Source organism: Scyliorhinus canicula, chromosome 13 (assembly GCF_902713615.1).
Source record: "Scyliorhinus canicula chromosome 13, sScyCan1.1, whole genome shotgun sequence".
Taxonomy (NCBI): domain Eukaryota; kingdom Metazoa; phylum Chordata; class Chondrichthyes; order Carcharhiniformes; family Scyliorhinidae; genus Scyliorhinus; species Scyliorhinus canicula.
Window position 1 is genome coordinate 160366563 of NC_052158.1, and position 72089 is coordinate 160438651.

The 72089-nt window shown below is 50.6% G+C and overlaps 1 protein-coding gene across 1 annotated transcript; it reads left to right on the forward strand.

Annotated features, from left to right (window-relative positions):
• The first annotated feature begins 10816 nt into the window (after nucleotides 1-10816).
• Nucleotides 10817-41853, forward strand: LOC119976783 (claudin-1-like). Its single transcript, XM_038817559.1, has 4 exons — nucleotides 10817-10893; nucleotides 11174-11338; nucleotides 21245-21329; nucleotides 41539-41853. The coding sequence occupies exons 2-4, from the start codon at nucleotides 11200-11202 to the stop codon at nucleotides 41696-41698; spliced, it is 384 nt and encodes a 127-aa protein (XP_038673487.1). The 5' UTR covers nucleotides 10817-10893; nucleotides 11174-11199; the 3' UTR covers nucleotides 41699-41853.
• Nucleotides 41854-72089: the final 30236 nt, after the last annotated feature.

Below are 72089 nucleotides of genomic sequence, written 5' to 3' on the forward strand. Positions count from 1 at the left end.
TGCGGCACTCCCTCAGTACTGACCCTCTGACAGTGCGGCACTCCCTCAGTACTGACCCTCTGACAGTGCGGCGCTCCCGCAGTATTGACTCTCTGACAGTGCGGCGCTCCCTCAGCACTGACCCTCTAACAGTGCAGCGCTCCCTCAGTACTGACCCTCTGACAGTGCGGCACTCCCTCAGCACTGACCCTCTGACAGTGCGGCGCTCCCGCAGTACTGACCCTCTGACAGTGCGGCACTCCCTCAGTACTGACCCTCTGATGTGCGGCACTCCCTCAGTACTGACCCTCTGACAGTGCGGCACTCCCTCAGTACTAACCCTCTGACTGTGCAGCACTCCCTCAGTACTGACCCTCTGACAGTGCGGCGCTCCCTCAGTACTGACCCTCTGACAGTGCAGCTCCCTCAGTACTGACCCTCTGACAGTGCAGCACTCCATCAGTACTGACCCTCTGACAGTGCGGCACTCCCTCAGTACTAACCCTCTGACTGTGCAGCACTCCCTCAGTACTGACCCTCTGACAGTGCGGCGCTCCCTCAGTACTGACCCTCTGACAGTGCAGCTCCCTCAGTACTGACCCTCTGACAGTGCAGCACTCCGTCAGTACTGACCCTCTGACAGTGCGGCACTCCCTCAGCACTGACCCTCTGACAGTGCAGCACTCCCTCAGTACTGACCCTCTGACAGTGCGGCACTCCCTCAGCACTGACCCTCTGACAGTGCGACACTCCCTCAGTACTGACCCTCTGACAGTGCGGTGCTCCCTCAGTACTGACCCTCTGACAGTGCAGCACTCCCTCAGTACTGACCCTCTGACAGTGCAGCACTCCCTCAGTACTGACCCTCTGACAGTGCGGCGGTCCCTCAGTACTGACCCTCTAACAGTGTAGCACTCCCTCAGTACTGACCCTCTGACAGTGTAGCACTCCCTCAGTACTGACCCTCTGACAGTGCAGCACTCCCTCAGTACTGACCCTCTGACAGTGCGGTGCTCCCGCAGTACTGACCAACTAACAGTGCGGCACTCCATCAGTACTGACCCTCTGTCAGTGCAGCACTCCCTCAGTACTGACAATCTGACAGTGCGGCATTCCCTCAGTACTGACCCTCTGACAGTGCAGCACTCCCTCAGTACTGACCCTCTGACAGTGCTGCACTCCCTCAGCACTGACCCTCTGACAGTGCGGCACTCCCTCAGTACTGACCCTCTGACAGTGCAGCACTCCCTCAGTACTGACCCTCTGACAGTGCGGCACTCCCTCAGTACTGACCCTCTGACAGTGCGGCACTCCCTCAGTACTGACCCTCTGACAGTGCGGCACTCCCTCAGTACTGACCCTCTGACAGTGCGGCGCTCCCGCAGTATTGACTCTCTGACAGTGCGGCGCTCCCTCAGCACTGACCCTCTAACAGTGCAGCGCTCCCTCAGTACTGACCCTCTGACAGTGCGGCACTCCCTCAGCACTGACCCTCTGACAGTGCGGCGCTCCCGCAGTACTGACCCTCTGACAGTGCGGCACTCCCTCAGTACTGACCCTCTGATGTGCGGCACTCCCTCAGTACTGACCCTCTGACAGTGCGGCACTCCCTCAGTACTAACCCTCTGACTGTGCAGCACTCCCTCAGTACTGACCCTCTGACAGTGCGGCGCTCCCTCAGTACTGACCCTCTGACAGTGCAGCTCCCTCAGTACTGACCCTCTGACAGTGCAGCACTCCATCAGTACTGACCCTCTGACAGTGCGGCACTCCCTCAGTACTAACCCTCTGACTGTGCAGCACTCCCTCAGTACTGACCCTCTGACAGTGCGGCGCTCCCTCAGTACTGACCCTCTGACAGTGCAGCTCCCTCAGTACTGACCCTCTGACAGTGCAGCACTCCGTCAGTACTGACCCTCTGACAGTGCGGCACTCCCTCAGCACTGACCCTCTGACAGTGCAGCACTCCCTCAGTACTGACCCTCTGACAGTGCGGCACTCCCTCAGCACTGACCCTCTGACAGTGCGACACTCCCTCAGTACTGACCCTCTGACAGTGCGGTGCTCCCTCAGTACTGACCCTCTGACAGTGCAGCACTCCCTCAGTACTGACCCTCTGACAGTGCAGCACTCCCTCAGTACTGACCCTCTGACAGTGCGGCGGTCCCTCAGTACTGACCCTCTAACAGTGTAGCACTCCCTCAGTACTGACCCTCTGACAGTGTAGCACTCCCTCAGTACTGACCCTCTGACAGTGCAGCACTCCCTCAGTACTGACCCTCTGACAGTGCGGTGCTCCCGCAGTACTGACCAACTAACAGTGCGGCACTCCATCAGTACTGACCCTCTGTCAGTGCAGCACTCCCTCAGTACTGACAATCTGACAGTGCGGCATTCCCTCAGTACTGACCCTCTGACAGTGCAGCACTCCCTCAGTACTGACCCTCTGGCAGTGCAGCACTCCCTCAGTACTGACCCTCTGACAGTGCGGCACTCCCTCAGTACTGACCCTCTGACAGTGCGGCACTCCCTCAGTACTGACCCTCTGACAGTGCAGCACTCCCTCAGTACTGACCCTCTGACAATGCCGCACTCCCTCAGTACTGACCCTCTGACAGTGCAGCACTCCCTCAGTACTGACCCTCTGACAATGCGGCACTCCCTCAGTACTGACCCTCTGACAGTGCAGCACTCCCTCAGTACTGACCCTCTGACAGTGCAGTACTCCCTCAGCACTGACCCTCTGACAATGCCGCACTGCCTCAGCATTACATTCAAGTGTCAGTCGGAATTGTGATTTCAAAATGTGATGTGGTAGTGCGAAAATTGAACTCTAGCTGAAAATATAAAGAAATTTGCATTTCTATCCTGATCCCGAAGCACTTCACAGCCAGTGATACACCGAAAAATAATTACATAGAGAGGGAGAGGGAGAGAAGGAGAGGGATAGAAGGAGAGGAAGAGAAGGAGAGGAAGAGAAGGAGAGGGGGAGAAGGAGAGGGGGAGAGGGAGAGAGAGGAGGGAGAGGGAAAGGGGGGGGGAGAGGGAAAGGGGGAGAGAGAGGGAGAGAGAAGGAGGGAGGGAGAGGGAGATGGACTAACAAATGAGGAACTGCATTCAGTGAAGAGACTGCCAAAAGTGTTTCCAGTTTCTATTTCATTTCCCAAGCACCAACTGTCTTGTTGAAGTGAGTTTTGGTGTTTTAACACTGTGGATAAGGAAGGCCCTTCACCAATCCGATTGTGTCGGCACTGATTTGCTTTTCGGTCTGAATTAAATTGTCCAGTTTCCATGGACTCTTTTACCGGGTTGCATTGGGAATGAATCCATTTCAAACTTGTTCAAAACCCAACAATTCAAGCTGAAATGATCCAATGTGGTTGTTTCAATAACTTCTGATGGAATGTTGGAGCAAGGTCCTACCTGTTTCTCTTGGGTGGCGGACAGAATCACACAGCACCATTTGAAGAGGAGGACAGATTTCTTTAACCAGCACCCGAGACCAGATAAACTGATAACTCGCTGTGAGATCTTGCCCTGTGCAAATTAGCCACAGTATTTCCTACAAATGTCCTACAAATTTCCTACAATTGAATAGGGGCTGGTTTCGCACACTGGGCTTAATCGCTGGCTTTTAAAGCAGACCAAGGGAGGCCAGCAGCACGGTTCAATTCCCGTACCAGCCTCCCCGGACAGGTGCCGGAATGTGGCGACTAGGGGCTTTTCACAGTAACTTCATTGAAGCCTACTCGTGACAATAAGCGATTTTCATTTTGTGACTACAAATGTGACTACATTTAAGGAAAATAAAATTCTTGGTCCGTTGCATCTAGAGGTTGTGAAAGGTGTTTTTAAAAATGTATGTTCTTTTCCATTCGGGATGCACAGAAATTGGTTTTCCTGCTGCACTTTTCTTTAAGGTGGTGCTTGTCCCATCGTTGTCCTTACGTTGGTTGTTTGTGCTCCCAGTTCACACGCGTGAATCTGGAAGATCAGTCCTGTGTTGGTTTAGTTATTGCTGCATCTCCCATCTCTGTTTGTTTAAGTGATGACCAGGTTGACAAGGCAGGTTAGAACAGAACATTCTGCCTCGTTATTGATTCAGAGCGGGTATTTGCCTGGCTGGCACCGTTTGTGTGATGCTGCATAGTCACTGTTGCCAAGTGGCACCCCCTCATTCAGGAACAATGGTTGCTTGGCTTCCAGGAATAGATCAGGATTAACAAGATTATCGCCATGGCTGAGATGTCCGAACCTGAATCAAAAGTTTCAGTTTGGGTTGATGTTGTTGGTCCATGTGTGCATCTCCCTCCTCTTTCCCAGTAAAATCAAATCCGCTCTCTATTCAACCAACTCCGTCAAGGTAAATCATCGCCGGGTGACTCTGGATGCTATCCCATTCTGTTATGTTTATGACATGCTATTTAATTATCTTTAGGATACGTCTGAACCACCTCTATTTCTGTAACATGGTAGCACAGTGGTTTGCACTGTTGCATCACAGCTCCAGGGTCTCGGGTTCGATTCCCAGCTTGGGTCACTGTCTGTGTGGAGTCTGCACGTTCTCCCTGTGTCTGTGTGGGTTTCCTCCGGGTGCTCCCCCCCAATTCTGAAAGACATGCTATTCGGTGAATTGGACATTCTGAATTCTCCCTCTGTGTACCCGAACAGGCGCCGGAATGTGGCGACTAGGGGCTTTTCACAGTAACGACATTGCAGTGTTAATGTAAGCTGTGAAGCAACAGTGCTATCCAAGGCGGTACCGTGCCACCCAATGATTTCATGGTCATCATTAAACTTCTCATTCCAGATATTTCTTGAATTGACATTTCACCATCTGCTGCGGTGAGATTTGAACCCAGGTCCCCAGAGCTTTACCCTGGGTCTGTAGGTTACTAGTCAAGTGATAATACCACTCTGCCAACGCCTCCCCAAGGAGGAGTTGCAAATTGTGCTGAATTTTGTGCATTTCCTCATAATAGCAGGGATGTTATTGCTGGTGCTAACATACCTTTTGATTTCCTGCTTACTATATCTGCAAATTAACTTGGGTTCAGTTGGTTTAAATTTGATCACTGGGGCAAAGCACTCCCCCGCCTGTGGGCCCGATCTAACTAAATTCCTTCTAACTGTGTGAGCGAGCGGGAAATGCCGGGAGTTCACCGACAGCCGACTAGGCGAGGCCGGCACCGGTATCTAACTTTAATTAGGCCACTTAATGGAACCCCACGGGCTTCACGTCGCCAATGACTGTCCCACCGGCTGATTCACCTTGACCATGCCTGGCAGCTCCCCCACTAACGAGGGGGAGCAGCAATTAAACCCATCCCACTGACCAAACCCCAGACAGCATGCAGACGTGTCATCGCGCAGACCAGCTCCACGATTCGGAGATGCCAACCTCGCCAGACCGTTGGAAGGGGTGGAGTCCAGGCGGGACCCTCTGTTCCCCATAGGGGGGGGGGTCAGAGGGTTAGCTGCATGGGAGGCAGTGGCATCATCCGTCGGCGTGACGCGTGTCACCAGGAGTACCGCAGGAAGCCCAAGGACCTCCACGGGGCCGCACACCCGAGTTGGCATCGACCCGGTGGCACCAGTCCCACTTGCTCCTCCCGGGGCCCCACCCCAACGACCCTACGCCACCCCCCAGCAGAGTGCCACCATGTGCCTCAGCATCCACCAGCACACCCTCCCCATGACCAGTGTCGGTGCCCACGTCTGTCCCCTGCCTTGCCCCCCCCCCCCCCCCCCCCGCCCCCCCAACGCAATGCATGAAACCTGCAACTTACAATCTCTTACATCCTGACGCAGGATCTGCACATAGATTCCCTTGCCTATCCTTCAGTGGGCCAACCCTTTCCCTGGCTACCCTCTTGGTTTTTATGTACATGTAAAAAGCCTTGGGATTTTCCTTAACCTTAATGACTTTTGCCAGTGACTTTTTGTGACCCCTTCTAGCCCTCCTGACTCCTTTCTTAAGTTCCTTCCTACTTTCCTTATATTCCACACAGGCTTCGTCTGTTCCCAGCCTTCTAGCCCTGACAAATGCCTCCTTTTTCTTTTTGACGAGGCCTACAATATCTCTCGTTATCCAAGGTTCCCAAAATTTGCCGTATTTCTTCTTCTTCCACACAGTAACATGCCGGTCCTGAATTCCTTTCAACTGACATTTGAAAGCCTCCCACATGCCAGATGTTGATTTACCCTCAAACATCCGCCCCCAATCTAGGTTCTTCAGTTCCCACCTAATATTGTTATAATCAGCCATCCCCCAATTTAGCACATTCACCCTGGGACCACTCTTGTCCTTGTCCACCAGCACTTTAAAACTTACTGAATTGTGGTCACTATTCCCGAAATGCTCCCCTACTGAAACTTCTACCACCTGGCTGGGCTCATTCCCCAATACCAGGTCCAGTACAGCCCCTTCCCTAGTTGGACTATCTACATATTGTTTTAAGAAGCCCTCCTGGATGCTCCTTACAAACTCTGCCCCGTCTAAGCCCCTAGCACTAAGTGAGTCCCAGTCAATATTGGGGAAGTTAAAGTCTCCCATCACAACAACCTTTTACTCGTTTCCAAAATCTGTCTACCTATCTGCTTCTCTGTCTCCCGCTGGCTGGTGGGAGGCCTGTAGTAAACCCCCAATATTGTAACTGCACCCTTCTTATTCCTGATCTCTACCCATATAGCCTCACTGCCCTCTGAGGTGTCCTCCCGCAGTACAGCTGTGATATTCTCCCTGACCAGTAGCGCAACTCCGCCACCCCTTTTACATCCCCCTCTATCCCGCCTGAAACATCTAAATCCTGGAATGTTTAGCTGCCAATCCTGTCCTTCCCTCAACCAGGTCTCTGTAATGGCAACAACATCATAGTTCCAAGTACTAATCCAAGCTCTAAGTTCATCTGCCTCACCTGTTATACTTCTTGCATTGAAACAAATGCACTTCAGGCCACCAGACCCGCTGTTTTCAGCAACATCTCCCTGTCTGCTCTTCCTCAGAGCCATACTGGCCCTATTCCCTCGTTCTCCCTCAATATTTTCACTTTCCCACCTATTGGTCCGGTATACAACCCCGTGCCACACCACAATCTATTAGAATTTGTGGGTCAGATAAACTCCATGATATACTTTGGGGTTCGCTAAACCCTGGCCCATAACACGTACTTGAATTTTCCTGATCAGCTGAATCTTTGAGACTTTATCAAACACTGTCACGTTGACACAGTGGTTAGCACTGCTGCCTCACAGCTCCAGGGACCGGGGTTTAATTCCGGCGTCAGTGACTGCCTCTGTCGATTTTGCACTTTCTCCCCTGTCTGCGTGGGTTTCCTCCCCCTGTCTGCATGGGTTTCCTCCCCGTGTCAGCGTGGGTTTCCTCCCCGTGTCTGCGTGGGTTTCCTCCCCGTGTCAGCGTGGGTTTCCTCCCCGTGTCTGCGTGGGTTTCCTCCCCCGTGTCAGCGTGGGTTTCCTCCCCGTGTCTGCGTGGGTTTCCTCCCCGTGTCTGCGTGGGTTTCCTCCCCGTGTCTGCGTGGGTTTCCTCCCCGTGTCAGCGTGGGTCTCCTCCCCCTGTCTGCGTGGGTTTCCTCCCCGAGTCTGCGTGGGTTTCCTCCCCGAGTCTGCGTGGGTTTCCTCCCCGTGTCTGCGTGGGTCTCCCCCCCTGTCTGCGTGGGTTTCCTCCCCCGTGTCAGCGTGGGTTTCCTCCCCGTGTCTGCGTGGGTCTCCCCCCCTGTCTGCGTGGGTTTCCTCCCCCCTGTCTGCGTGGGTCTCCCCCCCCCTGTCTGCGTGGGTTTCCTCCCCCCGTCTGCGTGGGTTTCCTCCCCGTGTCTGCGTGGGTTTCCTCCCCGTGTCTGCGTGGGTTTCCTCCCCGTGTCTGCGTGGGTTTCCTCCCCCCTGTCTGCGTGGGTCTCCCCCCCCCTGTCTGCGTGGGTTTCCTCCCCGTGTCTGCGTGGGTTTCCTCCCCGTGTCTGCGTGGGTTTCCTCCCCGTGTCTGCGTGGGTTCCCTCCCCGTGTCTGCGTGGGTCTCCCCCCCCTGTCTGCGTGGGTTTCCTCCCCCTGTCTGCGTGGGTCTCCCTCCCCCCCCTGTCTGCGTGGGTCTCCTCCCCGTGTCTGCGTGGGTCTCCTCCCCGTGTCTGCGTGGGCCTCCTCCCCGTGTCTGCGTGGGTATCCTCCCCGTGTCTGCGTGGGTTTCCTCCCTGTGTCTGCGTGGGTTTCCTCCCCGTGTCTGCGTGGGTTTCCTCCCCCGTGTCTGCGTGGGTTTCCTCCCCGTGTCAGCGTGGGTTTCCTCCCCGTATCTGCGTGGGTTCCCTCCCCGTGTCTGTGTGGGTTTCCTCCCCGTGTCTGCGTGGGTCTCCCCCCCTGTCTGCATGGGTCTCCCCCCCGTGTCTGCGTGGGTTTCCTCCCCGAGTCTGCGTTGGTTTCCTCCCCGTGTCTGCGTGGGTTTCCTCCCCGTGTCTGCGTGGGTTTCCTCCCCGTGTCTGCGTGGGTTTCCTCCCCGTGTCTGCGTGGGTTTCCTCCCCCGTGTCAGCGTGGGTTTCCTCCCCGTGTCTGCGTGGGTCTCCCCCCCTGTCTGCGTGGGTTTCCTCCCCGTGTCTGCGTGGGTCTCCCCCCCTGTCTGCGTGTGTTTCCTCCCCCCTGTCTGCGTGGGTCTCCCCCCCCTGTCTGCGTGGGTTTCCTCCCCGTGTCTGCGTGGGTTTCCTCCCCGTGTCTGCGTGGGTTTCCTCCCCGTGTCTGCGTGGGTTTCCTCCCCCTGTCTGCGTGGGTCTCCCCCCCCCTGTCTGCGTGGGTTTCCTCCCCGTGTCTGCGTGGGTTTCCTCCCCGTGTCTGCGTGGGTTTCCTCCCCGTGTCTGCGTGGGTTCCCCTCCCCGTGTCTGCGTGGGTCTCCCCCCCCTGTCTGCTTGGGTTTCCTCCCCCTGTCTGCGTGGGTCTCCCTCCCCCCCCTGTCTGCGTGGGTCTCCTCCCCGTGTCTGCGTGGGTCTCCTCCCCGTGTCTGCGTGGGCCTCCTCCCCGTGTCTGCGTGGGTATCCTCCCCGTGTCTGCGTGGGTTTCCTCCCTGTGTCTGCGTGGGTTTCCTCCCCGTGTCTGCGTGGGTTTCCTCCCCCGTGTCTGCGTGGGTTTCCTCCCCGTGTCAGCGTGGGTTTCCTCCCCGTATCTGCGTGGGTTCCCTCCCCGTGTCTGTGTGGGTTTCCTCCCCGTGTCTGCGTGGGTCTCCCCCCCTGTCTGCATGGGTCTCCCCCCCGTGTCTGCGTGGGTTTCCTCCCCGAGTCTGCGTTGGTTTCCTCCCCCTGTCTGCGTGGGTTTCCTCCCCGTGTCTGCGTGGGTTTCCTCCCCGTGTCTGCGTGGGTTTCCTCCCCGTGTCTGCGTGGGTTCCCCCCCCCGTGTCTACGTGGGTTCCCCCTCCCCGTGTCAGCGTGGGTTTCCTCCCCGTGTCTGCGTGGGTTTCCTCCCCGTGTCTGCGTGGGTTCCCCCTCCCCGTGTCAGCGTGGGTTTCCTCCCCGTGTCTGCGTGGGTTTCCTCCCCGTGTCTGCGTGGGTTTCCCCCCCGTGTCTGCGTGGGTTCCCCCTCCCCGTGTCAGCGTGGGTTTCCTCCCCGTGTCTGCGTGGGTTCCCCCTCCCCGTGTCTGCGTGGGCCTCCTCCCCGTGTCTGCGTGGGTCTCCCCCCCTGTCTGCGTGGGTTTCCCCCCCCTCCCCGTGTCTGCATGGGTTTCCTCCCCGTGTCAGCGTGGGTTCCCCCCCCCCCCCCCCCCCCCCGTGTCTGCGTGGGTCTCCCCCCCCCCCCCCCCCCTGTCTGCGTGGGTCTCCCCCCCCCTGTCTGCGTGGGTTTCCTCCCCGTGTCTGCGTGGGTTCCCTCCCCGTGTCTGCGTGGGTTCCCCCCCCCCCCCCCCCCCGTCTGCGTGGGTTTCCTCCCCCCGTCTGCGTGGGTTTCCTCCCCCCGTCTGCGTGGGTTTCCTCCCCGTGTCTGCGTGGGTTTCCCCCCCGTGTCTCCGTGGGTTTCCTCCCCGTGTCAGCGTGGGTTTCCTCCCCCGTGTCTGCGTGTGTTTCCCCCCCGTGTCTCCGTGGGTTTCCTCCCCCGTGTCTGCGTGTGTTTCCCCCCCGTGTCTCCGTGGGTTTCCTCCCCGTGTCAGCGTGGGTTTCCTCCCCCGTGTCTGCGTGTGTTTCCCCCCCGTGTCTCCGTGGGTTTCCTCCCCCGTGTCTGCGTGTGTTTCCCCCCCGTGTCTCCGTGGGTTTCCTCCCCGTGTCTGCGTGGGTTTCCTCCCCGTGTCTGCGTGGGTTTCCTCCCCGTGTCTGCGTGGGTCTCCTCCACGTGTCAGCGTGGGTTTCCTCTCCCCCCCCTCCCCCGCCCCTGTCTGCGTGGGTTCCCTCCCCCCCCCTGTCTGCGTGGGTTTCCTCCCCGTGTCTGCGTGGGTTTCCTCCCCGTGTCTGCGTGGGTTCTCCCCCCCCCCCCCCCCCCCCGTGTCTGCGTGGGTTTCCTCCCCCTGTCTGCGTGGGTTTCCTCCCCGTGTCTGCGTGGGTTTCCTCCGGGTGTCTGGGTGGGTTTCCTCCGGCTGCTCAAAGATGTGCAGGTTAGAAGGATTGGCGAAATTGCCGCTTCACGTCTAGAAATGTGCAGGTTAGGTGGGGCTGTGGGGATAGGATAGGGGAAGAGGGCTTGGGTAGGGAGCTCTTTCAGAGAGTCAGTGCAGACTCAATGGGCCGAATGGTGTCATTCTGCACTATAGGAATTCTGTGAAAAGCCTTTTGGATGCTCATATGGGCAACTGCACCATCCTGATCCACACCCTGTGATAACCTCATCAAAACACATTCCGACTGTGGCAGCAGGAGGGAATGTGTGATGGGAATCTCTGATAATCTGCTCTTGTCGTCAGGTTGAATATTCTACCTGATCATTTAAAATGGCTCCACCATTCAGGTGTGGTCAAGTGAAATATTCTAGATTCCTATGTTGTATGGTCGGGGGGGGGGGGGGGGGGGGGGGGTGGCGGTGGGGGGGGGGGGGAGTTTTGGAGCAAGATCTGTGCCCTGTTTGAAATCTTTGGAGAAATGGGTAAGCAGGTGTGAAGACGGGGTCATCGATGAACCATTTCAATCGTTGGGGACAGTTTGCACTGTGTTAATGATGGAAGGCAGACTAACGTTCCTGCAAATGATCTGTAAACGGGTATTCATTACTGTCTGTCTGTCTCCTTCAGGCACAATCCAGGCTACTCGAGCATTAATGATCCTTGGCATCCTGCTGGGAACTCTGGCATCTGTTGTCGCTTCAGTGGGAATGAAATGCACAACATGTTTCGGGGATGATGAAGTGAAGAAGGGCAAAGTGGCCACGATAGGAGGAGTGATCTTTATCATCTCAGGTACAGACAAGGAGGAGAGGCTTTGCTTCTCTTTGCACATCCAGATTCACAAGAATAGAACTGTTTCACTGGGAAATGGGAGGGAACACATTTTGCTTCTATTGATCATTGAGCCTATCTTTCCTTAAAGCAAAACATTTGAGCGCTACAGCCTACTATTAACGTTTCAGAAAGCAACCAACTCCAGACACAATGCCAATATCTCATTTAATACACAGTTTGAGAGACGTGGGAAGTGACACCAGCTACTGGGATGTTTGAGTTTTTTAACTCCGAGTGAAAAAGCCAAACGGAGTAAGTGAATAGAACCACATCAAAATGTAACAGCTGTGTAGGTACTTCCACATCGGGAGAAAGAACATTGGGTATACTAAGTGACTTGTAGTTAGCTCGATAGGGGAAGGACATGAGAGGGAGAGTGATTATGGCCTCCATACACCGACACGGTGGCACAGTGGTTAGCACAGCCGCCTCACAGCATCAGAGACCCGGGTTCGATTCCAGCTTGGGTCACTGTCTGTGTGGAGTCTGCACGTTCTCCCCGTGTGTGCGTGGGTTTCCTCCGGGTGCTCCGGTTTCCTCTCACAGTCCAAAGACGTGCGGGCCAGGCGGAGTTGGTGGGAGAAGGAATGGGCCTGGGGAGAATGCTCTCTCGGAGGGTCGGTGTAAACCCGATGGTCTGAATGGCCTCCTGCTGTACTGTAGGAATTCTATGGAATTATAAGGTTCTTCCATGTAACTAACTAAAGACAGATACCTGTCAATGCTGAAAGATGCCCCAAATCGGAGGTTAAGCCTGAGGGGGTTAGAGTGAATTTATCAGTACTCTCACTGGATTCTAGTCAGCACGAGAGGAATGTCCAAGCCACGGAAACAGTGGACATAAGGCTAATATCAGAGGGATTAAATGATAGGGGCTGTTTAGCACAGGGCTAAATTGCTGTCTTTGAAAGCAGACGAAGCAGGCCAGCAACACGGTTCGATTCCCGTAACAGCCTCCCCAAACAGGCGCCGGAATGTGGCGACTAGGGGCTTTTCACAGTAACTTCATTTGAAGCCGACTTGTGACAATAAGCGATTTTCATTTCATTTTTCATTTTTTTCCATTTCACTTGCCTGAATAGTTTGAGATTTTCAGTTCTGAAAGAGAGCGGATGGAGGTGGAACCTTTATAGAATATAGAATTATAAATTATTGGATGGAGAAAGGGTAAGTGGTTGAACTTATTCATTCATCAGATGTGGGCATCGCAGGGCAAACAACATGTATTACCCATCCCTAATTTCCCTTCATGCGATGGTGGTGACCATCCTTTAAAACAGAGATGAGGAGGAATTTCTTCAGCCAGCAGTTGGTGGATCTGTGGAACACTTTGGCGCAGAAGGCTGTGGAGGCCAAATCACTGAGTGTCTTTAAGACCGAGAAACATAGAAAATAGGTGCAGGAGGAAGCTATTGGGCCCTTCGGGTCTGCACCACCATTCAATATCATGGCTGATCATGCAAATTCAGTATCCTACTCCTGCTTTCTCTCCATACCCCTTGATCCCCTTAGTAACAAGGGTCATGCCCAACTCCCTCGTGAATATTTCCAACACTCTCCCCAGGACCTTTCTGTGGCAGAGAATTCCACAAGTTCACAACTCTCTGAGGGAAGACTGTCTTCCTCATCTCAGTCCTGAATGGCTGACCCCTTATTCTTGGGATGTGACCCCTAGTTCTGGACGTCCCCAATGTCGGGAACATTCTTTCCACATCCAGCCTGTCCAGTCCCATCAGGATTTTATATGTTTCTATGAGATCCCCTCTCATTCTTCTAAACTCCAGTAAGTTTAAGCCTTTGAGGTCCTACTTTTTAGTTTAACTCCGAACTCCCGAAATCAAGCTTGTAGGACCTCATCCCGTTTTTACCGTTTGTGCCTATATGCACCACAACAGCTGGCAGTTCACCTCCATCTCCAGAATGTCCCACAGCCGCTCCGAGACATCCTTGACCCTTGCATCAGGGAGGCAATATACCATCCCGAAGTCTAGTTTGCGTCTGCAGAAACGCCTGTCTATTCCCCTTACAATTGAGTCCCCTATCACTATAGCTCTGCCATGCTTTATCCTGCCCTCCTGCGCAGCAGAGCCAGCCACGGTGCCATGAACCTGGCTGCTTCTGCCTTCCATTGGTGAGCCATCTCCCCCAACAGTATCCCAAACAGTATATCTGTTTTGGAGGGAGGTGACCACAGGGGACTCCTGCACTGCTTTCCTGCTCATACTGTGCCTGGTGGTCACCTATGCTAAATTGCCCTTAGTGTCCACAAATGGTTAGGCAGAGTTACAGGAATAGGGTGGAGGTGTGGGGATGGGGTGGTGGTGTGGGCTTAGGTGGGGTGCTCTTTCCATGGACCGGTGCAGACTCGATGGGCCAAATGGCCTCCTTCTGCACTGTAAATTCTATGATTCTCTATTTCCTCAGTAATTATTATCTGGGGTATGACTAACTTACTGAACGTGCTATCCACTATTTCCTCAGCATCACGGATGCTCCAAAGTGAGTCCATCCACGGCTCCAGAGCCGTCAAGCGGTCTGACAGGAGCTGCAGTTGGACACACTTCCTGGACGTGAAGGAGCCAGGGACACCGGTAGAGTCCCTGAATTCCCACATCGCACAGGAGGAGCATGACACTGGTCTTGGATCTCCTGCCATGACTTAACCCTTAAGTTAACTTCCATACAACACCAAGAGAAAATATCAAGAGGGTCAGCACAGTGGTTGGGTCCCAGGTTCGATTACCCGCTGGGTCACTGTCTGTGTGGAGTCTGCATGTTCCCTCGTGTCTGCGTGGGTTTCCTCCGGGTGCTCCGGTTTCCTCCCACAGTCCAAAGACGTGCAGGTTAGGTGGATTGGCCATGCTAAATTGCCTTCAGTGCCCAAAAAAGTTAGGAGGGGTTATTGGGTTATGAGGATAGGGTGGAAGTGAGGGCTTAAGTGGGTCGGTGCAGATTCGTTGGGCCGAATGTTCTATATTCTATGGACTGACCAGTCGCCATCCAATCACTTACATGCTGGCCGTGATATCCTTCTTTATCCTTCCTTGTACCCCTCGCAGTCCCTCGTTCTTTTGGTTAGAGGAGGAGGAAAGAGGGAGGGAAATACTAATGTAGTGTTTCGGGCTTAAACGCTCCTTTACTCGTTCTTCAGCTACCCACAGTACAGTCAAAGTGACTGAGTTGACTTATCCCAGAATCCTCTTCTGCCATCTCTGCTGGATAGATAGGTTCTTGATTAATAAGGGGATCAGGGGTTATGGGGAGAAGGCAGGAGAATGGGGATGAGAAAAATATCAGCCATGATTGAATGGCGGAGCAGTCTCGATGGGCCGAATGGTCTAATTCTGCTCCTATGGAATATCTGGATTTCCAGATAAGGTTATGGTCAAATTTCAGTCGAGGTGAATCTTTGCCAGTGAAAACTAATTAGTTCCCCTTGCGTTGCCTGGATTGCCTGGATTGATCGATTGTTAGGCAGGGTTCTGTTTCTGTAGGTTACACCCTGTAAGGACTCCATCCCTTTCTCTCGGCTCCTTCGCCTCCGTCGCATTTGTTCCGATGATGCCACTTTCCAAAATGGTGCTTCGAAAATGAGTTCCTTCTTCCTCGACCGTGGTTTCCCCCCTACAGTTGTGGACAGGGCCCTTAACAGTGTGCGGTCTATCTCCAGTGCCACTACCCTCGCTCCCTCCCAGAACAAGGATAGAGTCTCCCTCGTCCTCACATTTCATCCCACCAGCCTCCGTACGCAAAGCATAATCCTCCACCATTTTTGTCCTAAAAAGTAAGGTTAAGGCAGGGGGGGTTGTTGGGTTACGGGTATAGGGTGGATACGTGGGTTTGAGTAGGGTGATCATGGCTCGGCACAACATGGAGAGCCGAAGGGCCTGTTCTGTGCTGTACTGTTCTATTCTATTCTATTTTCGCCAACTCCAGCATGATGCCACCACCAAACACATCTTTCCATAACTCCCTCTGTCAGCATTCCACAGAGACCGTTCCCTCCGAGACAATTTAGTCCACTCCTCCACCATACCCAGTACCTCTCCCATCACCCATACATCCCAGGCCCAAAACACTCATTCCAGGTTAAGCAGCGTTTCACTTGCATCTCTTCCAATTTGGTCTACTGCATTCGCTGCTCCCAATGTGGCCTCCTCTATATCGGAGAGACCAAACGCAGACTGGGTGATCGCTTTGCTGAGCATCTTCGGACTGTGCGCATTCAGGACCCTGACCTCCCTGTTGCTAGCCATTTTAACACAAGACCCTGCTCCCATGCCCACATGTCTGTCCTTGGCCTGCTGCAATGTTCCAGAGAAGCTCAACGCAAACTGGAGGAACAACATCCCATCTTCCGGTTAGGCACGCTACAGCCTTCCGGCCTGAACATCGAATTCAACAACTTCAGATGATCAGCTCCACCCTATCTAGACCCATTTGTTTTCATCCCATTTCATTTCAATTGTCTTTTACCATTTCTTTCTTTCTTGTATTTCTCAATACATATTTACCTCCCCCCCCCCCCCCCATCTTATCCACCTTTCCTGCCCCTTTCTCCTCTTTGCTTCCCTCTTCCCCTCCCCCCACATCTCCATCTGTCACAGTTTAGCCTCTGATGTTAGTGTCTCTGCTGTTTGGCCTCTCACACCTTTTGTTCTCTCTGTGGACTGCCATTAACACTCTTTCCCCTTGGTTTCTGTGGCCATTAGCACCCCCATTTCCCTGGGTTTCTGTGTCTATGACTCATCTTTTATTCTCACTCCACAGTATAAATATTTCCCACTCTCTCTGTCTGTTAGAACATAGAACATAGAACATAGAACAGTACAGCATAGAACAGGCCCTTCGGCCCTCGATGTTGTGCCGAGCAATGATCACCCTACTCAAACCCACGTATCCACCCTATACCCGTAACCCAACAACCCCCCCTTTTTAACCTTACTTTTTTTAGGACACTAAGGGCAATTTAGCATGGCCAATCCACCTAACCCGCACATCTTTGGACTGTGGGAGGAAACCGGAGCACCCGGAGGAAACCCACGCACACACGGGGAGGACGTGCAGACTCCGCACAGACAGTGACCCAGCCGGGAATCGAACCTGGGACCCTGGAGCTGTGAAGCATTTATGCTAACCACCATGCTACCGTGCTACCCTCAGCTTTGACAAAGAGTCATCGGACTCGAAACGTTAGCTCTTTTCTCTCTCGACAGATGCTGCCAGACCTGCTGAGATTTTCCAGCATTTTCCCTTTTGTTTCAGATTCCAGCATCCGCAGTAATTTGCTATTATCCAGTGTGAAACGGGATGTGGTCCTCCAAGCGGAATTCAGGGAGTTAGGAGTTAAACTGAAAAGTAGGACCTCAAAGGTAGTAATCTCAGGATTGCTACCAGTGCCATGAGCTAGTCAGAGTAGGAATGTCAGGATAGATAGGATGAATGCGTGGCTCAAGAGATGGTGCAAGAGGGACGGATTCAAATTCCTGGGGCATTGGGGCCGGTTCTGGGGAAGATGGGACCAGTACAAACCGGACGGTCTGCACCTGGGCAGGACTGGAACCGATGTCCTAGGGGGGTGTTTGCTAGAGCTGTTGGGGAGGGTTTAAACTAATGTGGCAAGGGGATGGGAACCGATGCAGGAAGTTGGAAGGTAGTAAAACAAGGACAGAAGCAAAAGGAAGGAAGAGGAAAAGTGCAAGGCAGAGAAGACAGAGTCAAAAATCAAAAAGGGCGACAGTACAAGTTACAGTGACTGAGGGGAGCTCAGTGAATAGGCCCAGTAATACTAAAAGGAATAAAACTGGAGATGTTAAGATTCAAAACAGAGGTAAAGAAACCAACATAAGTGTACTTTACCTGAATGCTCGTAGTATTCGGAATAAAGTAAATGAGTTGATGGTACAAATCATCGTAAATGACTATGATTTAGTGGCCATTACTGAAACATGGTTAAAGGATGGTCACGACTGGGAGTTAAATATCCAAGGGTATCAAACTATTCAGAAGGACAGAGTGGATGGTAAGGGAGGTGGTGTTGCTCTGTTATTTAAGGATGACATCCGGGCAATAGTAAGGGATGACATCAGTGCTATGGAGGATAAGGTTGAATCCATTTGGGTGGAAATCAGGAATAGTAAGGCGAAAAAGTCACTGATAGGAGTAGTCTATCGGCCACCAAATAGTAATGTTATGGTGGGGCAGGCAATAAACAAAGAAATAACTGATGCATGTAGAAATGGTACAGCAGTTATCATGGGGGATTTTAATCTACATGTCGATTGGTTTAACCAGGTCGGTCAAGGCAACCTTGAGGAGGAGTTTATAGAATGTATCCGCGATAGTTTCCTAGAACAGTATGTAATGGAACCGACGAGGGAACAAGCGGTCCTAGATCTTGTCCTGTGTAATGAGACAGGATTGATTCATGATCTCATAGTTAGGGATCCTCTCGGAAGGAGCGATCACGTGGAATTTAAATACAGATGGAGGGTGAGAAAGTAAAATGAAATACTAGTGTTTTGTGTTTAAACAAAGGAGATTACAATTGGATGAGAGAAGAACTAGCTAAGGTAGACTGGGAGCAAAGACTTTATGGTGGAACAGTTGAGGAACAGTGGAGCACCATCCAAGCGATTTTTCACAGTGCTCAGCAAAGGTTTATACCAACAAAAGGAAGGACGGTAGAAAGAGGGAAAATCGACCGTGGATATCTAAGGAAATAAGGGAGAGTATCAAATTGAAGGAAAAAGCATATAAAGTGGCAAAGATTGCTGGGAGACTAGAGGACTGGGAAATCTTTAGGGGGCAACAGAAAGCTACTAAAAAAGGTGTAAAGAAGATTAAGATAGAGTATGAGAGTAAACTTGCTCAGAATATAAAAACAGACAGTAAAAGTTTTTACAAATATATAAAACAAAAATGAGTGGCTAAGGTAAATATTGGTCGGTTAGAGGATGAGAAGGGAGTTTTAATAATGGGAGATGAGGAAATGGCTGAGGAACTGAACAGGTTTTTTGGGTCGGTCTTCACAGTGGAAGACACAAATAAAATGCCAGCGACTGATAGAAATGAGGCTATGGCAGGTGAGGACCTTGAGAGGATTGTTATCACTAAGGAGGTAGTGGTGGGCAAGCTAATGGGGCTAAAGATAGACAAGTCTCCTGGCCCTGATGGAATGCATCCCAGAGTGCTAAAAGAAATGGCTAGGTAAATTGCAGATGCACTAATGATGATTTACCAAAATTCACTAGACTCTGGGGTGGTCCCGGTGGATTGGAAATTAGCAAACGTGACACCACTGTTTAAAAAAGCAGGTAGGCAGAGAGCAGGAAATTATAGGCCAGTGAGCTTAACTTCGGTAGTAGGGAAGATGCTGGAATCTATCATCAAGGAAGAAATAGCAAGGCATCTGGATAGAAATTATCCCATTGGGCAGACGCAGCATGGGTTCATAAAGGGCAGGTCATGTCTAACTAATTTAGTGGAATTTTTTGAGGACATTACCAGTGCAGTAGATAACGGGGAGCCAATGGATGTGGTATATCTGGATTTCCAGAAAGCCTTTGACAAGGTGCCACACAAAAGGTTGCTGCATTAGATAAAGATGCATGGCATTAAGGGTAAAGTAGTAGCATGGATAGAGGATTGGTTAATTAATAGAAAGCAAAGAGTTGGGATAAATGGGTGTTTCTCTGGTTGGCAATCAGTAGCTAGTGGTGTCCTTCAGGGATCCGTGTTGGGCCTGCAATTGTTCACAATTTACATAGATGATTTGGAGTTGGGGACCAAGGGCAATGTGTCCAAGTTTGCAGATGTCACTAAGATGAGTGGTAAAGCGAAAAGTGCAGAGGATACTGGAAGTCTGCAGAGGGATTTGGATAGGTTAAGTGAATGGGCTAGGGTCTGGCAGATGGAATACAATGTTGACAAATGTGAGGTTATCCATTTTGGCAGGAATAACAGCAAACGGGATTTTATTTAAACAATAAAATATTAAAGCATGTCGCAAACTTTGCAGAGAGACCTGGGTGTGCTAGTGTATGAGTCACAGAAAGTTGGTTTACAGGTGCAACAGGTGATTAAAAAGGCAAATGGAATTTTGTCCTTCATTGCTCAAGGGATGGAGTTTAAGACTAGGGAGGTTATGTTGCAATTGTATAAGGTGTTAGTGAGGCCACACCTGGAGTATTGTGTTCAGTTTTGGTCTCCTTACTTGAGAAAGGACGTACTGGCACTGGAGGGTGTGCAGAGGAGATTCACTAGGTTAATCCCAGAGCTGAAGGGGTTGGATTATGATGATAGGTTGAGTAGACTTGGACTGTACTCATTAGAATTTAGAAGGATGAGGGGGGATCTTATAGAAACATTTAAAATTATGAAGGGAATAGATAGGATAGATGCGGGCAGGTTGTTTCCACTGGCGGGTGACAGCAGAACTAGCGGACATAGCCTCAAAATAAGGGGAAGTAGATTTAGGACTGAGTTTAGGAGGAACTTCTTCACCCAAAGGGTTGTGAATCTATGGAATTCCTTGCCCAGTGAAGCAGTTGAGGCTCCTTCATTAAATGTTTTTAAGGTAAAGATAGATAGGTTTTTGAAGAATAAAGGGATTAAGGGTTATGGTGTTCAGGCCGGAAAGTGGAGCTGAGTCCACAAAAGATCAGCCCTGATCTCATTGAATGGCGGAGCAGGCTCGAGGGGCCAGATGGCCTACTCCTACTCCTAGTTCTTATGTTCTTATGTAAATTCACAAGTGGCTTCACGTTGTGAATGTCTATTCAAGGGGAAGCTTTCTATCCATGGTTATTTACATTTTTAAAACTTCCTGGAGGAATCTTTCGCCATCCATACATTCTTTGTCTGTTTGGAAATCAGGAAAGGTCACGTGGACCTCAGTGGAATCTTGGGCGTCATTTCAACTATTTTTTAAGTTTTGTTTCAAATAATTCACATTAAGATACCAAATGGGAACCCCAATTTTTTAATAATTTGTAAACCTGTGAGGAAAGAATACTTCACCCCAGGTCTGATGCCTCTGACCAATAGGTATCTTTATGTTAAAACAAACTTTAATTTAAACACAGAATTAACCACATTAACATCAAAGAAAATAACTTCACAATTAATAATTAATTAGTTCTTAAACACAACTATCAGTTAAAGAGTTCTTAAGCCCAAGGAAAAACTTTAATTTATTATCTATTCCTGCTGCTAACTCCAAGTAAGCAACTCAATACTGTCAAATGCAACTTACCAAAGTTAACAAAACAGAGGTATTTGCTCAGCTGCGTAGAGACTTTGTAGAGAGTTCATTTCAAGAGCAGGAAAACTGCTGTTCAACTTAAAATCGTTCTGTTTTTTCAGACACAAATCCCAAGGCAAACTGCAAAACTACAGTAAGACCTGGCTCTTCCCAATAATTAATCATCTGTATCTCACCAAGATGTCACATGACCTGCTTAGCTAGTATAAATGACACCTCTCATAAATTATCTACGCTCCAGTGAATCTTTAGCAATCATAACCATGTCCCATTAACGCTTTACTGTGACCAATAAGTAGTTGGAATTAACCATGACCACCTTTTACGACTCCTTAACTACAGCTTTAACAGACAGACAGTCTGGATACTTTAACATAGGTTCTCTAATAATATTGCTGCAACAAGTATAAACCTTAACCCAGGCTTTGAACAACATTAGTGCCACAAATAGAAAATAACAATTTTAAATCCATCACTCTGAAATCTGCATCTTGGGAGATAGGAATGTGTATCATACCGGGCATGGAAACCTGGGCACACATTCTTTTAACAGGAGCTGAGTGAGTGCTGATGTTCCTTCCTGATCTCTCCCTCTCAAGGTCTCGCTGTATTAGTTGCAACAGCCTGGTATGGAAACAATATTGCCCAGGAGTTCTACAATCCCTTTACACCAACCAACAGCAGGTAAGCTGTGCATCTGGAAGCTAATGAACAAAGGGAAAGCTCCCGATTATATACCCACAAACACAGCTTCAGGATAAGTAGAACAAATTACGGCATTTTGAACGGTGGTCACGGTGATGTGAAGAAACACGGCAGCCAATCGGAACCCAGCATTCTTACCGGATTTGTTTTTTGGTGGGGGTGTTGTTGCAACTCCCCGGCTCAGTCAAAGATTTAAGAGCTTTGGGGCAGCATAGTGGTTAGCACAGTTGCCTCACAGCTCCAGGGACCCGGTTTCAATTCCAGCCTCTGGTGAGTCTGTGCACTGTTTGCATGTTCTCCCCGTGTCTGCGTGGCTTTCCTCCAGGTGCTCCGGTTTCCTCCCACAGTCTAAAGATGTGCAGGATAGGTGGATTGTCCAGGGATAGACAGGATAGGTTATGGGGTTGTGGGGATAGAGTGGTGTGGGCATAGGTAGAGTACACATTCAAAGGGTCGATGCAGACTCGATGGGCCAAATGGCCTCCTGCACTGTAGGCATTCTCTGATTCTATATTCGCCAGAGTGGGCAGACCTTAGTTTAACACCTCACCCAAAAGACCAGCAACCCCCACACTGGCACACCCTCAGTACTGACCCTCTGACAGTGCGGCACTCCCTCAGTACTGACCCTCTGACAGTGCGGCACTCCCTCAGTACTGACCCTCTGACAGTGCAGCACTCCCTCAGTACTGACCCTCTGACAGTGCGGCACTCCCTCAGTACTGACCCTCTGACAGTGCAGCGCTCCCTCAGTACTGACCCTCTGACAGTGCGGCACTCCCTCAGTACTGACTCTCTGACAGTGCGGCACTCCCTCAGTACTGACCCTCTGACAGTGCAGCGCTCCCTCAGTACTGACCCTCTGACAGTGCGGCACTCCCTCAGTACTGACCCTCTGACAGTGCGGCACTCCCTCAGTACTGACCCTCTGACAGTGCGGCACTCCCTCAGTACTGACCCTCTGACAGTGCGGCACTCTCTCAGTACTGACCCTCTGACAGTGCAGCACTCCCTCAGTACTGACCCTCTGACAGTGCGGCACTCCCTCAGTACTGACCCTCTGACAGTGCGGCACTCCCTCAGTACTGACCCTCTGACAGTGCGGCACTCTCTCAGTACTGACCCTCTGACAGTGCGGCGCTCCCTCAGTACTGACCCTCTGACAGTGCGGCACTCCCTCAGTACTGACCCACTAACAGTGCGGCACTCCCTCAGTACTGCCCCTCTGACAGTGTGGCACTCCCTCAGTAATGGTCCTCTGACAGTGCGGCACTCCCTCAGTAATGGCCCTCTGACAGTGCGGCGCTCCCTCAGTACTGACTCTCTGACAGTGCGGCTCCCTCAGTACTGACCCTCTGACAGCGCGGCACTCCCTCAGTACTGACCCTCTGACAGTGCAGCACTCCCTCAGTACTGACCCTCTGACAGTGCAGCACTCCCTCAGTACTGACCCTCTGACAGTGCGGCACTCCCTCAGTACTGACTCTCTGACAGTGCGGCACTCCCTCAGTACTGACCCTCTGACAGTGCAGCTCCCTCAGTACTGCCTCTCTGACAGTGCGGCACTCCCTCAGTACTGACCCTCTGACAGTGCAGCACTCCCTCAGTACTGCCTCTCTGACAGTGCAGCTCTCCCTCAGTACTGACCCTCTGACAGCGCGGCACTCCCTCAGTACTGACCCTCTGACAGTGCAGCACTCCCTCAGTACTGACCCTCTGACAGTGCGGCACTCCCTCAGTACTGACTCTCTGACAGTGCGGCACTCCCTCAGTACTGACCCTCTGACAGTGCGGCTCCCTCAGTACTGACCCTCTGACAGTGCAGCACTCCCTCAGTACTGACCCTCTGACAGTGCAGCACTCCCTCAGTACTGACCCTCTGACAGTGCGGCACTCTCTCAGTACTGACCCTCTGACAGTGCGGCACCCCCTCAGTACTGACCCTCTGACAGTGCGGCACTCCCTCAGTACTGACCCTCTGACAGTGCAGCACTCTCTCAGTACTGACCCTCTGACAGTGCAGCACTCCCTCAGTACTGACCCTCTGACAGTGCGGCACTCCCTCAGTACTGACCCTCTGACAGTGCAGCACTCCCTCAGTACTGACCCTCTGACAGCGCGGCACTCCCTCAGTACTGACCCTCTGACAGTGCAGCACTCCCTCAGTACTGACCCTCTGACAGTGCAGCACTCTCTCAGTACTGACCCTCTGACAGTGCAGCACTCCCTCAGTACTGACCCTCTGACAGTGCGGCACTCCCTCAGTACTGACCCTCTGACAGTGCAGCACTCCCTCAGTACTGACCCTCTGACAGCGCGGCACTCCCTTAGTACTGACCCTCTGACAGTGCAGCACTCCCTCAGTACTGACCCTCTGACAGTGCAGCACTCCCTCAGTACTGACCCTCTGACAGTGCAGCACTCCCTCAGTACTGACCCTCTGACAGTGCAGCACTCCCTCAGTGCTGACCCTCTGACAGTGCGGCACTCCCTCAGTACTGACCCTCTGACAGGGCAGCACTCCCTCAGTACTGACCCTCTGACAGTACAGCACTCCCTCAGTACTGACCCTCTGACAGTGTAGCACTCCCTCAGTACTGACCCTCTGACAGGGCAGCACTCCCTCAGTACTGACCCTCTGACAGTGCAGCACTCCCTCAGTACTGACTCTCTGACAGTGCGGCACTCCCTCAGTACTGACCCTCTGACAGTGCAGCACTCCCTCAGTACTGACCCTCTGACAGTGCAACACTCCCTCAGTACTGACCCTCTGACAGTGCAGCACTCCCTCAGTACTGACCCTCTGACAGTGCGGCACTCCCTCAGTACTGACCCTCTGACAGTGTGGCACTCCCTCAGTACTGACCCTCTGACAGTGCGGCACTCCCTCAGTACTGACCTTCTGACAGTGCGGCACTCCCTCAGTACTGACCCTCTGACAGTGCAGCACTCCCTCAGTACTGACCCTCTGACAATGCAGCACTCCCTCAGTACTGACCCTCTGACAGTGCAGCACTCCCGCCGTACTGACCCTCTGACAGTGCAGCACTCCCTCAGTACTGACCCTCTGACAGTGCGGCACTCCCTGAGTACTGACCCTCTGACAGTGCAGCACTCCCTCAGTACTGACCCTCTGACAGTGCGGCACTCCCTCAGTACTGACCCTCTGACAGTGCAGCACTCCCTCAGTACTGACCCTCTGACAGTGCAGCACTCCCTCAGTACTGACCCTCTGACAGTGCGGCTCCCTCAGTACTGACTCTCTGACAGTGCGGCTCCCTCAGTACTGACCCTCTGACAGCGCGGCACTCCCTCAGTACTGACCCTCTGACAGTGCGGCCCTCCCTCAGTACTGACCCTCTGACAGTGCAGCACTCCCTCAGTACTGCCTCTCTGACAGTGCGGCACTCCCTCAGTACTGACCCTCTGACAGTGCGGCCCTCCCTCAGTACTGACCCACTAACAGTGCGGCACTCCCTCAGTACTGCCCCTCTGACAGTGTGGCACTCCCTCAGTAATGGTCCTCTGACAGTGCGGCACTCCCTCAGTAATGGCCCTCTGACAGTGCGGCGCTCCCTCAGTACTGACTCTCTGACAGTGCGGCTCCCTCAGTACTGACCCTCTGACAGCGCGGCACTCCCTCAGTACTGACCCTCTGACAGTGCAGCACTCCCTCAGTACTGACCCTCTGACAGTGCAGCACTCCCTCAGTACTGACCCTCTGACAGTGCGGCACTCCCTCAGTACTGACTCTCTGACAGTGCGGCACTCCCTCAGTACTGACCCTCTGACAGTGCAGCTCCCTCAGTACTGCCTCTCTGACAGTGCGGCACTCCCTCAGTACTGACCCTCTGACAGTGCAGCACTCCCTCAGTACTGCCTCTCTGACAGTGCAGCTCTCCCTCAGTACTGACCCTCTGACAGCGCGGCACTCCCTCAGTACTGACCCTCTGACAGTGCAGCACTCCCTCAGTACTGACCCTCTGACAGTGCGGCACTCCCTCAGTACTGACTCTCTGACAGTGCGGCACTCCCTCAGTACTGACCCTCTGACAGTGCGGCTCCCTCAGTACTGACCCTCTGACAGTGCAGCACTCCCTCAGTACTGACCCTCTGACAGTGCAGCACTCCCTCAGTACTGACCCTCTGACAGTGCGGCACTCTCTCAGTACTGACCCTCTGACAGTGCGGCACCCCCTCAGTACTGACCCTCTGACAGTGCGGCACTCCCTCAGTACTGACCCTCTGACAGTGCAGCACTCTCTCAGTACTGACCCTCTGACAGTGCAGCACTCCCTCAGTACTGACCCTCTGACAGTGCGGCACTCCCTCAGTACTGACCCTCTGACAGTGCAGCACTCCCTCAGTACTGACCCTCTGACAGCGCGGCACTCCCTCAGTACTGACCCTCTGACAGTGCAGCACTCCCTCAGTACTGACCCTCTGACAGTGCAGCACTCTCTCAGTACTGACCCTCTGACAGTGCAGCACTCCCTCAGTACTGACCCTCTGACAGTGCGGCACTCCCTCAGTACTGACCCTCTGACAGTGCAGCACTCCCTCAGTACTGACCCTCTGACAGCGCGGCACTCCCTTAGTACTGACCCTCTGACAGTGCAGCACTCCCTCAGTACTGACCCTCTGACAGTGCAGCACTCCCTCAGTACTGACCCTCTGACAGTGCAGCACTCCCTCAGTACTGACCCTCTGACAGTGCAGCACTCCCTCAGTGCTGACCCTCTGACAGTGCGGCACTCCCTCAGTACTGACCCTCTGACAGGGCAGCACTCCCTCAGTACTGACCCTCTGACAGTACAGCACTCCCTCAGTACTGACCCTCTGACAGTGTAGCACTCCCTCAGTACTGACCCTCTGACAGGGCAGCACTCCCTCAGTACTGACCCTCTGACAGTGCAGCACTCCCTCAGTACTGACTCTCTGACAGTGCGGCACTCCCTCAGTACTGACCCTCTGACAGTGCAGCACTCCCTCAGTACTGACCCTCTGACAGTGCAACACTCCCTCAGTACTGACCCTCTGACAGTGCAGCACTCCCTCAGTACTGACCCTCTGACAGTGCGGCACTCCCTCAGTACTGACCCTCTGACAGTGTGGCACTCCCTCAGTACTGACCCTCTGACAGTGCGGCACTCCCTCAGTACTGACCTTCTGACAGTGCGGCACTCCCTCAGTACTGACCCTCTGACAGTGCAGCACTCCCTCAGTACTGACCCTCTGACAATGCAGCACTCCCTCAGTACTGACCCTCTGACAGTGCAGCACTCCCGCCGTACTGACCCTCTGACAGTGCAGCACTCCCTCAGTACTGACCCTCTGACAGTGCGGCACTCCCTCAGTACTGACCCTCTGACAGTGCAGCACTCCCTCAGTACTGACCCTCTGACAGTGCGGCACTCCCTCAGTACTGACCCTCTGACAGTGCAGCACTCCCTCAGTACTGACCCTCTGACAGTGCAGCACTCCCTCAGTACTGACCCTCTGACAGTGCGGCTCCCTCAGTACTGACTCTCTGACAGTGCGGCTCCCTCAGTACTGACCCTCTGACAGCGCGGCACTCCCTCAGTACTGACCCTCTGACAGTGCGGCCCTCCCTCAGTACTGACCCTCTGACAGTGCAGCACTCCCTCAGTACTGCCTCTCTGACAGTGCGGCACTCCCTCAGTACTGACCCTCTGACAGTGCGGCCCTCCCTCAGTACTGACCCTCTCACAGTGCAGCACTCCCTCAGTACTGCCTCTCTGACAGTGCGGCACTCCCTCAGTACTGACCCTCTGACAGTGCAGCACTCCCTCAGTACTGCCTCTCTGACAGTGCAGCACTCCCTCAGTACTGACCCTCTGACAGTGCGGCACTCCCTCAGTACTGACCCTCTGACAGTGCGGCACTCCCTCAGTACTGACCCTCTGACAGTGCAGCACTCCCTCAGTACTGACCCTCTGACAGTGCAGCACTCCCTCAGTACTGACCCTCTGACAGTGCGGCACTCCCTCAGTACTGACTCTCTGACAGTGCGGCACTCCCTCAGTACTGACCCTCTGACAGTGCGGCTCCCTCAGTACTGCCTCTCTGACAGTGCGGCACTCCCTCAGTACTGACTCTCTGACAGTGCAGCACTCCCTCAGTACTGCCTCTCTGACAGTGCAGCTCTCCCTCAGTACTGACCCTCTGACAGCGCGGCACTCCCTCAGTACTGACCCTCTGACAGTGCAGCACTCCCTCAGTACTGACCCTCTGACAGTGCGGCACTCCCTCAGTACTGACTCTCTGACAGTGCGGCACTCCCTCAGTACTGACCCTCTGACAGTGCGGCTCCCTCAGTACTGACCCTCTGACAGTGCAGCGCTCCCTCAGTACTGACCCTCTGACAGTGCGGCACTCCCTCAGTACTGACCCTCTGACAGTGCGGCACTCCCTCAGTACTGACCCTCTGACAGTGCGGCACTCCCTCAGTACTGACCCTCTGACAGTGCAGCACTCCCTCAGTACTGACCCTCTGACAGTGCAGCACTCCCTCAGTACTGACCCTCTGACAGTGCGGCACTCTCTCAGTACTGACCCTCTGACAGTGCGGCACCCCCTCAGTACTGACCCTTTGACAGTGCGGCACTCCCTCAGTACTGACCCTCTGACAGTGCAGCACTCTCTCAGTACTGACCCTCTGACAGTGCAGCACTCCCTCAGTACTGACCCTCTGACAGTGCGGCACTCCCTCAGTACTGACCCTCTGACAGTGCAGCACTCCCTCAGTACTGACCCTCTGACAGCGCGGCACTCCCTCAGTACTGACCCTCTGACAGTGCAGCACTCCCTCAGTACTGACCCTCTGACAGTGCAGCACTCCCTCAGTACTGACCCTCTGACAGTGCAGCACTCCCTCAGTACTGACCCTCTGACAGTGCAGCACTCCCTCAGTGCTGACCCTCTGACAGTGCGGCACTCCCTCAGTACTGACCCTCTGACAGGGCAGAACTCCCTCAGTACTGACCCTCTGACAGTACAGCACTCCCTCAGTACTGACCCTCTGACAGTGTAGCACTCCCTCAGTACTGACCCTCTGACAGGGCAGCACTCCCTCAGTACTGACCCTCTGACAGTGCAGCACTCCCTCAGTACTGACTCTCTGACAGTGCGGCACTCCCTCAGTACTGACCCTCTGACAGTGCAGCACTCCCTCAGTACTGACCCTCTGACAGTGCAACACTCCCTCAGTACTGACCCTCTGACAGTGCAGCACTCCCTCAGTACTGACCCTCTGACAGTGCAGCACTCCCTCAGTGCTGACCCTCTGACAGTGCAGCACTCCCTCAGTGCTGACCCTCTGACAGTGCGGCACTCCCTCAGTACTGACCCTCTGACAGTGCGGCACTCCCTCAGTACTGACCCTCTGACAGGGCAGCACTCCCTCAGTACTGACCCTCTGACAGTACAGCACTCCCTCAGTACTGACCCTCTGACAGTGCAGCACTCCCTCAGTACTGACCCTCTGACAGTGCAGCACTCCCTCAGTACTGCCTCTCTGACTGTGCGGCACTCCCTCAGTACTGTAGAGGAGTGACAGTCGACATAATGAGCTGAAGCCTCTGAATTGAACGCACAAGTATCTGACCCAGGTTGAGTGTTAGCTGCTGAGTCACAGCTCACTCCCACCTGACTGATTTCATAGTGATTCAGTTGATTGCAGTTAAAATGGATGACTGTAAGAAGTCTTACAACACCAGGTTAAAGTCCAACAGGTTTGTTTCGAATCACTAGATTTCGGAGCACTGCTCCTTCCTCAGGTGAATGAAGAGGTGGGTTCCAGAAACATATATATAGACAAAGGCAAAGATGCAATACGGTACTTTGAATGCGAGTCTTTGCAGGCAATTAAGTCTTTACAGGTCCACACAGAGCACCTGGAGAGAGGGATAATCACAGGTTAAAGAGATGTGAATTACCTCAAACCAGGACAGTTGGTAGGATTTGGCAAGCCCAGGCCAGATGGTGGGTGGTGAATGTAACACCCACCCCCCCCCCAAAGTCAGCAAACTCCGCTCAGGGGTCACTGAGGGTGCCCCAAATCCCCCACCCACCAAGCCTCCCATCCATTGACTCTGTCTATAATTCCCGCTGCCTCAGAAAGGCAGCCAGCATAATTAAGAACCCCACGCACCGTGGACATACTCTCTTCCACCTCCTTCCATCAGGAAAAAGATAGAATAGTTTGAGATCACGTACCAGCCGACTGAAGAACAGCTTCTTCCCTGCTGCCATCAGACTTATGAATGGACCTGCTTCGTATTAAGTTGATGTTTTCTCTACACCTTGCTATAACTGTAACATTATATTCTGCAGTCTCTCCTTCCTTCCCTATGTACAGTATGCATTGTTTGTACAGCATGCAAGAAACAATACTTTTCACTGTATACTAATACATGTGACAATAAATCAAATCAATGCCAGCCCCTGCAGACATGGGCATTAACGCCCCCTAAAGTCAGCAAACTCTGCTCAGGAGTGCCTGAGTGTCCCCCTCAGTTCAGGCCTCACATCCCCCACATTCAGGAACCTCCCATTCACCCCCAAACCTTTGTGTCGCCCCCTGGTTTAGCTCACTTGGCTAAATCGCTGGCTTTTAAAGCAGACCAAGCAGGCCAGTAGCACGGTTTGATTCCCGTACCAGCCTCCCCGGACAGGCGCCGGAATATGGCGACTAGGGGCTTTTCACAGTAACTTCATTGAAGCCTACTCGTAACAATAAGCGATTTTCATTTCATTTCATAATAGCCACCCCCCCCCCCCCCTTCACCTCCCATCCTTCATACCCCTCTTCACCCCTGTTGTGCATTGCACCCCACAGGCCCTGACCCTTGACAGTGCCAATCTGGCACCTGGCATTGTTAGCAAGGCACTCGGGCAAAGCCCATGGATTGGCAGTGCCAATCGAGCAACATGGCAGTGCCCCGGCACCCTGACAGTGCCAATCTGACCGTGCCAACCTTGCACGGCCTGGGTGCCAGGGGAGTGCCAAGGAACTGCCCTGCCCTGTCCCCGACCACTTGGGTGCTCCAACAGCCTTTGAGACCACCAGGAGAGACCATCAACTGGGTGAGGCCTCACCGGTGCGGCCGATGGCTCTCAGGAACTGGGTGAATGTAACCTCAAATAGGCCACGCATATCAAAATGAACCATATTTAAAGAGCATGGTTTTGTGCCTGGTGTGAAGCCAGATTTGGGCTTCCCCGTGAAGCTCCCGATTTGCCCAGATTGGCGCCAGGCACAGCGGGCTGGGAAAATCGTACTTTGAAGCAGGAACTGGGTTTCCGTTTCTTCTCTGGTGATGTTTTGGCAGCAATGCCGGTAACACCCTCTTTCGGAACAATGGGGAAAGCACGTCAGCAACAATTCTGCTTCCTAATCACCGTCCCGTGAGCAAAGAGACAATCAGCTTCCACTGGATACAAATTGTAAGAATGTTCTAGAAAAGCCAGGTTCTCCACGATGGCGTGTTGCAGCACACTCGGAGTACAGGACTACGTGCTGAATAAAGCTTTTGTCTGCCCCAGTCAATGCTCATTGGAGAGAGGCGTTTTGCCACGGGCTCTCCCACCATAGTCCACGGAGCGATTGGGAACTGTGCAGTTCCCTCGGGCAGTGTCTTTGTCATGGAGGTAATATTGTAAACATGACACATACAGTTGGATAGTGAAGCACCTCAGGGTGCCATGTGCTGTATGGAAAGAAATTGACCTGGGTTTTACCTTGGGTAATATCACATTTAAAATGTAATTTTTCAAACTCTTGTGTGTAATGTACATTTTTGGGGGCGTTAGTTCCTGCTACAGTCTTGATTCGGGCATCGCAGTCAGGTAACCAGCAAATCATTGGCCTGTTCCTTCAAAAGCTAATCATCCATAGGAAGCACAGAGTGTTCCTGAATGTACACAGTGTGTATATTCGATACTTGTACTAATATCTTTCACTGTTATTAGTTTATGGGATGAGGGCGCCACTGACTAGGTCAGCATTTGTTGCCCATCCCTAATTATCCTTTGAGAAGGTGGTGGGTGAGCCGCCTTCTTGAACCGCTGCAGCCCCTGAGGTGTAGGTACACCTAATGTGCTGTTAGGGAGGGAGTTCCAGGGTTTTGACCCAGCGACAGTGAAGGAACGGCCGATATATTTCCAAGTCAGGGTGGTGAGCGACTTGGAGGGGAACCTCCAGGTGGTGGGGTTCCCAGGTATCTCTTGTCCTTCTAGATGGTAGTGGTCATGGGTTGCAAGGTGCTGCCTAAGGAGTTTTAGTGAAAGAATCAAACCATCACCCCTTGATATTCAATGGCATTGCCATTACTGAATCCCCCAGCTCGATACCGGGGAGTTAACACTGACCAGAAACTGAACCGGAACCACCCATGTAAATATTCTGGATACAAGTGCAGGTCTGAGGATAGGAATCCTGGAGCAAGTAACTCACCTCCTGACCTCCCAAAGCCTTTCCACCATCGACAAGGCACAGGTCAGGAATGCAATGGAATACTCTCCACTTGCCTGGATGAGTGCCAACAACACTCAAGAAGCTCAACACCATCCAGGACAAAGCAGCCCCGCTGGATTGGCACCCATTCCAGAAACACTGACGAACAGTGGCAGCCATGTGTACCACCTCCAAGATGCACTGCAGTAACTCCCAAGGTTCCTGAGGCAGCACCTTCCAAACCCACCACCACTACCATCTAGAAGGACAAGAGCAGCAGATACCTGGGAACCCCACCACCAAGTCACTCACCAGCCTGACTTGGAAATATATCAATCAATTTCATCCTCTGTGTCAAAGCTTCTGACCTTAAGGCCATTTTGGTCATTGGATTGTGTGTCTTTTGGCGTGATTCTCTCAAAAGAAAAGAAAGTCCCCTTGCGAGCAGGCTTAGCCGCGTGTTTCCTGGTGCTTGCAGCGTCGAGAAACACATGGCTATTCAGCGTAACTCGGATTGAATAAGGAGCCTGAAGGGGGAACGCGTGGCCAAGACTGTACATAGACCCGTTTTGTACAGGGGGCAGCTCCACTCGTCACGATCTCCAATGCCCCCGAAACAATCCCTGACCTTCCCCTCAGCCCAAATGCACTATGAGAGGGTTTCTGCACACCCCCACCCCGCAACCCCCCCCCCCCCCCCTCCTAAACACCCGTGCCAGACAACCCGGCCCGATCGTGCACGCAAGGAAATGCCAACTTGGTATCTTGGCAGTGCCAACCTGGCACCCTGGCAGTGTCTATGCCAGTTGTCAGTGCCAACCTGGCACCCTGGCAGCGTCTATGCCAGTTGTCAGTGCCAACCTGGCACCCTGGCAGTGTCTATGCCAGTTGTCAGTGCCAACCTGGCACCCTGGCAGTGTCTATGCCAGTTGTCAGTGCCAACCTGGCACCCTGGCAGTGTCTATGCCAGTTGTCAGTGCCAACCTGGCACCCTGGCAGTGTCTATGCCAGTTGTCAGTGCCAACCTGGCACCCTGGCAGTGTCTATGCCAGTTGTCAGTGCCAACCTGGCACCCTGGCAGTGTCTATGCCAGTTGTCAGTGCCAACCTGGCACCCTGGCAGTGTCTATGCCAGTTGTCAGTGCCAACCTGGCACCCTGGCAGTGTCTATGCCAGTTGTCAGTGCCAACCTGGCACCCTGGCAGTGTCTATGCCAGTTGTCAGTGCCAACCTGGCACCCTGGCAGTGTCTATGCCAGTTGGCAGTGCCAACCTGGCACCCTGGAAGTGGGGAACACACAAAATCCAACCCGTTAATTCTGCTTCTCTCTCCGCTGACGCTACCTGACCCACTGAGTGTTTTCCCTGTTGTTATTTCAGATTTCAGTGTTACGTTTCGGTGACCGCTCGGTTTCGGGGGTTGGGCCTGATTGGTTAAGTGTTCCTCATCAGAGGAATGTGCCCTGAACTTGACCTGGATACGTTTGTGCGATTTCTCCACTTCACAAAGCAAAATGCTGGTTTGTGCGGTTTCGAAACTGGGGGATGTGTTCCTGTGAGGTTGTTAACTTGTTCTCCACAGGCGGGTGATTGCGAGGTTTATGACACTGGTTTAAAACAGGGGATAAACTATTGAAGTAGGCGCAAATGCCTGTGCTCCTCTGCCGCTGAACCATAGCTTAAACACAAAGTTTAAATCTGATGTCTCAGTAAAATGTGAACTTTCTCGCTCAGTTTGTGTGAAAACTAAGCAGACATTTTTCAGCAGGACTTGCCCAAGCTGGCAGTCTGATCGTCTCTGCAAGACAGAACAAAACAAGCAAACATTCTTTGAAGAACTGAATGTGTTTTTTTTATCTGTGTTTGCAAATATGCGTGGGAGAAGAGAAGAGAGAGAGCTAGAATTAACTGTGCAGGGTTTATTTTAATGAATCCCAGAATATTGCATTGCGAGCTGTGATGATATCTGGATCATATCTGCTGTTATTATTCTTTGTGTTCAAACAATTTGTGCCAGTCTTTCATCATTCTTTCCCATTCCTCCACCTTCAGAGACTGGTTACGACATTAAAGGAGGCCGCTCAGTCCATTGCGGCTGTGCTGGCCCTTTGCAAGAGCTGTTCAGTGAGTGTCACTCCCTGCTTCACGCTCTCAGAGACAGTGTTCTAGATCCTAACCACTCGCTGTGTAAAAACGCTTCCATATCTCCATTGCTTCCCTTTTCCAATCACCTTTAATCTGTGCCCTCTCCTTCTTCATCCTTTCACAGGCAGGAACACTTTCTCCCTGTCGGCTCTGTCCACACCCCTCGTGATTTTGAACATCTCAGTCAAATCTCCGCTCAACCTTCCCTCCAAGGAAAACAGTCCTAACTTCTCCAATCTATCCCTGTATCTGAAGTCCCTGCAGCCATTCTCGTCAACCTTTTCTGAATCTAAAATTAAAAAGGGATTCTTCCCGGGTTTGTCGTTATTCATGTGAACATAAGAATTAGGAGCGGGAATAGGCCATTTGGCCCCCTCCAGCCTGCTCCATCCCTCAATAAGGTCACACCTGGTCTGACTGCCGCCGAAGGGACGGCGTGAATTCGTGCATGCGCGGAACAGTCGGCGTGATTCTGCGCATGCGCAGACCGACCGGTGTATTTTTGCGCCTGCGCGGGGGGTTCTCTTTTCCGCGCCAGCCACGGCGGAGCACTACAGGGACTGGCATGGAAGAAAGAAGTTCCCCCAAGGAACAAACCCATCCACAGATCGGTGGGCCCCGATCGCGGGCCACGCCTCCGTTGAGCCCCCCCCTCCCCCCCCCGAGGGTCAGATCCCCCCATGTCCCCCTGAGGACCGCCCCTGCCGACTTACCTGCCAGGTCCCGCCGGTGCCCGAGTTGAGTGATTCACGCCGGCGGGACTGGCCAAAAACGGACGGCTATTCGGCCCATTGGGGCCCGGTGAATCGCCGGGGGGAGGGGCCCCCCGCCGGCGTAGCGTGAATCCCGCCCCGCCCAAAAACAACAGCAAAGAATACGGCAGCCGGCATCAGGCGGTGGGGCGGGATTCGTGCCGCCCAGCCCCCCCCCCCCACCCCCCCGGGATTCTCCGACCCGGCAGAGGGTTGAAGAATCCCGCCCCTTATGTTTCAATAAGATCATTATTCTCAAATCCATTGAGTACAGACCCAACCTGATCAACGTGTCCTCAGAAGACAAGCCTTTCACCCCAGGAAGAAGACTTGTCTACTTGTCTAAACTGCTGTACTTCCTGATGTGGAGATGCCGGCGTTGGACTGGGGTGAGCATAGTAAGAAGTCTGACAACACCAGGTTAAAGTCCAACAGGTTTGTTTCAAATCACTAGCTTTCGGAGCACAGCTCCTTCCTCAGGTGAACCTTTAACTGAGGAAGGTTCAGTGCTCCGAAAACTAGTGATTTGAAACAAACCAGTTGGAATTTAACCTGGTGTTGTTAAGACTTCGTATTATACTTCCAGAACAGTAAGGTCTGACTACACCTCCTCCACCATAGTTCCCAATGCCGGGGCCCCGCAAGGCTGCGTACTTAGCCCCCTACTCTACTCCCTGTACACACACAACTGTGTGGTAAAATCTGGTTCCAACTCCATCTACAAGTTTGCTGACGATACGACCACAGTGGGCCGGATCTCAAATAACGACGAGTCAGAATACAGGAGGGAGATAGAGAACCTAGTGGAGTGGTGCAGCGACAACAATCTCTCCCTCAATGCCAGAAAAACTAAAGAGCTGGTCATCGACTTCAGGAAGCAAAGTACTGTACACACCCCTGTCAGCATCAACGGGGCCGAGGTGGAGATGGTTAGCAGTTTCAATTTCCTAGTGGTACACATCTCCAAAAATCAGTCCTGGCCCACCCACGTCGACGCTACCACCAAGAAAGCACAACAGCGCCTATACTTCCTCAGGAAACTAAGGAAATTCGGCATGTCCACATTAACCCTTACCAACGTTTACAGATGCACCATAGAAAGCACCCTATCTGGCTGCATCACAGCCTGGTATGGCAACTACTCGGCCCAGGACCGCAAGGAACTTCAGAGAGTCGTGAATACCGCCCAGTCCATCACACAAACCTGCCTCCCATCCATTGATTCCATCTACACCTCCCGCTGCCTGGGGAAAGCAGGCAGCATAATCAAGGATCCCTCCCACCCGTCTTACTCACTTTTCCAACTTCTTCAACCAGGCAGGAGATACAGAAGTCGGAGAACACGCACGAACAGATTCAAAAACAGCTTCTTCCCCACTGTCACCAGATTCCTAAATGCCCCTCTTATGGACTGACCTCATTAACACTACACCCTGTATGCTTCATCCGATGCCGGTGCTTATGTAGTTACATTGTGTACCTTGTGTTGCCCTATTATATATATTCTTTTATTTCCTTTTTTTTCATGTACTTAATGATCTGTTGAGCTGCTCACAGAAAAATACCTTTCACTGGACCTCAGTACACGTGACAATAAATAAAATCCAAATCCCTCTTTGAGCAAGGTATCTGTACAGAGTACAGGGGTACTGTACAAGGGTACAGAGTACAGGGGGCTGGTTTAGCACACTGGGATAAATCGTGGCTTTGACAGCAGACCAAGGCAGGCCAGCAGCAGTGTTCAATTCCCGTACCAGCCTCCCTGAACGGACGCCGGAATGTGGCGACTAGGGGCTTTTCACAGTAACTTCATTTGAAGCCTACTTGTGACAATGAGCGATTTTCATTTCAAATCTGGTGTGATCTCACCAATGCCCAGTACAGTTAGAACAAGGCTTTCCAGCTGGTATCCTCCACCCCCTTTCCAATGAATATCAGCCTTTTCCCGGAACTGCAGGCTAAACTTTTGTGATCCTTGTACACGGATACCCATCTATACTTATCCATTTTCCAATCTCTTAACCTATCCCTTCGCAGATGGTTGAGCGGCAATGGCATTGTGGAGTTGTCATTGGACAAGTAATGCAGAGTCCCGGGGCGATGCTCTGGGGACACCGGTTCAAATCCCACCAGCTAGTGAAATTTAAATTCAGTGAAAACAATTTGGAAGAATTAAGTTAATTTCAGTAATGATGACCGTGACCGAATGTCGTAAAAACCTACCTGTTCACCAATGTCCTTTAGGGAAGGAAATCTGCCGTCCTTACCCGGTCTGGCCTACATGTGACTCCAGACCCACAGCAATCTGGTTGACTCCTAACTGCTGTTATAACTTGCATGTGTCTGAGAGGGTAGGGAGGATTCACTATCCCAAGGATCTTACAAACTATCAGCTTCCCAATTAGGGGGCGGGAGATCCTTTACAGTTTTTGCTTTGTGTAGAATGGCCAGTAAAGCACTTACTTGAGAAGACCCAGGAAGGCATCACTGGAGCTGCGAGTAATAGTTATGTCGTGTGGACTCTTTGTTTCCCTTACAAAACTGGCGATGAGGGTGAAGACTGGTTAGGTCCGACGCTGCTAAGCTTCCTCCCCATCTTTATCGGACGCAGGTTGGAATTTTCCTTCCATTATGTCTCTTTATCAGATGATTGAATGTGTTTCATGCCGGACTGGAAGATTGGAATCAATACACACAGAGGATGCATTACTTTTTCCAGGCAAACAATATCATGGAGAAAGATCCTCGGGTAGTCATTTTGCCTGTGGCACGCACACGTTCGGAATGATACGGAGCCTTACCAACCCAGCGTTAACAGACACTAGAACTTCCGATGAGCTTGCGGCATAAATGGGGCAACATTTTAATCCAATCAGTCAGTAATAGTACAGCAATACCGGTTTGATACTGCTGAAAGAACCTCAGGTGAGTCCATCATCAAGTTTTTATCGAGATTACGAACAATTGCAGCGTTCTGTGAATATGGCATGGCCTTTTCTGAGATGCTACGTGACCGCTTGGTTTGCGGCAGAAACAATGCGGTTTCACAGAAGAAGGTGCTGGCCGGACCTTCTCTAGCGTCTGACTGCATTAGGTTGGGAGTTTGCATCACCTGCAGCTGCAGTGGGGGAACATTCTTCAGACAAATTCCGGTGGTTTGGGAACGGTGTTAGGAAAATATCCCAAAGTTTCCCAAACCGGCTTGGGGATGTTAAAAAGGGCCATCGGCTGCAAACAGGTCGACCCAGAAGCCCCGACACGATATTTCCGGCCACACCAACGTTCCCTAAGCATTGCTCAATAAGCTGGAGACTGAACTTTGAACCCTTGGGGATCATTGAGCCTGCCAGGTTCGGGGATTCAGCAGCACATAATTCACCCATCCCCACCATCACAGCTTCCAAAGTCAGATCGGCTTTCCTGAAAGTGAACCCTCGGAAGGCGACGGGTCCGGACGGGATCCCTGGTCGTGCACTCAGAGCCTGCATGGACCAGCTGGTAGAGGTATTCACAGACATCGTTAACCTGTCCCTACTCCGCTCCGAGGTCCCCACCTGTTTCAAGAAGACCACCATCATACCAGTACCAAAGAAGAACCAGGCAATGTGCCTCAATGACTACCACCCTGACTTCAATCGCAATGAAGTGCTTCGAGAGGTTGGTCACAAAACTCATCACCGCCATACTCCCAGAATACCATGCTCCACTGCAACTCACATACCGCCGCAACCAGTCCACATCAGATGCCATTTCCCTGGCCCTACACTCATCCCAAGAGCATCTCAACAACAAGGACTCCTACATCACACTCCTATTTATTGACTACAGCTCCGCCTTCAACCCCATAATCCCAGCCAAGCTCATATCAAAGTTCCAAAACCGAGGACTTGGCTCCTCACTCTGCAACTGGATCCTTGACTTTCTGACCCACAGACCACAATCAGTAAGAATAAACAACAACACCTTCTCCACAATAGTCCTCAATACCACAAGGCTGCATACTTAGCCCGCTACTATACTCCCTGTACACACATGACTGCGTTGCAAAATTTGGTTCCAACTCCATCTACAAGTTTGCTGACGACACGGCCATAGTGGGTCGGATCTCGAATAACGAGTCAGAATACAGGAGGGAGATAGAGAACCTAGTGGAGTGGTGCAGTGATAACAATCTCTCCCTCAATGCCAGCAAAACTAAAGAGCTGGTCATTGACTTCAGATTGCCATTCAAGTGAATAGAGCTGTGAAGAAGGCCTATGGTGTGCTAGCGTTCATTAGCAGAGGGATTGAATTTTAGAGATGTGAGGTGATGATGCAGCTGTACAAAACCTTGGTCAGGCCACATTTGGAGTACTGTGTGCAGTTCTGGTCGCCTCATTTTAGGAAGGATGTGGAAGCTTTGGAAAAGGTGCAAAGGAGATTTACCAGGATGTTACCTGGAATGGAGAGTAGGTCTTACGAGGAAAGGTTGAGGGTGCTAGGCCTTTTCTCATTAGAATGGAGAAGGATGAGGGGCGATTTGATAGAGGTTTATAAGATGATCAGGGGAATAGATAGAGTAGACAGTCAGAGACTTTTTCCCCGGGTGGAACAAACCATTACAAGGGGACATAAATTTAAGGTGAATGGTGGAAGATATAGGGGGGATGTCAGAGGTAGGTTCTTTACCCAGAGAGTAGTAGGGGCATGGAATGTACTGCCTGTGGAAGTAGTTGAGTTGGAAACATTAGGGACCTTCAAGCGGCTATTGGATAGGTACATGGATTAGGGTAGAATGATGGGTGTAGATTAATTTGTTCTTAATCTAGGACAAAAGTTCGGCACAACATCGTGAGCCGAAGGGCCTGTTCTGTGCTGTATTTTTCTATGCTCTAAAGCAAACAGTCAGCATCAATGGTGCCGAGGTTGACAGCTTCAAATTCCTAGGCGTGCACATCACCAAATATCTGTCCTGGCCCACCCACGTCGACGCTACCACCAAGAAAGCACAACAGCGCCTATACTTCCTCAGGAAACTAACAAAATTCGGCATGTCCATATTGATTCTTACCAACTTTTACACATGAATCATAGAAAGCATCCGATCTGGCTGCATCACAGCCTGGTATGGCAACTGCTCGGCCCAGGACCGCAAGAAACTTCAGAGCGTCGTGAACACCGCCCAGTCCATCACACAAACCTGCCTCCCATCCATTGACTCTATCTACACCTCCCACTGCCTGGGGAAAGTGGGCAACATTATCAAAGACCCCTCCCACCCGGCTTACTCACTCTTCCAACTTCTTCCATCGGGCAGGAGATACAGAAGTCTGAGAACACACACAAACCGATTCAAAAACAACTTCTTCCCCATTGTCACCAGACTCCTAAATGACCCTCTTATGGACTGACCTCATTAACACTACATCCTGTATGCTTCATCCAATGCCGGTGTCTATGTATTTACATTGTGTACCTTGTGTTGCCCTATTATATATTTTCTTTTCATGTACTTAATGATCTGTTGAGCTGCTCGCAGAAAAATATTTTTCACTGTACCTCGGTACACATGACAATAAACAAAACCAATCCAATCCAATCCTGCGAGTATTCTTATTCACAGGCCGGGGACTCATATTGCGAATACCGACTCAGTGAGCCAGTTGCCTTTATTGACTGGCGCCTTGATGATCCTTAAGACGGCAATATAATTTTATTATTGTCACAAGTAGGCTTACATTAACACTGCAATGTTGTTACTGTGAAAAACCCCTAGTCACCACATTCCGGCGCCTGTTCGGGTTCACAGATGGAGAATTCGGAATGTTCAATTCACCTAACAGCACGTCTTTCGGGACCTGTGGGAGGAAACCGGAGCACCCGGAGGAAACCCACCGACACGGGGAGAACGTGCAGACTCCGCACAGCCAGTGACCTGAGGCCGGAATTGTACCTGGATCCCTGGAGCTGTAAGGCAGCAGTGCTAACCACTGCGCTACCTTGCCGCCCCTGGATGAATAAATAAAAATTCAGCTCATTAATCCTGCCCGCTCATCAAACGCATGCACGTACTATCTCTGACTTTGACCTCTGAACTCTGGAATTCTTCTGCACTCTGCAATTATCTTCTCAAACCCTTTAACTTCTATCTTTCCCCTGCCCTTCAATCATCTCATCGTTCATTCATTCACTTTCTTTTTTTTTTAAATGTATTTTATTACAAACATGTATCAAAGCAGATACAGCCAATAAACAGCCCGGGAAACATACTTCTCAGCAATCAACTATACAGTCTGTACAGATCCCCCCGCCCCACCCACCGTGATGAACAGCTTCTCAAACACAGTCACAAACATTCTCCAACCACAGGAAGTTGTACAGGTCACCCAACCATGCCGCTACCCCCGGTGGCGATGCCGACCGCCTCTCCAGCATTCATTCACTTTCACCCTTTCTACCTTAGTCCTTTGCCTGAATTCCCCGGCAGGATGTTAAAGGCCCTATCTTTGTGCGAACTTTAGAACTTACCCCTCTGATTGAAGTGAATACTGATCAAAATGCTGATGTGATGGTGTCACTGAATAACAGCAGTACGGTCATAGCTCGATGGCTGGTCTATCAACTGAATAAGGTTCAAGATTTTGGGCAGAATCTATAAAACTAATTTAGAGCCCCACCATTTTGAAGTTGGGGGTTGTTAAAAATATTTTAAACTAAACTAAGAAATCCCATTTCCCATGCAGTCCCCAACAATAAAGCAAATATTGATTAACGTGGGAAATGACAAGTGTCTCTCGCCTCCCAGTCTCACCTTGGCCAATCTCTCTTGCCTTGCAGGTTTGAATTTGGTCAGGCTCTCTTCATAGGCTGGGCTGCTGCTGCCCTCAGCCTCCTCGGTGGAGCCTTCCTTTGCTGCTCCTGGACCAAGAGTAATGGTGGACGCCAAGCCTACCCACGATCACATTCTGCTCCATCTGCTGCAAAGAACTACGTGTGAGAGCGACTAAACTGCTGCAAGGTCCCATTTGAACTATTCACTGGATGCGTGTCTCATCAAGTGAGGGATGCCGAGGATTACCCTTAATGACCATTCCCGCAATGATTGATGGGAAATGAAAGGGCTTTGGTTTGATTAAAGTTTCACTCTCTTACCTTTGCTTGATGTTGCAATTTTAATTTCCAATTTCCAGTTTCTTTATGTGAAGAACAGACTACAGAAGATCTTTCCTGCAATATATAAAATATCTCCATCAGTAGGAAGGGTTTTGGGGGCTTGTGTAGATTCTCTAATTATTTCTGAGGGTAAATCAGATATTGTACCAGGGCAACATGCAACACATTCACTCAAGTACTGCTGTGGACCTCAATTAAATAAGCCAGATGAGTGAGGTGAGATTCAATAGATTCACATAGCTCCTGATTGGGTACCTATCAGATCATATCTCACCATGAATCAGTACCGGCGTGGGAGCGAGATGAGTGGGTGAGGGTTTAGAACGAGTACATAGAACATACAGTGTAGAAGGAGGCCATTCGGCCCATCGAGTCTGCACCAACCCACTTAAGCCTTCACTTCCACCCTATCCCCGTAACCCAATAACCCCTCCTAACCTTTTTGGTCACTGAGGGCAATTTATCATGGCCAATCCACCTAACCTGCACATCTTTGGACTGTGGGAGGAAACCGGAGCACCCGGAGGAAACCCACGCAGACACGGGGAGAACGTGCAGACTCCGCACAGAGGGTGACCCAACGGGTAATCGAACCTGGGACCCTGGCGCTGTGAAACCACAGTACTATCTACTTGTGCTGCCGTGCTGCCCACTATAGTACTGATAGTAATGAAATCTGCTGCTGATCTTTGACTGGGAGACTTGAAGTCAGAGTGAAAATTAAGGCGTGAGTATGAAACAGGGAAGGGCCGGCACTGAAACCTGTTGGTTTCTGTTGAAGACAAGCACAGGTCGAGAGCCAGTCAGCATTATTCTACATGGTTAATTTGTCCAATATTAATGTAAGAAATATTTTGCCATTTCTCGGCGTTGTGGAGTCAACGTTGAGAAGCAAAACTTTGGTCTTCGAACATGTCATAACCATTGGCTCTTTACAGTCCGCACTTTCTAATGACATTTACAGACCTGTTAAGAGTTAAAATGCTGTCCACACTGAAGTTGTTGAATGGATTCATCTCCGAGTTACTTGTTTTGACTGCCTTCATCTACATTCGGATTGGTGTTTTAAAACCGTGTATTAGATTTGTTAAAGTTAATGTCCAATCTGTATTTGTGAGGTGCAATGGTTGTACTGAGTTTGGACTGTGGCAAGTTTCAGGGGAGGAAAGTACCTCATGAATTGTTTATGAAATCCTCCACCTGTTCTGATTTGCTATCTATGAATAAATAATTGGTATTTATAGGAGTAATATATCAGCATCTCAACAAATCCCAACTTGTCCAAGTTAGTGTTTTATTTCACCCCAAGTACAAGTCCATTGGCTCAGCAGTTCAGCATTGTTAGTTCAACAGTTGTTCATTTCCTTTACAGCCATTGTTTTGGGTGGAATGTGCCGGATCAATCCAGCGTGAGGAGCATTTCATCCAGCGATAAATCCACATCGGTCTGTGCCCCAATCTTTGTTGTAGATCAATACAAGAACTGGTTTTACCTGGAATGGGCATTGAGTGGGGAGAATGGAACCATATGGGTGGATATGGCATTTTCCAGAGTCAGTGGAAAGATATATTTTACCAACTCTCCTGGGGGGTGAGTCCTGTTGGGTTGAAGAGGAATTCAAACCTCAGCCTGATTCGGAATAAATCCTGGAGCGTAAGTGGAGTTGTTGCCTCGGTAATGAATGAGATGGTGCAGTGGTCAGGTCAATGTCCTGATCTATGTGAGTTTGTTACAATGAGGGCAGCACGGTAGCACAGTGGGTAGCACAGTTGCTTAACATCTCCAGGGTCCCAGGTTCGATTCCCGGCTTGGGTCACTGTCTGTGTGGAGTCTGCACGTTCTCCCCGTGTCTGCGTGGGTTTCCTCCGGGTGCTCCGGTTTCCTCCCACAGTCCAAAGATGTGCAGGTTAGGTGGATTGGCCGTGCTAAATTGCCCCTTAGTGTCCAAAAAAGGTTAGAGGGGGTTACGGGGATAGGGTGGAGGTGTGGAGATAGGGTGGAGGTGTGGGCTTAGTTAGGGCGCTCTTTCCAGGGGCCGGTGCAGACTCGATGGGCCGAATGGCCTCCTTCTGCACTGTAAATTCTATGCTATGATAATGAGGAGAGTCAGTGCATAGCCTCATCAAACGGTCCTTAATCTGACTCACATCAAATCTATTCTGCTTTCACTTTGTAGTAAATGGACTCTCGTGTGTACCTATTCAGATTTCCTGCCATTAAAGGAGAGGCAGGAGAGGGAGAGGCTGGTGGGGGAGCTATTGGAAGTGGATAGGAGATATGCGGAGGCACCAGAGGAGGGGCTGCTGGAAGAACGGCGCAGCCTGCAGGTCAAGTTCGACCTGCTGACCACCAGGAAGGCAGAGACGCAGTGGAGAAGGGCACAGGGCGCGGTCTATGAGTATGGGGAAAAGGCGAGCAGGATGCTGGCACACCAGCTTCGCAAACGAGATGCGGCTAGGGAGATTGGGGGAGTGAAGGAGAGGGGCGGGAAGGTAGTGCAGAAGGGGCAAGAAGTGAACGGGGTCTTCAGGGATTTTTACAAGGAGTTGTATCGGTCTGAGCCGCCGACGAGGAGAGGGGGAATGGAGGACTTCCTAAATAAATTGAGGTTCCCAAGGGTCCAGGAGGGGCTGGTAGAAGGGCTGGGGGCGCCAATAGGGCTAGAGGAGCTAGTCAAGGGAATAGGTCAGATGCAAGCGGGGAAGGCGCCGGGGCCAGATGGGTTCCCGGTGGAATTCTATAAGAAAAATGTGGACTTGGTGGGACCGGTACTGGTACGAGCCTTTAATGAGGCGCGAGAGGGGGGGGTTCTGCCCCCGACAATGTCGCAGGCTCTGATCTCCCTGATATTGAAGCGGGATAAAGACCCCGTGCAGTGCGGGTCCTACAGGCCTATCTCGCTTCTGAACGTGGATGCCAAGTTGCTGGCAAAGATCCTGGCAGCTAGAATAGAGGATTGTGTGCCAGGGGTAATCCATGAGGACCAGACGGGGTTCGTGAAGGGGCGGCAGCTCAACACGAACGTGCGGAGATTGCTGAATGTAATTATGATGCCGGCAGTGGAGGGGGAGGCTGAGATAGTGGTAGCGCTGGACGCGGAGAAGGCATTCGATAGGGTGGAGTGGGAGTACCTGTGGGAGACGTTGGAACGGTTTGGGTTTGGGGAAGGGTTTATTAAGTGGGTGAAGTTGCTCTACTCGGCCCCGACGGCGAGTGTAGTGACAAACGGGAGGAGGTCGGAGTATTTCGGGCTCCACCGAGGGACCAGGCAGGGATGTCCCCTATCCCCCCTACTTTTCGCACTGGCGATTGAACCGTTGGCGATGGCACTGAGGGGTTCAGGGGGGTGGAGAGGACTGACTAGGGTAGGGGAGGAACATCGAGTATCGCTGTATGCGGATGATCTACTGCTGTACGTGGCAGACCCAGAAGGGGGAATGCCGGAGATAATGGAACTATTAGCAGAGTTTGGGGACTTTTCGGGGTACAAACTAAATTTGGGCAAAAGCGAGGTTTTTGTGATACACCCGGGGGACCAGGGAGAGGGTATTGGGAGACTCCCCTTCAAGCGAGCAGGAAAGAGCTTTAGGTACTTAGGGGTGCAGGTGGCAAGGAACTGGGGGACCCTCCACAAGTTGAACTTTTCCAGGCTGGTGGAACAGATGGAGGAGGAATTTAAGAGGTGGGACATGGTACCGTTGTCGCTGGCGGGGAGGGTGCAGTCAATCAAAATGACGGTCCTCCCAAGGTTCTTGTTTTTATTTCAGTGCTTGCCCATCTTCCTCCCTAGGGCCTTCTTCAAAAAGGTGACGAGTAGCATCATGAGCTACGTGTGGGCGCATGGCACCCCAAGGGTGAGGAGGGTCTTTTTGGAGCGGAGTAGGGACAGTGGAGGGCTGGCACTGCCCAATCTCTCGGGGTACTACTGGGCGGCAAATGTGTCAATGGTGCGCAAGTGGATGATGGAAGGGGAGGGGGCAGCTTGGAAACGAATGGAGAGGGCGTCCTGTGGCAACACAAGCCTGGGGGCCCTAGTAACGGCACCATGGCCGCTCCCCCCCACGAGGTACACCACGAGCCCGGTGGTGGCGGCCACCCTCAAGATATGGGGGCAGTGGAGGCGACATAGGGGGGAAATGGGAGGTCTGTTGGCGGCGCCAATAAGAGGGAACCATAGATTCATCCCGGGGAACATCGACAGGGGATTTCAGAGCTGGTACAGGGTGGGCATACGGCAGCTGAAGGACCTGTTTATAGAGGGGAGGTTTGCGAGCCTGGGAGGGCTGGAGGAGAAGTTTGAGCTCCCCCCGGGAAACATGTTCAGATATTTACAAGTGAAGGCATTTGCTAGGCGGCAGGTGGAGGGGTTTCCCCTGCTCCCCAGTAAGGGGGCGAGTGATAGGGTGCTCTCGGGGGTCTGGGTCGGAGGGGGGGAAGATATCAGACATCTACAAGATAATGCAGGAGGCGGAAGCAGCATCAGGGGAGGAGCTGAAAGCCAAGTGGGAAGGGGAGCTGGGAGAGCAGATAGAAGACGGGACGTGGGCGGATGCACTGGAGAAGGTCAACTCTTCCTCCTCGTGTGCGAGACTGAGCCTCATTCAATTTAAGGTGCTGCATAGAGCTCACATGACGGGGACAAGGATGAGCCGGTTCTTTGGGGGTGAGGACAGGTGTGTCAGATGTCTGGGAAGCCCAGCGAACCATGTGCATATGTTCTGGGCATGTCTGGTGCTGGAAGGGTTCTGGAAGGGGGTGGCAAGGACGGTGTCGAAGGTGGTGGGGTCCAGGGTTAAACCAGGATGGGGGCTTGCGATCTTTGGGGTCGGGGTAGAACCGGGGGTACAGGAGGCTAGGGAGGCTGGAATACTGGCCTTTGCGTCCCTAGTGGCTCGACGAAGGATATTAATTCAATGGAAGGACGCGAGGCCTCCAAGCGTTGAAACTTGGATTAACGATATGGCTAGCTATATTCAGCTAGAAAGGATCAAATTTGCCCTGAGAGGGTCGGTACAGGGATTCGCCAGGCGGTGGCAACCTTTCCTTGACTTTTTAGATCAGAGATAGACGTTTGAGGTCGTGGCAGCAGCAAGCTTTTTCCAAGAGTGGGGGTGTCAATTACAAGGGGTCACGATTTCAAGGTGAGAGGGGGAAAGTTTAAGGGAGATGTACATGGAAAGTTTTTTACGCAGAGGGTGGTAGGTGCCTGGAACGCTTTGCCAGCGGAGGTGGTAGAGGCGGGCACAATAGCATCATTTAAGTTGCATCTGGACAGATATATGAACGGGCGGGGAACAGAGGGAAGTAGATCCCTGGAAAATAGGCAACAGGTTTAGATAAAGGATCTGGATTGGCGCAGGCTGGGAGGTCCGAAGGGCCTGTTCCTGTGCTGTAATTTTCTTTGTTCTTTGTTCTTTGTTCTGCATTGTAGGAATTCTATGTTCTCAGTGCTTGCCGTCAGATTTTTGTTAAAGAATTGCTGTCTGAATGTTCAGAGGTGTATCCTTCCAAATAATTAGAACCCAGCTCTTTGTACCTTTTAAATGATGAGACCGAAAGAAATTTTAATCGCTGGATATGAACGAACTCCCCCCCCCCCCCCCCCCCCACCCCCCCCCCCCCCCCCCCCACCCCCCATAGTGCAGCTCTCTCAGGGTCCATAATTTAAACCGATTGTTATTGCGTTTTGTTTGATACAGGTCCATGTGCCCCTTTGAACCAGTAGCTAGGCCGGGTGTTTTATATATTGGTTTGTGACTAGTTTCTAATCTTTCTCACAGGCCGAGTTTCCAGTTTTGTACATGGATTTTTATATATCTGTGTGTCTGCAGATGTCGATTGACATTTTATACTGAGCTTACTCTATGGATTTTGCAATAAAAGGGGAATTGTTATTTTAAATTAATTCTTGTGTTAGATTCTTTGAAGGGGTAAGGTTCTGGAAAGCCTTTCATCATCCAGGCTTCTCACTCCTCCCAGGAGTAATCTCCACGGGCTAACATCACGTGTTGTTGGCATGATTTCTTTAATCTAGTCAGCGTTGTGTATCTGACCTGCTACAATGGGTAGCCCAGGCCAAATGGCTGCTTCACTCTGATTCCGTTCCTGCAAAGGCACAAGGCCTCCCCATCACTAGTGTTCAAATCAGTCACATTCCAGAACTGCTTACATTTATATCGCGCCCTTCACATCCCTAAATGCTTCACAGCCAATGGGGACATTCTCCGACCAGGCACTGTCGAAATGTTGGCCAGCTGAGATGTAAAACAGGAAAATGGCACAAGCAACAATGAGATAAATGATCAGCTAATCTGTTTGTTTGTGATGTGTGCTGAGGGATGGATATTGGCTGTAGCACTAGGGAAGGGCTTCCCCCACTCTTCAAATAGTGCCATGGGATCATCCACACCCACTTGAGGGGTCAGACAGGGCCTCAGTTTAGTATCTCGTCCAACATGTCTGATGGGGCAGCACTCCCCCAGCACTGCACTGGACGTTTGGATTAAGACTGGAATGGGGTTTGCTGTGGCTGGTCGTGACTGGGAGGCTTTGCCGCCGCGGAGCTGAAGCTTCGGCCAGAATTCCCTAGCCATTCGCAGACAGCGGGATTCTCTGGTCAGGTCGGGAGAGCATCCCTACCCATGGGGATCCCGGCAGAGTGGCGACTTGAATGGAAATTCCCATTTACAGCGGCGTGAACTGAGAATCCAGCGAAAAGCGCGCCGCCTCCTGCCACCTAGACACGCAGCTGGGAGGCCGGGAAATCAAGATCGAATACTCAAATCCCCTCTCCCTTCACTGGAATGTATTTTAATCTTCAAACAGAACTATCGAGAGACAGGCAGAGAATTATTGCTGAAGTCTCAGAAACCGGAATACACGAGCACCAAAATATTTCCCTGTCATTTTCCTCCTTTAACACAGTGAATTCCAAAGGAAAGACATCTCCATCTTACTTTACCATAGTAAGAAGTCTTAAAACACCAGGTTAAAGTCCAACAGGTTTGTTTCAAACACGAGCTTTCGGAGTACGGCTCCTTCAGTGCTCCGAAAGTTCTTGTTTGAAACAAACCTGTTGGGCTTTAACCTGGTGTTGTAAAACTTCTTACTGTGCTCACCCCAGTCCAACGCCGGCATCTCCACATCATTACTTTACCATCATTTTCAAAAGATCGTGCTTCCTCATCAAGGAGAAACCAAAACTATTGACCTATAGATTTATGTAGATGGATTAAAGTCTGTGACACAACAAAACCATTTAATTATTGTTCAGTAAGGGCAGAGTTTCCAAGGATAAAAAGACCTCCTGAAGATCTACGACTTTTTTTCTTTGCATTAAATAAAACTATGTAAATACTGATTTCAGCAGGTAACTGCCAGTTATTGTGCTCGGGGATGTTGAATATTAATCCCAGTCTCAGTTAACCAGTTAATGTTCTAGTTTGGTTCAGTTTGCAATGTTGTGACTGCCTGTCCTCTCTCCTTACCGCTCCACTTGTAATGTCTTCCACTTCTCCACTCATGGGATAGTTACAACAAAGAAGGAGGCCATTCAGCCCATCGAGGCTTTCGTGAGCTCATGACATCCCTTCACAGACAATTAAATAATTTTGAGCCGTAGTCACTGTTGTAGGAAACATGCAGCAAGATCCCAGAAGTTATAAGCCGGGGTGGCATGGTGGCACAGTGGTTAGCACTGCGGCCTCACAGCACCAAGGACCCAGGTTCGATTCCGGCCTTGGGTCACTGTCTGTGCGGAGTCTGCACATCCTCCCCGTGTGTGCGTGGGTTTCCTCCGGGTGCTCCGGTTTCCTCCCACAGTCCAACGATGTGCAGGTTAGGTGGATTGGCCATGATAAATTGCCCTTAGTGTGCAAAGATGTGCAGGGGATGTGGGTTACGGGTTTTGGGTGGGGAGTGGGCCGAGGTAGACTGCTCTTTGTGAGGGTCGATGGGCCAAATGGCATCTTTCTTCACTGTCAGGATTCTATGGATACATCGGGGTGGAGCATCGGGCCTTCAGGTGACATCCTGAGGCCGTCGCAATGGCGTGCAGCACGCTCCATGATGATGCCCCGGAGCATCGGAAAACAGGGCGCCACCCCCCGATCACTGATTATGAAATCGCCGTTGGGGAAACGGAGAATCCCGCCCCTTAATCTTTCGAATTTGAATAATTCTTCCAGCTCCCTAATGATTGGGATTGTTTTAAGTTCTTTTTCTTGATTTTCAGGTATTCTTGGGATGATTTTTGTGTGTTCTACAGTGAAGAGAGACACAATCAACCAATGCTTCCACCATTTCATTTGTCGTTTTTTTGTATTCACTCAATGCGATGTGGGCATCGCTGCATTTCAGCACCTGAGTACCAACCTGTAAATCCTTCCAACACACACACACCAATAGCAGGAAGTGAGAGTGGGAAAGGTTCTTGTTCAGCCATGTATTGGAAAGTACATTGGGGCCTCCAGACAACAACATGTATGTAAAACTGCAGGTTTCCCAGCAACCCGGCCTCCTTGAGGGACCACTTGGTTGGTTGGCTGATGTGTGGATCACATTAGTGCCAACTGTGCTGGGTTTGATCCCTGTTCCGGCTGCTTCCTTGCTGTACCTGTGAAAGAGGCTGTGCTTTGGTGTTACCAGTGGGCAGGGAACTGAAGAAGGTGGTATGTTGTGGATGGAGATTATCCAATGGATGTTCAGTAGCAGTAAAACCAACCTCTGTAGCCGTCTGGGATGGCCACTTCCAGAATACAAAATGGATGATCGCAATGACTGTAGGGAAATATGGACAATGTTAGGAAAGCAAGCACAGAGCCTGTCTGCGTATTGAGAAGGCAACTCCCAGACGAGACTGAAACTGTGGGTAAATTAGCATATTGATGGCCCATCTCCGGGGACAAAGGAATAACTTTCAAGTAACCGATTCTGAGGCAGACATCCCGGCGCCAGAAAGACACAAACAAAGCAAGGCCAACGGCCACCTAGGACACGCCCAGCCATCAGGGCACCCACCCCTTTATTGGTCAAGATCAATGCGAGTGATCAAGATACGGCCCAATTAATTGTGGCCAAGTCCAAGGACCGCCTAAAAGTGCGCAAAGCCCCTTCAGGTATAAGAAGAAGCCCCCGATAGAGAATCGCTCTCTTGGACTCGGCTCTCGAAGCGGAGAGACCCGTCCACCAGCTGCACCAGAAGCAGTAAGTCCAAGGTCAACGCTCGCCATCAGACGGACGGCCTTAGCTGTTCTCCTGTTACCTCTTCGAACCCAACAGCCTCAGATCCGAACAACGGCCATTGTTCCTTTGACAGAGTGGGCGCCCGAAGTTAAGTATAGGCGTTAGCGTTAGAGATAGTTTAGTTTGTGGTATTTGTGCATGAGTAGATATTACTATGTGTGTAAATAAATAGTATTGACTTTGAACTAACTAACTGGTGCATTGGTTCTTTGATCAGTATTCGGGTTTGAACCTTGTGGTGGTATCGAAAGATACCTGGCGACTCTAAAGCAAACATAATTAGGATTAAGGAAGGCCACCATGCTGACTGCCATATTTATAACCAGATAAATATAGCAACACCTCTGAATTTCAGCCATGATCCGATTCCATCCCACACCCCATCCCTTGGCGAATGTCACCTGTCCCCTGCTTTCAGACATGACAAAAACAAATCACCAAACTGAAAGTGAGGTCAGTAATGGGTACAGACTGAATAGAGCATTGAACATACAGTGCAGAAGGAGGCCATTCGGCCCATCGAGTCTGCATCGACCCAAGTAAGCCCTCACTTCCACCCTATCCCCGTAACCCAATAACCCCACCTAACCTTTTTGGCACTAAGGGCAATTTATCATGGCCAATCCACCTAACCTGCACGTCTTTGGACTGTGGGAGGAAACCGGAGCACCCGGAGGAAACCCACACACACACGGGGAGAATGTGCAGACTCCTGACTGAGGGTGACCCAGTGGGGAATCGAACCTGAGACCCTGGTGCTACCGTGTTGCCCCTAGGTAGCTAAGCTTGTCAGAACTGGAATGAAGCACAAAGTTTGAAAATTGTAAAGTGATTTTGAAGCTCTTTGCATTGCCTCTGCCCTCCTGAGATAGATTAACACACTGGTGGATGTTCAGGGGCCAATGTCCAGGTGGAGGCAGCTCTGAGATTAAAAACAAACCCTCTGCTCTGATCTGGAGCTCGGCAGTCTCAGGGGCATGTGTCGAGTGGAATTTAACGGAAGTTACGAGGCTGACAGGAGAGTTTCCCACACTGCCATCTAGTGTTGTGGTATATTTCCTTTTTGCAAAGTTAATTTGTGAAATATCTGAAAGAACGTGATGAACATTTCAGCATGCCCTTAACCAAGTCAGGTTCTCTACAACTTTATTCAATACAGTCAAAGAAACGTTAGCGACATTTCAAATTGTCCGTTACAAAATGGTACGATGGTATTTAAGTTGTCGACATCCAGTGTTTCTCAAACTTTGCCAACCTTCGTGACCCACACGATGTCCGCTCACCTTTAATGCGAAAGGGGAGACTGATTGGTCCTCACAAAGTCACTCCAATAAAAGGCGGATACTCAGCGAGACCTTGGTGTCCTCGTGCATCAGTCGCTGAAGGTAAGCGTGCAAGTACAGCCGGCAGTAAAGAAGGCAAATGGTATGATGGCCTTCACAGCGCGAGGATTTGAATATAGGAATAGGGATGTTTTACTGCAATTGTATAGGGCTTGGTGAGGCCACACCTGGAGTATTGTGTGCAGTTTTGGTGTCCTTATCTGAGGAAGGATGATGTTGCTATGGAGGGAGCGCAGCGAAGGTTTACCAGGCTGATTCCTGGGATGGCGGGACTGTCATATGAGGAGAGACTAAATCGGTTAGGATTATATTCATTTCAGTTTAGAAGAGTGAGAGGAGATCTCATAGAAACTTACAAAATTCTAACAGGATTAGACAGGGTAGATTCAGAAAGAATGTTCCTGATGGGGCGGCACGGTAGCACAGTGGTTAGCACTGCTGCTTCACAGCTCCAGGGTCCCAGGTTCGATTCCAGCTTGGGTCACTGTCTGTATGGAGTCTGCACGTTCTCCCCGTGTGTGCGTGGGCTTCCTCCGGGTGCTCCGGTTTCCTCCCACAGTCCAAAGATGTGCAAGTGAGGTGGATTGGCCATGATAAATTGCCCTTGGTGTCCAAAAGGTTAGGTAGGGTTGCTGGGTTACGGAGATGGGGTGGAGGCGTGAGTTTAGGTGGGGTGCCCTTTCAGACTCGATGGACCGAATAGCCTTCTTCTGCACTGTAAATTCTATGAATGGTGGGGGAGTCCAGAACTAGGGGTCATAGTTTGAGGAGAAGGGGTAAACCTTTAGGACTGAGGTGAGGAGAAATTTCTTCACCCAGAGAGAGTGGTGAATCTGTGGAATTCACTCCCACAGAAAGTAGTTGTATAATTTCAAGAAGGAATTGCATATAGCTCTTGGGGCTAAAGGGATCAAGGGATATGGGGGGGAGGCGGGATCAGGATATTGAACTTGATGATCAGCCATGATCATAATGAAATGCAGAGCAGTCTCGAAGGGCCAAACGGCCTCTTCCAGCTTCTATTTTCTATGTTTAACAGACTGTGGAGAGTGAGGGAGAGAGACTATGGATAGAGTGAGGTAGGGGAGAGAGGGGGAGAGGATGGAAGGGGAGAGGGGGAGGGGGGAGAGAGCGTGGAGGGGGAGAGTGGGGGAGAGAGGAAAGGAGGGGGAGAGATGCGGGAGGGGTAGGGAGGGGGAGAGGGGGGTGAGAGTCTGTGGAGAGAGTGAGGGGAAGAGGAGAGAGGGGGAGGGGGAGAGTGTGGGAGGGGAGAGTGGGATGAGATTGTGGGGGAGGGAGAGGGGGGTAGAAGACTTACCTCTCAGAGGGAAGTAAGAGACTGCTGTGTGCTCTGTTTCACAGAGACATGGCTCACCCCCGCCTCACCGGACTGTGCCACACAACCTGAAGGCTTCTCTATTCACCGGGCAGACCGCACGGCATCTTCAGGCAAAGCGAAGGGTGGAGGGGTTTGCCTCCTCATCAACTCCTCCTGGTGCTTGGATGTGGTGACCCTGGCGACCTACTGCTCCCCAGACCTGGAATACCTGACCGTAAAGTGCCGCCCATACTATCTTCCACGTGAGTTCACTTCAGCCATTATCACAGCGGTCTACATCCCACCCCAGGCAGAAGTGAGGAAGGCGCTGGATGAACTGTACACAGTCATAAACAACCATGAAACAGAACACCCGGAGGCCCTGTTCATTGTGGCCGGAGACTTCAACAAAGCCAACCTCAAGAGTGTACTGCCAAAATTCCACCAGCACATCTCCTGTACCACCCGGGGCGACAACACTCTTGACCACTGCTACTCAAAAATCAAGGGCGCCTACCGTTCCATCCCCCGACCGCACTTTGGGAAATCAGACCATAAGACTGTGCTCCTTCTCCCGGCTTACAAGCAGAAACTCAAGCGGGAGAATCCAGCTAAGAAGGTTGTGCAGTGCTGGTCTGAGGAGACAGAAGAGCTCTTACGTAACTGCTTGGAGACAGTGGACTGGTCCATATTTAAGAACTCAGCGACTAACTTAAATGAGTATGTCACCACCGTCACAGACTTCATCAGCAAATGTATGGACGACTGCGTGCCAAAGAAAGCAGTACATACGTTCCCCAACCGGAAACCATGGCTCAACCGCGAGATTGACTCCCTACTGAAGGACAGATCTGAGGCGTTCAAGGCAGACGACCCTGTCCTATACAAGAAATCCAGGTACGACCTCCGCAAAGCCATCCGAGATGCCAAGAGAGAATATCAAACTAAGCTAGAGTCACAGACAGACTCTCGGCGGTTGTGGCAAGGACTAAGCAACATAACGGGCTACAAAGCGAAGCCGAGCAGTATCTCTGGCAGCAGTGCACCCCTCCCCGATGAACTTAACGCATTCTATGCTCGGTTTGAGCAGGTAACCAACAACCCGCTATCGAGTGCCCCAGCAACCCATAATTCACCCATACCCACCATCACAGTTTCCGAAGTCAGATCGGCCTTCCTGAAAGTGAACCCACGGAAGGCGATGGGCCCGGACGGGATCCCTGGTCGTGCACTCAGAACCTGCGCGGACCAGCTGGCAGAGGTTTTCACAGACATCTTTAACCTATCCCTACTCCACTCCGAGGTCCCCACCTGCTTCAAGAAGACCACCATCATACCGGTACCAAAGAAGAACCAGGCAACGTGCCTCAATGACTACCGCCCGGTGGCCCTGACGTCAGTTGTAATGAAGTGCTTTGAGAGGCTGATCATGAAGCGCATCACCTCCATACTCCCGGAACACTTTGACCCACTTCAATTCGCATACCGTCGCAACCGGTCCACATCAGACGCCATTTCCCTGGCCCTACACTCATCCCTAGAGCATCTCGAAAACAAGGACTCCTACATCAGACTCTTATTTATTGACTACAGCTCCGCCTTCAACACCATAATCCCAGCCAAGCTCATATCAAAGCTCCAAAACCTAGGACTTGGCTCTCCACTCTGCAACTGGATCCTTGACTTTCTGACCAACAGACCACAGTCAGTAAGAATGAACACCAACACCTCCTCCACAATAGTGCTCAATACTGGGGCCCCGCAAGGCTGCGTACTTAGCCCCCTACTCTACTCCCTGTACACACACGACTGCATGGCAAAACTTGGTTCCAACTCCATCTACAAGTTTGCTGACGATACGACCATAGTGGGCCGGATCTTGAACAACGACGAGTCTGAATACAGGAGGGAGATAGAGAACTTAGTGGAGTGGTGCAACGACAACAATCTCTCCCTTAATGCCAGCAAAACTAAAGAGCTGGTCATCGACTTCAGGAAGCATAGTACTGTACACACCCCTGTCAGCATCAACGGAGCCGAGGTACAGATGGTGAGCAGTTTCAAATTCCTAGGGGTGCACATCACCAAAAATCTATCCTGGTCCACTCATGTCGACGCTATCACCAAGAAAGCACAACAGCGCCTCTACTTCCTCAGGAAACTAAGGAAATTTGGCATGTCCACATTAACCCTTACCAACTTTTACAGATGCACTATAGAGAGCATCCTCTCGGGCTGCATCACAGCCTGGTATGGCAACTGCTCGGCCCAGGACCGCAAGGAACTTCAGAGAGTCGTGAATACCGCCCAGTCCATCACACAAACCTGCCTCCCATCCATTGATTCCATCTACACCTCCCGCTGCCGGGGGAAAGCAGGCAGCATAATCAAGGATCCCTCCCACCCGGCTTACTCACTTTTCCAACTTCTTCCATCGGGCAGGAGATTCAGAAGTCTGAGAATACGGACGAACAGACTCAAAAACAGCTTCTTCCCCACTGTCACCAGACTCCTAAATGACCCTTTTATGGACTGTCCTCATTAACACTACACCCTGTCTGCTTCATCCGATGCCAATGCTTATGTAGTTACATTGTATATCTTGTGTTGCCCTATTATGTATTCTCATGTATTTTCTTGAATTCTGTTCAATTCCCTTTTCTTCGCATGTACTGAATGATCTGTTGAGCTGCTTGCAGAAAAATACTTTTCACTGTACCTCGGTACACGTGACAATAAACAAATCCAATCCAATCCAAGAGGAGGGGAAGTGTTGGAGGGGGGAGAGTGTGGGGAGGGGGGTAGAGGGGAAGGGGAAGTGTGGGGGGAGGTGGAGAGTGTGGGGAGGGGGGTAGAGGGGAAGGGGAAGTGTGAGGGGAGGTGGAGAGTGGGGGGAGGGGGGTAGAGGGGAAGGGGAAGTGTGGGGGGAGGTGGAGAGTGGGGGAGGGGGGTAGAGGGGAAGGGGAAGTGTGGGGGGAGGTGGAGAGTGTGGGAGGGGAGAGTGGGATGAGATTCTGGGGGAGGGAGAGGGGGGTAGAAGGGGAGGGGAAGTGTTGGAGGGGGAGAGTGGGGGGAGGAGGGTAGAGGGGAAGGGGAAGTGTGGGGGGAGGTGGAGAGTGTGGGAGGGGAGAGTGGGATGAGATTGTGGGGGAGGGAGAGGGGGGCAGAAGGGGAGGAGAAGTGTTGGAGGGGGGAGAGTGGGGGGAGGAGGGTAGAGGGGAAGGGGAAGTGTGGGGGGAGGTGGAGAGTGGGGGATGGGGAGACTGGGTGAGGGGGAGAATGAAGTGAGATGGGGGAGGGGGAGAGTAGGGGGGCGGGGGAGAGAGAGACTGTGGAGGGTGAGGGGGAGAGATTGTGGAGAGAGGGGAGCAACTTGTCTTCCAGCCGTACTCAATCTCCCCGACCTCCTCCTCAGATGAGGTTCCTGCCCAATCACCAGCAGGTTGCATGGTCGCTGTGCCAGGTTGTGGAGGGCACAGCAAACCACCACAAAGCGGGCGACCCTCCGGGGGGTGGACTGCAGGGCACCACCAGAGTGGTTGAGGCATCGGAGCCACATTTTGAGCTGTCCGATGCCCCACTCAATGGCAGCCCGAGTGGCTGAATGGACCTTATATCGGGTCTCCGCATCGGTCTCCTGCCTCTGCACTGGCATCAGTAGCCAGGACCTCAGCGGGTACCCGCGATCCCCCAATTTCCAACCCTCTATCCTGGGGAGGTCGTCTGAGGGAATCTCCAAGTGTCCCGGGATCTAGCTGCCATGCAGACCCCCGGGGGAGCGTGCACACACGTGCAGGATCCGGAGGCGGTGGTCACACACGAGTGGAACCCCTTCCTGTTAATGAAGGCCCAGTGCGCGCAAGGCGAAATGCGTGACATTAATTACCCCCTGGGCCTGGGGCATCCCAGTGATGGTGGGAAATCCTCCATCCCGGCCACCCTGATGTGCTCTCCAGCTCAAAGCTTTTAGCGCCCGATGCCCGGGCATACACACCATCCGGGACTTCACGGGTACACTAATGGGTTGTAGGTTGGGAAATGGCGCACATGCCCACACTCAAGCCCGGGAAGGATCCCGAGGTATAAAAGCTCAGGGCTGCAGTCACCTTGACAGCCACCGGGAATGGGTGTCCTCCCCCTCCGCGGGGTGCCAAGTCCGCATGGACATGGCAAAGGTGCTGCACCGCCCCCTTGTTGAGGCGGAGCCTCCTGCGGCAAACGCTGCCCGACATCTCCTCAAATGACCCGCGATGCCGCTGCACCTATCCCATCGCTGGCCTCCCCCTCGGGGTCCCTCCCCAGCCTGACAGGCGGCCGGTGCCTCAGGGTGTGGGGTGGGGCCCATGGACGCTGGCTGCCACCTCGGGCCTGAGGTGGTGATGCTGCCACCGTCTCCTCCGGCGTCTGGCCGACTGGACTGTCACCGGCACGGTGTGGGCAGCTGCTGCAGGGTCCACAATACCATCCACATGCTGATATCTGTCAGGGATTGGCAAGGGTGAGACACCGACAGTCAGTTATGGCTTCCACCTGGTACCCCCAAGACCTTCAAGCCTCCCCCACCCCTACGTTTCCCCGCCTTTGATCAGGATGCCATCCAAAAGCTGGCTGTGCAGGGGGACCCCGCCCTACATACGTACCCCCTACCATAGCAGGGCCCAGGACCCCAGACCCCGGCCGGGAACATGACTTGGACTGGGCTCCAGTTCCCTCCTCGATCCGCACACACGGAAACACAGGCTCAATCTCATCACAGAGATATCCCCCAGTGCTGAGGCCCAGCTCCAGGGTGTTTGATTATTGGTTGCTGCCCCTGTGTTGACGCATCCCCCAGCCGATGCCCCCCCCCCCCGGCTGTATGGTTACTCACCTCCTCTGATCCCCTCAGCAGCCATTTTGCCAGCTTCCTGTTTTCCTCGCACAGTTGCCTCACAGCTCCAGGGTCCCGGGTTCGATTCCGGCTTGGGTTACTGTCTGTGCGGACTCTAGACATTCTCCCTGTGTGTGCGTGGGTTTCCTCCGGGTGCTCCGGCTTCCTCCCACAGTCCAAAGATGTGCAGGTCAGGAGGCTTGGCCATGCCAAATTGCCCATAGTTAGGTGGGGTAATGGGTTATGGGGATAGGGTGGTGGTGTTGACCTTGGGTAGGGTGCTCTTTGCAAGAGCCGGTGCAGACTTGATGGGCCGAATGGCCTCCTTCTGCACTGTAATTCTACGATTCTATGAATAGGTGAGCTCCAGGGGGCCTGCGTGATGGCTGGCTAGGGAGACGGTTAGACCTGGGAGGCTGCTAGAGAGGGCGTCCATCTTGTTAATGAATTGGAGATTGCCCTCAATTGGTGTTAAATGGAATCTCGCCACGTTGCGGTGGGATCCTAAACCCGCCAAATGGGGGAGGGCCAGTGAGATCGGAAACCAATCGGTTCCACCGTGAATCCCGCGTTTTAACCGGCTCACACGTATCCGCGCTGGGCACAACACGGCTGTTAGACCGTGTCCTTACCCAGGGGTCTTTTCTCAATAGCAGGACCATCACTCAGACCCAAAGCGACAATGAATTGAAGATGGAGATATTCCCACGGGCACCAGGAAGCTGGCTGGGAGAGCTGGGCATTTTGAATGAGGAGTGAGAGCTGGAGGGAGTTCGGGAGGGCATTCCAGAGCTCGGAATCGACAGCTGAAGGTCCGGCCGCTGAGTGAAGGGGGTGAGGGACACACGAGAGGGAACAAAATGTTTCTGGGCGAGTTCCACACTCAACAGCTGGATTTGTGGCCACCAGGGGGAGCATTGGTTGTGCGTTGTTGAATTTTTGATGCCAAAATGAAAAATGAAGTGTGGATTGACATTAAGCTTCCAATCCTCGATCCTGATCAGCTTCAATGTTCCATTTGATGAGGAGTTGGGAGTTGACCCGTTCTCTGCTGTTACTGTGTTCCGGCATTGCTGTGTTTGGAAGTGACCATGTGCCAGGTGTCACTGTGCAGTTAAACACACCTTCACCGTGATTGTTTTCCCATGTTGAGTGGTGTCAGACAAGGTGGGGAAGGGGGGAGGGTAATAATATTCATTATTGTTACAAGTAGGCTGACATTAACACTGCAATGAAGTTACTGTGAAAATCCCCTAGTCGCCACATTCCGGCGCCTGTTCGGGTACACAGAGGGAGAATTCAGAATGTCCAATTCACCTAACAGCACGTCTTTCGGGACTTGTGGGAGGAAACCGGAGCATCCGGAGGAAACCCACACAGACACGGGGAGAATGTGCAGACTCCACACAGACAGTGACCCAAGCGGGAATCAAACCCAGGACCCTGTCGCTGTGAGGCAGCAGTGCTAAGCACTGTGCTACCATGCACACCACATGATGCTCGATACCGGTGGAGGACACGAGGAGGAGGAGGGAGAATCCACTGGGGATCAGACGCTGGTGTTGTGAGATGTGAGAGTTCTTGACAGGATGCGGATGAGATTTACCGGAATGGTTTTGGGGATCTGGGGATTTTAGCTCCGAGGTTCGGCTTGGAGAAGCTGTGATTGTTCACCTTGGAAGAAAGGAGATTGATGGGAGATTTGATAAAGGTGTTCAAGATGATGGCGGGTTTAGCTGAGGTGATAAAGCAAGCTGTTCCCATTGGCTGAGAGGGTCTAGGAAATGAAAAATGATTGAAAATCTCTTATTGTCACGAAGAGGCTACAATTAAGTTACTGTGAAAAGCCCCTAGTCGCCACATTCCAGCACCTGTTTGGGGAGGCTGGTACGGGAATTGAACCGTGCTGCTGGCCTGCCTTGGGCTGCTTTAAAAGCCAGCAATTTAGCCCAGTGTGCTAAACCAGCCCCAACCTAAACCAGAGGAACACAGAATTAGGCTTTTTGTGGATCTTCACCATGTTCAGGTTGGCTGTTGTAGTTCTTTAGGAAACTTCAGCATCCTACTGGCTGGAAAAGATTTAGCAACACCTTGGCCGTGGGGAATGGTCCGATTGAAATACAATTGGATGGACAATAAATGGGACGTTCCCCACAAAGAGAACAAGTAGAATACATTTACACTCTCCACTGCACTCCAGTGGAGAGACCAGGATGATGCGATACGGGATTTTATAGAGCCGTGCTGTGTGTGATGGGAGTTTGACTGTTCTGGATAAACAACTGTGTGAAGCTATAACAAGATGGGTTTGGAGAAAAGTTCCCTCTCCTGTTCATTAGCGTCTTGTCAGAAAGAGCCTGTGTATCAGGATCACTTCAGCAGGCATGCCTTCCATGGTAGAAGAGCTGGCTGACACTAGGCTCACATAGAAAGAAGAGGCATTTGGATAAGGAGGTCACCTGTCCAACGGTAAAGCAGAGTAAATCCTCACCCAACACCACACAACAGATTAACTCTGGTTTAGCTCACTGAGCTATATCGCTGGCTTTTAAAGCAGGCCAAGCAGGCCAGCAGCACGGTTCAATTCCTGTACCAGCCTCCCCGGACAGGTGCCGGAATGTGGCGACTAGGGGCTTTTCACAGTAACTTCATTGAAGCCTACTCGTGACAATAAGCGATTTTCATTTCATTTCATTTCAACTCACCATTTACTGTTTGGGGAATCTTGCTGTGTACAAATTCGTTCATATAGAAACAATAATAATTAACTCGTCATGTTGTGTTTTGAGGAAGGGAGTTGGTTGGACGGCTAATTCCTGATGCAGAGCGAGGCCTGCAGCGTGGGTTCAATTCCCTGTACCGGCTGAGGATATTCCTGAAGGCCCCGCCTTCTCTACCTTGTCCCTGGCCTGAGGTGTGGCAACCCTCCTGCTAAACCACCCTCAAAGGGGAAAGCAGCCAAAGATCCTCTGGGACTGTAGCAACATTTCCATTTGAGGTGTGCTGAGACCACGATAAAGTGATTTATAAATGCCCATTCTTTCTTTGAAGATGTTTAACCACCAGCTCAATAACATCTGGAGCTTTTGGCAAATAAGGGCATGCCATAAGGAAGGGCCGATTGTGGAGAGAGGTGGGTGGGACCATTTCCTGAACGAGAGTATTCAGGGTGTGGGCGTCACTGGTAATGTTGGAATCTTTGCTGTTGGCTATCGTCTCAGGATGCAGAGGGTTGAAAACCACCAGTTGAATTGTATCTTCTGGCATGTGCATTCAGTCATAACTCCTAATTATCAGCCGCACTGAGGTAAAACTAGAGTTCTCCAATTATCAGATTATAAAAGGAGGTTTCCAAACAACCTAGCCTGCTTACAGCTGGTCTGGATCTTCCTGCAGGTTTAACTGGCTGTGTAGAGAGAGAGAGAGAGAAAGGTCTTTTCTTCAGGAACTTCGAGAGGTCATCAGGAGAAAGAGAGAGCACTGCAGCTCTCCAAGCCTCTTAATCAAAAAGGAACTTCACTCTACAAAATACAGCCTTTCTCAGTTGGGCAGAACGTTCCGGAAAACCAGCACCAATCATCATCAAGAGCCAGTCAAGTCCCGGGAAATCAAAGTAGCCGATTGGCTGCCAGCCAAGTCCACCAAGGTATGGTATTGTGGTGATTCCATCATATCACTGGGCCAGACCAAACAGATCATCTGCGCAGGGGTGTCCTGAGGTGAGACCAAATAGCACATCTGTTGGTGGGGTTTCAGTAACCGGCCAGATACAAAAGTTGTAACAACCAAGATAACAAAATGAAGGGAATACACAAAGGGAAATCATGTTTAAATAGGAGGATCTGAAATGAAATGAAAATCGCTTATTGTCACGAGTAGGCTTCAATGAAGTTACTGTGAAAAGCCCCTAGTCGCCACATTCTGGCGCCTGTTCTGGGAGGCTGGTACGGGAATCAAACCGTGCTGCTGGCCTGCTTGGTCTGCTTTGAAAGCCAGCGATTTAGCGCAGTGTGCTAAACCAGCCCCTATCTTTACACAGTACACTATTATACACTATGTTATTAAATACTACTGTACATTGTTATGCACAATTACACACTATATAATTATACACCATTATGCACCACAATTATATACAGTATTATCATAAAATCCCGACAGTGTAGTAAGAGGCCATTCAGCCCATCGAGTCTGCACCAACCCTCTGAAAGGTCACCCTACCTAGGTCCACGCCTCCGCAACCACACCTAATCTTTGGACACTAAGGGGAAATTTATCACGGCCAATGCACCTAACCTGCACATTTTGGGTTGGCACAGTGGTTAGCACTATTTCTCGACAGCTCCAGGGTCCCAGATCCGATTCCTGGCTTGGGTCACTGTGTGGAGTCTGCACATTCTCCCCTTGCCTGCGTGGGTTTCCTCCGGGTGCTCCGGTTTCCCCCCACAGTCCAAAGATGTGCAGTTTAGGCGGATTGGCCGTGATAAATTGCCCTTAGTGTCCAAAAAGGTTAGGTAGGGTTACTGAGTTATGGGGATGGGTGGAGGTGTGGGCTTAAGTGGGGTGCTCTTTACAAGGGCTGGTGCAAACTCGATGGCCTGAATGGCCTCCTTCTGAACAGTACATTCTATGATTCTATGACTGTGGGAGGAAACCGGAGCACCCGGAGGAAACCCACACAGACACGGGGAGAAAATGCAAACTCCACACAGGCAGTCACCCGAGGTCGGTGCTGAACCCGGGTCTCTGGCGCTGTGAAGCAACAGTGCTAACCACTGTGCCAACCTGCAACCAGTGCACTACACTATTGTATTTTATACACTACACTATTATACACTCTACTATACACATTATTATACATGATGCTTATGCACTATTATATACATTATTGTACACTGCACTATTATATATTATACGCTACACTATTATACACTACATTATTATACATGACACTTATGCACTATTATATACATTTATTACACATTATTCCACACTAAAATATTATTCATTACACTATTATACACAACACTATCATGCACTATTATACTCAGTACTATTATGCACTATTATGCACTATGTTATTATGCACTATTAGTTTGCACATATTATTATACACTACATGATTATTTATTACACTATTATACACTATGCTATTATGCACTACACTAAATTGCACTACATTATTGTACACTATTGTATATACTATCCACTATCTGATTCCCAAGCTCTACACCCCCCTGCCCCACAACTTCCCCCCACTCTCTACACACACAATAAAACACGGACAGAAAAGGGTGGTTGAGAGGTAAAGAAAATTTCATAAAATAAAAGGATAAAGGATCTCTGATTCAGACGGGTGTTTTCTAAATAGTTTCTCTCTCTCAAAGTTAGAACTTCAGTTGGATTCTTTCTTTTCCTTCAGTTTGTAATGATCTTCACTGCAAATTCACAGAGACAGCAGGTAACTGGCAACACAGAGAGAGAGAGACACAGCTCCTCTTCCTTCAAGGGCCGAGCGACTTCTGCAAGTTCTCTCTGAACAAACCACCTGGCAGGAACCAATCGCTAACTGTTGTCAGGCAGAACACTGCCCCAGGCCAACCCATTGGTTGTCAGTTACCCAATTGAACCAATTTCCTCCAAAGCTGGTTCCTAAGATTCACTCTGTGCCGATGAGTCTGGCTTCGCCTCTCCAAAAGACAAAACCTGGGAACACACTGTCCTGGCAAGCACTCTTCCTTAAAGGCAAATTCCGATTATGGTTCCACACACCAAATGTAATGAAATAAAAAAAAAAGAAATGGGAACAAAGGAATAAACAGGAAGGACTCTTATATTATACACAAATATACATGACACCTATACACATTATTATATACTACACTATTATACACTACACTATCATACACTACACTATCATACACTACACTATCATACACTACATTATCATACACTACATTATCATACACTACACTATTATACACTACACTATTATACACTACACTATCATACACTACACTATCATACACTACACTATCATACACTACATTATCATACACTACATTATCATACACTACACTATTATACACTACACTATCATACACTACACTATCATACACTACACTATCATACACTACATTATCATACACTACATTATCATACACTACACTATTATACACTACACTATTATACACTACACTATCATACACTACACTATTATACACTACACTGTTATACACTACACTATCATACACTCCACTATCATACACTACACTATCATACACTACATTATCATACACTACACTATCATACACTACACTATTATACACTACACTATTATACACTACACTATTATACACTACACTATCATACACTACACTATCATACACTACACTATCATACACTACACTATCATACACTACATTATCATACACTACATTATCATACACTACACTATCATACACTACACTATCATACACTACATTATTATACAGTACACTACCATACACTACACTATCATACACTACACTATCATACACTACATTATCATACAGTACACTACCATACACTACACTATCATACACTACACTATCATACACTACACTATCATACAGTACACTACCATACACTACACTATCATGCACTACATTATCATACACTACGCTATCATACACTACATTATCATACACTACATTATCATACACTACATTATCATACACTACACTATTATACAATACACTGTTATACACTACACTATCATACACTCCACTATCATACACTACACTATCATACAGTACACTACCATACACTACACTATCATGCACTACATTATCATACACTACACTATCATACACTACACTATCATACACTACACTATCATACACTACACTATCATACACTACATTATCATACACTACACTATTATACACTACACTATTATACACTACACTATCATATACTACACTATTATACATTACACTGTTATACACTACACTATCATACACTCCACTATCATACACTACACTATCATACACTACATTATCATACACTACACTATCATACACTACACTATTATACACTACACTATTATACACTACACTATTATACACTACACTATCATACACTACACTATCATACACTACACTATCATACACTACACTATCATACACTACATTATCATACACTACATTATCATACACTACACTATCATACACTACACTATCATACACTACATTATTATACAGTACACTACCATACACTACACTATCATACACTACACTATCATACACTACATTATCATACAGTACACTACCATACACTACACTATCATACACTACACTATCATACACTACACTATCATACAGTACACTACCATACACTACACTATCATGCACTACATTATCATACACTACGCTATCATACACTACATTATCATACACTACATTATCATACACTACACTATTATACAATACACTGTTATACACTACACTATCATACACTCCACTATCATACACTACACTATCATACAGTACACTACCATACACTACACTATCATGCACTACATTATCATACACTACACTATCATACACTACACTATCATATACTACATTATTATACACTACATTATTATACACTACACTATCATACACTACATTATTATACACTACACTATCATACAGTACACTACCATACACTACACTATCATGCACTACATTATCATACACTACACTATCATACACTACACTATCATATACTACATTATTATACACTACATTATTATACACTACACTATTATACACTACATTATTATACACTACACTATCATACACTACACTATCATACACCAAACTATCATACACTACACTATCATACACTACACTATTATGCACTACACTATCATACACTACACAATTATACACTACACTATCATACACTCCACTATCATACACTACACTATCATACACTACACTATCATACACTACACTATTATACACTACACTATCATGCACTACACTATCATACACTACAGTATCATACACTACATTATTATACACTACACTATCATACACTACAGTATTATATACTACACTATTATACACTACACTATCATACACTACATTATTATACACCACACTATCATACACTACACTATCATACATTACAGTATCATACACTACATTATTATACACTACTATACACTACACAATTATACGTGATGCTACTGTACACTTATACTCTACAATATTATTCACTATTACACATAAAACAGTTATACACTATTATACGATACATTATACACCACACTATTGTATACAGTGCTATTATACACCACTTTTATGTAATATTATACACTACATTATCATCATTATTATACTCTACACTATTGTGCACCATTATACACTACATTATATACTATTATACACATTACTAATATTTACTACGCTATTGTACTCTACATTTTATATATTATTATACACTATGCTATTATGCACTATAATGTCCACAATGCTATTATAAACTACATTATTATACATTATTGTATATTCTCCTTCGGCAATCACTCGCTAATGAGTATCAATGTCCACCTATGAAACTGTTATTGGTCATGGGCTCTGTGGGTTCTTGTGTGGCTGATAAACATAGAACATAGAACATACAGTGCAGAAGGAGGCCATTCGGCCCATCGAGTCTGCACCAACCCACTTAAGCCCTCACTTCCATCCTATTCCCCGTAACCCAATAACTCATCCTAACCTTTTTTTGGTCACTAAGGGCAATTTATCACGGCCAATCCACCTAACCTGCACGACTTTAACCTGTGGGAGGAAACCGGAGCACCCGGAGGAAACCCACGTAGACACGGGGAGAACGTGCATACTCCACACAGGCAGTGATCCAGCGGGGAATCGAACCTGGGACCCTGGCGCTGTGAAGCCACAGTGCTAACCATTGTGCTACCATGCTGAGCTCAATGTTAGAGTCGCATCTCCGACTGCCCACTTGGCAGGTGTTTCCGGGATGTGGGATTGGTTCTTGGACTCTACATCGTGGGTGTTCCTTTCTCAGGTTCCTTTTCTGGGTCTCCTCTTGCCGTCAGGTGTCCTCGAAGAATTGTGCCCCTTCAATGTGGAGGTTCCTCCAAGTAAGTCTCTTCTGAGCAAGGGGCTTCAGACATTGACGTTGATGTTGCATTTCTTGAGTTAAGTCTTCAGGATGTTCTTGAAATGCTTCCTTTGAGCTCCTCTTGTTCAGGAACGTTCCTTTGCTTGGCAAAGAAGATTTGCTTTGGCAGTCAGGACTCAGGCACCCTAAGCATGTAACCGGCCCAGCGGAGATGGTTTCAGATGATCACGGCCTCGATGCTGGTGCTTTTGACTCCTTCACTCTGATGTTAGTGGGCCTATTCTCCAAGCTGACGTGGATAATCTGTCTCAGACACCGTTGATGGCACCTCTCCAGGGCCTTGAGGTGGTGTCTGTACATAGTCCAGGTATCTGAGCTGTATAGAAGAGTTAGGGTGATGACCGTCTTGTACACAAGGATCTTGGTGTCAGCACGGATGTCGCGGTTGTCAAAGATTCGTCCTTAGGCATCCAATGGCGGCGCGCACGGATTGGATGCAATTTTGGATCGCCACATCGATGTCAAATTTCGAGGATTGGTGATTCTCCAGGTGGGGGAAATGTTCCAGGTTTGGAAGGTTCTCTATTGGTCCTGATGGAGGGAGACACTGGATGTTTCCCTGGGGAGTCTTGATAAAGGATTTGAGTCTTTGTGAGGTTGAGGCTAAGACCTTCAAGAAGGCGAAGCATTACTTGGAGACCCTCTTCTAAGAGAGTGGAGGTGACACTGCCTTCCGTGTACCGAAGCTGCATGAGCGGTGTCAGTGTCGTTTTCCTCTTGGATTTCAACCGGTTGAGGTTGAAGAGCTTTCCGTCCATCCTGTAGACGATGTCTGCTCCACTAGGAAGCTTGTTCTTGACAAGGAGAAGGATAGTGGCGATGAAGATGGAGAAAAGGGTGGGGGCGATGATACATTCCTGTTCACTCCAGTCTCGACCTCAAAGTTTTCTGCCTTATTTCCGTTGGTGAGGACTGTCGCCGACATCTTGTCATGGAAGAGTAGGAAGATGTTGATGAATTGCTCTGGACATCCAGCCTTTGACAGGGTCTTCCATAGTGCTTCCTGATTGATTGAGTCAAAACCCTTGGTCAGATTGATGAAGGCCATGTGGATAATCTGTCATTCCAAGAGCAACATGTTGATGTTGCTCTTGGAATTTCTCTTGAAGTTGCCAAGCAGTGGAACTCATGTCCGCTGTTCCACGGTTTGGTCGGAAGCCACACAGGCTTTCCGGAAGGATTTCTGCAGAGACTGGGAGAAGGCGGCTAGTGAGGATTCAGGCGACTATCGTCCCGGCAATGGAGAGTAGGGAGAATCCTTGGTAGTTCCCACAGTCCGGTTTGTCTCCTTTATTGAAGATGGTGGTGATGACAGCATCCCTGAGGTTGGCAGGAATCTCTCCTCTGTCCCAGATTTTCAGGACCAGCTGATGGAGATGATGGATGATCTCCTCTCTTCCAAGTTTGAAAATCTCCGCAGGAATCCCATCCACTCCTGTGGCTTTTCCATTCTTCACGTGTTTAATGGCAGCTTTAGCTTCATCCACACTTGATGGGAGTCCAAGGTCATCTTTGATGGGGAGTTGGGGAATTTCCTCAAATGCATCCTCATCTAGGATTACATCACGGTTTAGGAGTTCTTTGAAGTGTTCTCTCCATAAAGCCGATGTTTTCTCCATCTCTCAAGAGGGTTTGGTCCTCACTCCACACCGGTTTGAGGACCAGGGCATTAGGACTGTATATTGCCTTGGTGACACTGAAGAAACCCCGGGTTCCATGCTTGTCAGCTTGGAGTTGGAGCTCTTTAGGTTTCTCAGTCCACCACTGGTTCTTGGTTTCCCAGGTTCTTCTTTGTACCTCCGCCTTGGCTAATTGATGAGCTGTCCTCTGCCTTGCTGGGGATGTTGCTTTGCCAGGCGCATCGCATTGGTGAGGTCTTGGGTGTTGTGGCCATTCTCGTCCAACCAGTCTGGGGTCAATGGGAGAAAACTCTCTGCTGGTTGGAGTCAGACCTGACACAAAGGAAGATGATTGTGGTGGTTGGAGGTCAGTCATCTCAGCTCCAGGATATCACTGCAGGAGTTCCTCAGGGTAGTGTCCTCGGCCCCACCATCTTCAGCTGCTTCATCAATGACCTCCCTTCAATCATGTCAGAAGTGGGCATGTTACCAGATGACTGCACAATGTTTCAGCATCATTTGCGACTCCTCAGATAATGAAGTAGTCCGTGTCTAAATGCAGCAAGACCTGGACAATATCCAGGCTTGGGCTGACAAGTGGAAAGTGCCAGGCAATAACCATCTTCTACAAGAGAGAATCTAACCACCGCTCCTTGACATTCAATGGCATTACCATTGCTGAATCCCCCACAATCAACATCCTGGGGGGGGGTTACCATTGATCAGAAACTGAACTGGACTAGCCACATTAATACTGTGGCTACCGGGGCAGGTCAGAGGCTGGGGATTCTACGGTGAGTAAATCACCCCCCCCCCCCCCAAGCCTGTCCACCATCTACAAGACACAGGTCAGGAGTGTAATGGGATACTCTCCACTTGCCTGGATGAGTGTGGCTCCAGCAGCACTCAAAAAACTCGACACCATCCAGGACAAAACAGCCTCGCTTGATTGCTCCTCCTTCCACAAACATTCAAACCCTCCACCACCGATGCACAGTAGCAGCCGTGTGTACCGTCCCCTTTCCGCGAATGGTCACCCTGCCATGGTGGGGAGGCTTGAGCATTCCATTGATCCCGAGAGCAATTCCATGGAGGGTCTTGAGCTCCTCGCAGAGGCACCCATGACGGTCAGGTCAGAGGGGAGTAACCAGAGAAAGCACAGACCAAAACATGTCCTCAGTGGCGGATCAGGCGGAAGATACGTGTCTGGTATCAATGGCTGCAGCAGTGGGGCGATCATCAGTCGCCGTGGTTTCCTCTGGCAATGGAACTGGCCCTATCTGTCAATGACCAATATCTGCTGATGTGTAATGAAATACCCAGGTTAAAAGGTGTCCCGCACCTGGGGTTTACCAAGAGGAAATCAGAACACCCCACACAGAGACAAGCCCTGCGGTGGTCAGCGGCCTGTTCCTATTCCAAACTCCATCGCCTACGTGTTGGCCCGAAGCTCGGGACTTCTGATCTCACAGTCCTGTCCACGTCACGTTTGGAATAGGAACAGGAGAGAGTTTCGGCTGTTTTCTTCATGACTGAGCCGCCCTCTTCAGGATCCACTCCGCTCACCCCGCCTGGGGAAAGGGCTGGAAAAGGTGCCTTAAGAATAGTCTGTTCCATCCCCAACCAGGCTGGCAAACCGCATCCAGCAGTGGATCGATCTGTAGACGGAAAATCAAATTTAAACTGAGTTTCAGAAACTGGAATGTACGAACCTCATGGACAATGAACCGAACGATCGACTGGAATGGAGAACTGACCCTGTTACTGTGAACTCAGTCACTTCAACATTGATGTCGCTGCTCTACGAGAGACCCGAAGAGCAGGCGAAGGGGAGCTGAGGGAAGATGGTGCTGGTTACACCTCCTTCTGGAGAGGGAAACCTGCGGATCAGCCCGGGATGGATGGAATTGGTTTCACCATCAAGAACAAACACGTCAACTGACTCTTGGAGCTCCCTGTTGACATCAACGAGCACCTCATGACGGTCTGTCTACAATGTGCCAAGAACCAGCAGGTAACGGGCATGAGTGCTGATGCTCCAACCCCTGATGCCAATGATGAGTCCAAAGTAGGTTTCTACTCCACCCTGGGCACCATTCTCCAATATTCCTGAGGAAGATAGGATGGTCGTCCTTGTGGACTTCAATGCCAGGGCTGGAGAGGACTCCCAAATCTGGAAAGGAACCATCGGAAAGGAAGGAGTTGGGAATTGCAACTCCAAAGGGGTTCTCCAGCTCACCAAATGCACGGAACACCACCGTGACATCACTAACACACTGTTCCGCCAAAAAGGCATATCAGAATTTCCGGGAGACATCCACAATCAAAGCACTGGCACATGATCGGCTTTGTCACCGTCCAATCCAGATGCCCCCGTCACCAAAACGAAGACAACTGCTGTACAGACCACCGGCTCCTCCGCTCCTCTCAGATCCTCAAACTCCACGGGAAGCAGTGGAAGATGAAGAAACAGCTCCCAAAAAAAAAGGTCAGCGTTGACCGGCTTCAAGAGCCATGCGTGCTAGTGAACTTCCAGCAATGTCCTCTGCAAAATCTCCAAAGTGTCCATTCTAATGGAGTGAAGGAAAACTGGACAAACATCATCTCAAACTGGGAAGAAACCATCAGATACAAGACC

Bases quoted from the DNA above. Each gene is read 5' to 3' on its own strand.
- LOC119976783 (XM_038817559.1), top strand. From the start codon at position 11,200: ATGATCCTTGGCATCCTGCTGGGAACTCTGGCATCTGTTGTCGCTTCA. The intron at 11,339-21,244 runs GTACAGACAAGG...CTCCCTCTCAAG, and splicing joins AGTGATCTTTATCATCTCAG to GTCTCGCTGTATTAGTTGCA. The intron at 21,330-41,538 runs GTAAGCTGTGCA...CTTGCCTTGCAG, and splicing joins TTTACACCAACCAACAGCAG to GTTTGAATTTGGTCAGGCTC.